At 32.7% G+C, this 52,644-nt stretch overlaps 4 protein-coding genes and 1 pseudogene across 6 annotated transcripts; all 5 read right to left on the bottom strand.

Annotated features, from left to right (window-relative positions):
* Positions 1–6,687: 6,687 nt before the first annotated feature.
* Positions 6,688–12,894, bottom strand: LOC136061004 (probable aldo-keto reductase 1). Of its 3 annotated transcripts, none has more exons than XM_024048353.2 (7): positions 12,487–12,879; positions 11,683–11,850; positions 11,278–11,481; positions 10,910–11,082; positions 10,542–10,638; positions 9,807–9,960; positions 6,688–7,040 (listed from the first exon to the last, which is right to left on the bottom strand). In XM_024048353.2, exons 1-7 carry the CDS (start codon positions 12,547–12,549, stop codon positions 6,862–6,864), a joined length of 1,038 nt encoding a protein of 345 aa, XP_023904121.1. In that variant the 5' UTR covers positions 12,550–12,879; the 3' UTR covers positions 6,688–6,861. The 3 variants fall into 3 exon arrangements, with proteins under 3 accessions (XP_023904121.1, XP_023904120.1, XP_023904118.1); XM_024048352.2 differs by lacking the exon at positions 9,807–9,960 and adding an exon at positions 7,787–7,934 and having other exon boundaries at positions 10,536–10,638; positions 12,487–12,872; XM_024048350.2 differs by lacking the exon at positions 6,688–7,040 and adding an exon at positions 8,652–9,067 and having other exon boundaries at positions 12,487–12,894.
* A 5,231-nt stretch (positions 12,895–18,125) lies between these two features.
* LOC112015895 (probable aldo-keto reductase 1) lies at positions 18,126–24,751 on the bottom strand. Its single transcript, XM_065770215.1, has 7 exons — positions 24,590–24,751; positions 22,590–22,757; positions 22,187–22,390; positions 21,887–22,059; positions 21,432–21,528; positions 19,588–19,741; positions 18,126–18,512 (listed from the first exon to the last, which is right to left on the bottom strand). The coding sequence occupies exons 1-7, from the start codon at positions 24,647–24,649 to the stop codon at positions 18,334–18,336; spliced, it is 1,035 nt and encodes a 344-aa protein (XP_065626287.1). The 5' UTR covers positions 24,650–24,751; the 3' UTR covers positions 18,126–18,333.
* Positions 24,752–29,120: 4,369 nt separating this feature from the next.
* On the bottom strand, positions 29,121–35,572 carry LOC112015897 (probable aldo-keto reductase 1; annotated as a pseudogene).
* Positions 35,573–40,213: 4,641 nt separating this feature from the next.
* LOC112015896 (probable aldo-keto reductase 1) lies at positions 40,214–44,467 on the bottom strand. Its single transcript, XM_024048354.2, has 6 exons — positions 44,299–44,467; positions 43,891–44,094; positions 43,567–43,739; positions 43,306–43,402; positions 41,706–41,859; positions 40,214–40,596 (listed from the first exon to the last, which is right to left on the bottom strand). The coding sequence occupies exons 1-6, from the start codon at positions 44,440–44,442 to the stop codon at positions 40,418–40,420; spliced, it is 951 nt and encodes a 316-aa protein (XP_023904122.2). The 5' UTR covers positions 44,443–44,467; the 3' UTR covers positions 40,214–40,417.
* Positions 44,468–47,773: 3,306 nt separating this feature from the next.
* On the bottom strand, positions 47,774–52,343 carry LOC112037860 (histone acetyltransferase of the MYST family 2). The gene is made up of 7 exons (XM_065770214.1): positions 52,222–52,343; positions 50,428–50,843; positions 50,133–50,221; positions 49,963–50,022; positions 49,057–49,266; positions 48,476–48,544; positions 47,774–47,995 (listed from the first exon to the last, which is right to left on the bottom strand). The coding sequence occupies exons 2-7, from the start codon at positions 50,702–50,704 to the stop codon at positions 47,789–47,791; spliced, it is 912 nt and encodes a 303-aa protein (XP_065626286.1). The 5' UTR covers positions 50,705–50,843; positions 52,222–52,343; the 3' UTR covers positions 47,774–47,788.
* Positions 52,344–52,644: the final 301 nt, after the last annotated feature.

Raw genomic sequence — 52,644 nt, 5'->3', positions numbered from 1 at the left:
TTCTATAGGTTTTACCAAAGTAAAAGTTCTACTTTGATGAGAGAGATTTTTTGTTTATGTTGTGGCAGAAACGAGCCATGAGCACACTCATGAAGAGGAATTTTTTCTATTGAGTGGTATACTGATATTAGAGATATTACAATTTTTTATTTGAGAGGAAGATATATTACAAATTTGATTACATAAAACTTATAAATTGATGTCTCACAAATCATAATAAAACAATTAAAATATGCATTTATTAGATTATTGAAGTTCACAAATCTCATTTATTGCCACATTAGTTTCTTTGCTTTTTGCAGTAAAATTTATAATAGTTTTAGCATTTTCTTTTTTACTTTTTCTGTTTTTTATTGGATAAAAAATTTAATTTTATCCATTGACTAGTACTTGAGGCTATATTGGTTAAGGTTTGGGGATCTTGTTGCACATAGGCCTTAGGTAATTACCTAGTTTGTCTAGTGGTCTGGTTCTGCCTTGTAATCCCACTTTGAAAGAAAGTGAAAAAAGTGTTATAATCCCTTTAGTATAGTTAGAGTCAAAGAAACCCAAAAAAAAAAAATTAATCATGTGAAAAAACAAGATCATTGAAGTTGGCATGAAATTAGGGTCGACACAAGAGTCAGGCAAGAATTGGGTTGATCGAGATGAGAGGTGAGTCTTTCTGTTGCTCTATGTCTGAAGTTTGCTCAATTGAGATACCATGTAAGTGAGGGGTGAACTTTTTGGACTAGAGATTTTGCATAATTCGCTTAAGCGAGTGTCATGCTCATGCAAAAATAGGGGGTGTTTACCCTTTAATGGCCAAACATTGTACCACTTGATATGATATTTAAACATTTGTGAGCATTGGAAAAATTTTGTATCTGTTTTCTAATAGTTATAACACATCGGAAAAAAATTATTATAATAACAAAGAAGAAGCCTTATGAGACAAGATTAATTAATAAATAAAAATTAAAGAACAAACTCCAAAAAAATTCTAATTACGAAAACTGATGAACAAACTGCCAAAGCACATTTCTATATGACATTTCTTTTCACATTTTGCCCCGACACATCTCAGTTTAAGAGTCTGGCCAAGCAAAACTTCACTATTTCAAGATTATGTTATATTCATCCCCCCAACTTCTGTTCCTAACTCCTTTAAAGGAGAAACATCTCTCATTGCCATTCATTCTACCATCAATTGTATACCTTCACCTTCAAGATTTCAGGTGTATGCTTCATTCTCTTTTAACCTCGCGGCACACTAATGACAAATGCACTCTCATTTGGCCCTTTTGTATACCTCTCCTCACTTTGCATTATCATTGTAGTCATTGCCTCTAAAGATTGACAATTTCTTCAGATGGACATGAAGAATGTCTTTCTCAACCAAAAATTAACTCAAAAAGGTTTAGATGATGCATCCTCTGGGCTTGCCTCATTCTTCTATAAAGTGTATACTTCATCGTATCTTGTAAAGATCGAACATGGTTTACAAAATTCAGCATCCTTATAAGACATCTTGGTTACTTTATCAATTAATATGACGCAATGTTATTTATTAGATGCATTGACCACAGTACCACGCAATGTTACTTTATGTTGATGATACGGAGATAAAGTTCTCAATCAACTTTTAATTCTGTACTATCACTAATGTATGTGACAACATTTGATAAGGATGCTATATGTGCGTGCGAGTGTGAGAGAGAGGACAAACTAGAATAAAATCTAAATAAAAAAGTCAAATTATATTTAAAACCCTATATTTAGAGTTGGTTTAATATTGTAATTTGAAATTTATGACTATTACAAATTAAACCTTATAGTTTCATTAATTTCAAATTGAACCTGAACTTTTAAAATCATATCATTACCGTATAGCTTCATTAGTTTCAAATATTTAACACTGCACTTTTAAAATCATATCAATTTAAACCCCTAATCAAACCTAAAATGTTCTATGTTTAAAAATGATGTGATTTTAAAAGTTCAGGGTTCAATTTGAAACTAGCAAAATTATAGTGTTTAATTTGTAACAATCTAAATAAAATAAAAAATAAAAAAATTGAAAGTCTTAAACTTCAAGATTTAATTTGTAACCGCTCCTAAAGAATATGGTCTAGCAAGTAATTTACCCTAAAACAAAGTGAAGAACAAATATATATCCAATAGAACATGACATAAAGCAACCACATTGGTTATCATTCTCAAAAAGTTTACAAAAAGTGTTACTAATTTTTTGGTGTGAATGACATAGCTAGTTTTTAACATAAATCTGGCCATACATTTCACAAAAACATAGCATTATTCAGGCAAAATGGACAATATCCATGAAAGTGTAAATAGAGAATTAGTTTTGTGGAGGAGTGTTAGCAAACTTCCATAGAAAATGATCCATGCTTTGATAGCTTCTACCACCAGCTACTTCTTCGATTGGTACAGCATCAGTTATCTCCTTCAGGTCATCTTCTGTAAGTTTCACGTTCAAAGAGCCAATATTGTCATCCAAGTTCTTGATCTTAGTTGTCCCTGTTAAAGTTCAAGGAAAAAAAAAAAAAAAAAAGATTTAACACATAATTTGATGAATTAATATTGACAAGAATTTATTTTATATGTAGAAAATCAAATATCATGATTCAGGCATAAAATTTAACCAAAAAATATTATGAAATTTTTTTTTTTAACAATAATTTTAATTTATCTAGGTAAGCCAATGCATAATGAAAAGAAAGCTAAAATCAAATTTTCTATTTTGATTATGTTGTTGAGAGGAGGAGGAAAAAAGGATTGTTTAGTATAGGATTGTTTGGTTTGTGGTCATATGAGAGATTAGATTATTAAAGTTGACAATCTATTGTACAAAAGAGTTACTTACAAATGTCCATCTATCCTGCCAAAAATTGTAAATGACCCTACTTAAGTATTTTTTTAAGAAATTTCATAAAGTTGATTATCATTTTTTTCTTGGATGGTTCATTCATTTTTCAAAATTCCAGAGCTCTACCATATGCAAGAATTTCATATTGAGTTTTATCACGCAACAAACATGAACCAATGTTGCCCTATTTATTAATATTTTTTTAAGAATAAGTCTTTATTTTTACGCCTAATTGATTTTGTATCTAGCCTTGGGGTTAAGAGCATGTGAGGTCTCGTATCCTAATAATTAGGCAATGAAACATTAACAAACCAATGAAATAGGTTTGGTGGTTCATTTTTACCATGTTTTTGCTTAGAGAAATGCTATGTCCACAACATTTTAAAAATAAATCACAGGTAGCAGGTTGTTAGCTGTTGTTATGGGTGAGCAAAAAAGTAATTTAAGTTGCAAATTCAAATTAAAGCCAATAACAACTTCCTACCTATGATTTGTATTGAAAATATTATGAAAATTGTGTAAATGTAGCACCTCCCTCTTACTTATCCTCTATAAGTATAACAATTCACAAAACATTCTATTATTAAATAAGTATGGTAAGGTGTGATGGGATCAATTACAAAGCAATATCACATGCTCCTATCATTTTGGTCTACTGTTGGGCTTACTATAGTATTGAAGAGTAGGATGCTCCAAGTCAAGTTGTGTGCATTTGATTGGACTCATGGAAGCTACCTGGCCCCCCTACAATATTTCCTAGGATCTTGGAGGATTTTTTGGTCATTTGCTGGAAGTTTGGGGTCATTTTGGTACTTTCCTGGGTAGCATTTTGGTACTTTGGGTGTTTTGAGGGTATTCAAGCCATGGTAAATGTAAGTTGTATGGGTTTATGTAATTGTCTATAGTTAGGGGGTGTTCGTGTAGTTGTAGGGATTTAGGGGTTGTCAGTGTAAATATGTAAAGTTGGGAGTTGGGCTTGGGTTTAGGTTATTGACTTAGTATAACTGAGTTGGGCTTAATAATTTTGACGGGCTTTTCTGTGTAGATGATTGGACTTAGATTTGAGTGAGGCTGGCCTTCGGCTTGTTAGAGAAATAAACTGGGCTAGGTGGTTTTAAATAAATTGGGCCGAGTTGAGGCCGGTTTAAAAAAGATGTGTTGGACCTATTTGGGTTAACCCGCCTTAACTAGATCTTATTGAAATCTTTTCCAACAGTGACATTTCAATTATTTCATGCAATGCCCATCTCATCTCTCTATCTCTTCTTGATGAACAGTAAATATTTAGGGGGGAAAAAAAATCTCATCTCTCTATCTCAAACTAGGATTTCTTTGGATCACTGATATGCTGTTTGTGGATTACTAAATAAATTGGATAAAAAAACACAATACAACTAAAAGAAAAGCTATATATAGGGTTAATCTACCAAATACAAGAAAATTATGATTGAATTTTTCAGTAAAATTACATACATTTTTATTATAATTTTATTTGTAGTAATTAGTTGTATTTTTTATTTATTTTTTTTTTTTTATGTCTCCTTTTACACGAAACATAATTTTTTGTTGATAAACATATAGCAACAAGCAAATTTAAAAGGTAAAATTTTATTTTAAGAAAATAAAAAGGAGTAGCTGTTTCCAAGTACTACTTCTATAGGTTTTACCAAAGTAAAAGTTCTACTTTGATGAGAGAGATTTTTTGTTTATGTTGTGGCAGAAACGAGCCATGAGCACACTCATGAAGAGGAATTTTTTCTATTGAGTGGTATACTGATATTAGAGATATTACAATTTTTTATTTGAGAGGAAGATATATTACAAATTTGATTACATAAAACTTATAAATTGATGTCTCACAAATCATAATAAAACAATTAAAATATGCATTTATTAGATTATTGAAGTTCACAAATCTCATTTATTGCCACATTAGTTTCTTTGCTTTTTGCAGTAAAATTTATAATAGTTTTAGCATTTTCTTTTTTACTTTTTCTGTTTTTTATTGGATAAAAAATTTAATTTTATCCATTGACTAGTACTTGAGGCTATATTGGTTAAGGTTTGGGGATCTTGTTGCACATAGGCCTTAGGTAATTACCTAGTTTGTCTAGTGGTCTGGTTCTGCCTTGTAATCCCACTTTGAAAGAAAGTGAAAAAAGTGTTATAATCCCTTTAGTATAGTTAGAGTCAAAGAAACCCAAAAAAAAAAAATTAATCATGTGAAAAAACAAGATCATTGAAGTTGGCATGAAATTAGGGTCGACACAAGAGTCAGGCAAGAATTGGGTTGATCGAGATGAGAGGTGAGTCTTTCTGTTGCTCTATGTCTGAAGTTTGCTCAATTGAGATACCATGTAAGTGAGGGGTGAACTTTTTGGACTAGAGATTTTGCATAATTCGCTTAAGCGAGTGTCATGCTCATGCAAAAATAGGGGGTGTTTACCCTTTAATGGCCAAACATTGTACCACTTGATATGATATTTAAACATTTGTGAGCATTGGAAAAATTTTGTATCTGTTTTCTAATAGTTATAACACATCGGAAAAAAATTATTATAATAACAAAGAAGAAGCCTTATGAGACAAGATTAATTAATAAATAAAAATTAAAGAACAAACTCCAAAAAAATTCTAATTACGAAAACTGATGAACAAACTGCCAAAGCACATTTCTATATGACATTTCTTTTCACATTTTGCCCCGACACATCTCAGTTTAAGAGTCTGGCCAAGCAAAACTTCACTATTTCAAGATTATGTTATATTCATCCCCCCAACTTCTGTTCCTAACTCCTTTAAAGGAGAAACATCTCTCATTGCCATTCATTCTACCATCAATTGTATACCTTCACCTTCAAGATTTCAGGTGTATGCTTCATTCTTTTAACCTCGTGAGCACACTAATGACAAATGCACTCTCATTTGGCCCTTTTGTATACGTCTCCTCACTTTGCATTATCATTGTAGTCATTGCCTCTGAAGATTGACAATTTCTTCAGATGGACAAGAAGAATGTCTTTCTCAACCAAAAATTAACTCAAAAAGGTTTAGATGATGCATCCTCTGGGCTTGCCTCATTCTTCTATAAAGTGTATACTTCATCGTATCTTGTAAAGATCGAACATGGTTTACAAAATTCAGCATCCTTATAAGACATCTTGGTTACTTTATCAATTAATATGACGCAATGTTATTTATTAGATGCATTGACCACAGTACCACGCAATGTTACTTTATGTTGATGATACGGAGATAAAGTTCTCAATCAACTTTTAATTCTGTACTATCACTAATGTATGTGACAACATTTGATAAGGATGCTATATGTGCGTGCGAGTGTGAGAGAGAGGACAAACTAGAATAAAATCTAAATAAAAAAGTCAAATTATATTTAAAACCCTATATTTAGAGTTGGTTTAATATTGTAATTTGAAATTTATGACTATTACAAATTAAACCTTATAGTTTCATTAATTTCAAATTGAACCTGAACTTTTAAAATCATATCATTACCGTATAGCTTCATTAGTTTCAAATATTTAACACTGCACTTTTAAAATCATATCAATTTAAACCCCTAATCAAACCTAAAATGTTCTATGTTTAAAAATGATGTGATTTTAAAAGTTCAGGGTTCAATTTGAAACTAGCAAAATTATAGTGTTTAATTTGTAACAATCTAAATAAAATAAAAAATAAAAAAATTGAAAGTCTTAAACTTCAAGATTTAATTTGTAACCGCTCCTAAAGAATATGGTCTAGCAAGTAATTTACCCTAAAACAAAGTGAAGAACAAATATATATCCAATAGAACATGACATAAAGCAACCACATTGGTTATCATTCTCAAAAAGTTTACAAAAAGTGTTACTAATTTTTTGGTGTGAATGACATAGCTAGTTTTTAACATAAATCTGGCCATACATTTCACAAAAACATAGCATTATTCAGGCAAAATGGACAATATCCATGAAAGTGTAAATAGAGAATTAGTTTTGTGGAGGAGTGTTAGCAAACTTCCATAGAAAATGATCCATGCTTTGATAGCTTCTACCACCAGCTACTTCTTCGATTGGTACAGCATCAGTTATCTCCTTCAGGTCATCTTCTGTAAGTTTCACGTTCAAAGAGCCAATATTGTCATCCAAGTTCTTGATCTTAGTTGTCCCTGTTAAAGTTCAAGGAAAATGAACATTGAGAAATAGCAGGTGAAAGTCTCAACTTGCCTCAACTTTTAAAATCTAGCAAACAGTTCCAAAGGGCTCTGATACAAAGGCAACTGTTTATACTAAATAAATATGATTGAAAATGAGAACATTAGTGAACTTTCCAGCTGAAAGAGAAAAGAAGATAGATACACACAATCATCCTTAAACTATGTATGGAACTAGCAGTCCTCTCTTCTTAATTATCAAATTTCAAGTTTCCTGCCTGTGGGAGGTACAAAAGGGTGCACTGGATGATGAAATTCCACTCTGCTTCATCATCTTCATTCATGTAACACTTCCAATGAAAGGTAAATAACTCAGCTAAACCTTGATTAATGTCGTTAGATTTTTTCTTAATACAGTTCCCTATATATTTAGCATACCTGCAAATATTTTTTTAGCAAAGTTAATATCAAAAGCACATAATTGACTCATGATTTTATTATTCCTCAAAGAGTCAAAATCAAACTACCACTCCTGCAAAAAGTCAGTAACTAGCCAGCCGTATGGCCAATGTCTTCAAGACATTGTGATCACAAACCGAAACCCATAATAAAATCTGATTTAGTTATGACCACAGCCTAATAATACATAACAAGAAATAGAATCTTCAGCCGCCTTTCTTTCTCTTTTTGAAAACTTAAATACATAGCACATTTTTGCAAGTAATTAATCAGGAAAAAACCAAAAAATGACAGCCAATTACCAGGTATGGGTGCAATGTCATCTCCTTGTTTGAAAACCCATGCAAGTGCTAGCTGAGCAGGAGTGCATTGGTGCTTTCTAGCAAGTCTTTCTATTCGACTATAAATGGTCTTGTTCTTGTCCAAATTTTCTCCATGGAACCGAGGGTGCATGGCCCATTAATCACTGCAAATATATTCATTTATTTATTGATATTTTTGAGTGTTCTATTACTGTTCGTTCTGTCATCTTAACGGCGGTGGGTGATATTAATGCCGCTGGGTTAGAGCTGTGTGGGTGATAGCTATGAGAGGAAGAGATGAGACAATACACAGATATTTTCGATCAGATGGGCCCATAATGTTCTATTACTATTCGTTCTGTCATCTTCTAATTTTCTCTCTCTCACTCTCTGTTTTTTCATTTTCTTTATGGGTAATAGAAAAATAAGTGGGCTGGGCCCCAAGAAAATCTGAGAAGATAGATTCCGAACACACCTGTCGGATTTTGGGTTTGTTTAGCTGTTCAGGCCTCGGCCCCGTACTTTTTCTTTTCTTTTCCTTTTTTTTTTTTTTTTTTTGAGACAAGCAAGTTTGTATATCTCTTCGAATATTTGACTTAGAGCAGTCCAATTGGTTGGATGACCCAACCAAATCGATCGGATCTGCCCGACCTAAAGCCCCATGGTCGGTTCCAAATACTTAAGTCAGTCGGATGCGAGTCTAATTACTACAAAACCTGAAGTTTTGATTCGAGTAACAGTTTAAAAGTTTGAAAACCGTAGCAACTGACCTGACCGAAAATTTTCCATCTGGGGGGTTTGTGAGCATTGAAAAAAAATTTCTATCTGTTTTCTAATAGTTATAACACATTGGAAAAAAATTATTATAATAACAAAGAAGAAGCCTTATGTGACAAGATTAATTAATAAATAAAAATTAAAGAACAAACTCCAAAAAAATTCTAATAACGAAAACTGACGAACAAACTGCCAAAGCACATTGGTGCCATTCTCAAAAAGGTTTACATTATTGATAATTTTGCAGTGTGAATGACATAGCTAGTTATTTAATATAAATCTGGCCATTCATTTCACCAAAACATAGCATTATTTAAGTAGAGAATTAATTTTTTGGAGGAGTGTTGGCAAACTTCCAGTGATAATGATCCATGTTTGGCAAGCTTATACTGCCAGCTACCTCTTCCATTGGTACAGCATCAGATATCTCTTTGAGCTCTTCTTCTGTAAGTTTCAACTTCAAAGAGCCAATATTATTCTCCAGGTTCTTGATCTTAGTAGTCCCTGCAAAAGTTCAAGGAAAATGAATGAACGATATACGAGATTTGGCACATTGGAAAATAAAATCTGGCAAAACAATTCCAAAGGGATCTTAAATCAAAAGAAAATTTTTATATTACATAGATACTTTGAGAGAACATGAGCATATTAGTGAACATTGATTTTCAAATTCCACGAAACCAAACTACCACTCTTTCAAAAATTATGCCACAAACATGAACCCAAACTAAGCTCTTACTTAGTTATGACTGTAACCTAACACTCTATTTATGAATATGTAACACTAACTAAATCTGAGTTTTTCTAAGGCTGTTATGACATTATAGGAGGCATTATCTATGTACTTTCCAGCCATGAAATGGGTTGTTTATTTATATGACAAACTTTGAAACTTGAGGCAGGAACTCCTTATGGAAATTGGATCCGTATACTTTTGACATTTTCCCTTGATGACTAATTTGATGTTTTGTCTCTATAAGATGCAGGTGTTCTTCATTCTACATGTTGCAGCTTAATAGGGAGAAGAGCATTACATAATTAAAATCAAATTAATTTTAATTTGTAGCACAAAAAAGAAAATAGTATTAATAACATTGAGTAGAACTTCAGCCACTTGTTTTGTCTCTTTTTTTGTGAGGAAAATTTCAATATTTTTGATGAGATGAGGAAAACTTAAATATGCGGCTCATTTACACCGATGAAATTAATCAGGGAAAAAGAAAAGATTAAGAGAGGCAATTACCAGGTATGGGTACAATGTCATCTCCTTGTTGGAGAACCCATGCAAGTGCAAGCTGAGCAGGAGTGCACTGGTACTTTCTTGCAAGTCCTTCTATTCGACTAAAAATGGCCTTGTTCTTGTCCAAATTTTCTCCCTGGAACCGAGGGAACAAGTCCTTAAACAAAAAGAGCCGGCTGTCAGTTTAGTTAAAGCATCTTTATTGTTATTATTACTATTGTTAATAATATTAAGGAGAAAGGCCAAAATTCTTGAAATCCTTGTGTAGATGGTTCTTAAAATATGACAACAAAAGGCTTAACCCCAAAACTTTGGGGTTGGCTATGGATCCTCAACAAACTAATTTGCGATTGGCCTTGTGTATTCTTCTTTGATATTCTGTCATATCCAAAATCATACTCTGTCACATTCTTAGTTGATGTCTGTTTTTAATAAAAAAAATTCAATAGTAGATGTTACACTGTAACTCTTTTAAAGCACAAACAGAATAAATATTGAATGGAATATAGTGTGACAAATTGAAAAGCTTGATAGCTAATTTTTCAAAATTTGACTTGGTTGCAATTTTTCAAATGTTATAGATGAAATTGGAACTTCTTGTAAACTGCGAGGACTAAAATAGGTACTGTTTTATTCAATGAACTTGATGAATCGTCGCTCAAAGAAAAATATCATTCTTTCCTGAAAAATCTTTGTATCTTACAAATGAATGACACAAAATACTGGTCAAATATGTACCAATACGGTATTTGCATGAAAATTTTCCACAACTCCTTTGCCAGCTAAAAAACCACGACCAAGAGGACTGTATGGAACTATTCCAATGCCAAGCTCCCTACATGTACAAAAACATCAAGATTAAAGAGAGCATTTTCATGCTTCTGGATAAGATAATTAAATTATATTGAAATCAAATCTACACAAAATGGATGATTTTTTTTTTTTGTTGCAGCAGTCATTCAAAAAGAACAGTGGTGTTGAAAACGCAAGAATGAAAAAAAAAAGAGGGGGGGGGGGGGGGGATAGGGGGGGGGGGATTTAGGATACATGGAGGCATTCAAGACACCAAAATTTATAGAAAAACATCATCTTTGAACTGAACAAACCTGCAAAGTGGAATTATCTCATCTTCAATCTCACGATTCCAGAGAGACCACTCTGTTTGTAAAGCTGTGATGGGATGCACAGCATGTGCCCTCCTTATTGTGTCTGGGCTGGCATCAGATAGACCAATGTACTTGACCTTTCCCTCTTCTACCAGTTTCTTAAGTTCACCAACCTACATTCCAATAAGATGTATCTAATCAAATTTGCCACCAAGATCTCACCATCACTACAATGAAATAATCTTTTCTGAAATTCTCTGCAAATTAAACTTGCAAAGAATTTGACAATTTCAAGTTAAAAACAATAAATAATTCAAAAAGGCCAACCATTGCTGTCATGTGGTTGAAAGGGCAAGAGAATCACTTACTGTTTCTTCTATGGGTACTTTTGTGTCTACCCGATGTTGATAATACAGATCAATGTATTGCACATCAAGACGCTTCAAGCTAGCCTCGCAGGATGAGCGAACATACTCAGGGCTACCGTTCACTTCCATCTGAGGATATTCAAATTTTTGGACACCAAATTTGGTGGCTATTTGAATTTTCTCTCTTGGCAACTGCTTCAAGGCCTGAAAGATATAAACTTCTCTCAGTTAATATTAAGTGTTTTTACATGGTCCAGATTGGTAATCAGTTCACTAACAACAGAACTTATAGAAAATAGTATCACAAAGACATTCCACATCAGTGACCATCTTTAGATTTACTACCAGATAGGAAAAAAACCATTTAACTTTGGAGCTAGTAAAATTAAAATTGGTGTCATTTACCTTTCCAAGAAGAATTTCATTAGTATGCGGTCCATAATAGTCTGATGTATCAAAGAAAGTGATTCCCTTACTGAAAGCATACTTTATTACTGCAATTCCATCCTCCTCTGGGAGTGGGGAATTGTACACTCCACTCAGGGTCAGACATCCAAACCCTAGCTTTGAGACCTGGGGAAAAAAAGAGTCAAAGATTACAGAGAAATGAACAAAAAATTATAGAGAAAACCATTTCTTAAAACCTATAGAACTTGTGCATCTTCAACAGTGAGAAAGATCAACTGCAAGATTTTAAATAAATATTTGAAGGGTTCATATTTTTAGTTAAATCTATTACTAAACTTTCATGGTTATAGGTTATTTATGAAGGTCCAACCTTATGTTGAGAGTCTTGAAGGAATAAAGAAACAGGACTATATAAGGTCTGAAGTGTCCAGCCTTTCTATCAATTTTAATTTCTCTGAAGCCTCCCACATGACAACATATGAAGCACACAAGATTTGAAGGACTTTACTACATACATCATTAATTTCAAAAAACAGAACAGATTAAGGAGCAGGGTTTTGTTGATAATGGATATGCATGATTTTCCTTCACAAAAAGATATGCATAATATTTTAGACTGAAACTAATAGTCAATGATACTGAGTTACAGTAGATGGATTCTTGTAACTTTAAAATCCCAAATAGATCAAATTATGCTTATGGGTTTTCAAAGAAATGTGAGCTGAACGTATATAAAATGGGGAAGTTTCTTGAAAAAGAAAAAATTGAAATGGGTGTTCAAGGAATGCCATTGGTATTTACCTCAAGGCCTTGATTGCCCAGTTTCACCAATGGAATTTGGAGTTCGTTCCGTACTACCATCATTCAAATTGTGTGTTTTTCTTTTCAAGATTCTCAATGTCTTAAATCTGTTTCTAGGATAATTTCCCTGGGCAATTATCATTAAATCTCAGATATATATAGTAGTACTAGTAGAGAGGTAAAGAGTAAAGACTACAGGATGTTTTGAAACAAAACTCAAAACGTAATCACTGATGGCAAGTTCAAAGAATTCTGACGACATCCATGGATATGTACCTAGAACTAGGAGTTCATTTTTACTTTTCCAGTGTCGGCGCCAGGCAAATAAAAGTATCTATGAGATGTTTTGAAACGAAACTCAAATCTTCATCACTGATGCCTAGGAGGAGTTCATTTTTATTTTTCCCTTAAGAAAAGTCGTAGGGGTTCAATTGGAAAATTTTAGCTATAGTTTCCTATCTGGGTGTTCTACATTAAATAGGAAGAGGTATGATTGAATTCAATTGTGTTATATTTTTCTTTGTTTGGGTGAAAAGGTCAGACACTTTAAGGTTTCATATAAAAATTTACCAACATAATATTAACTTTTTTTTTTCCACTCCCCTAGACTCTATGGCATCCGTTAGCATTTCCCTTCTTTTAATTACTCAGTTTTATATTTAAAATTTGAATATATATATATATATATGTGTGTGTGTGTCGCGCGCGCGCGCGCGCGCGAGACTAAATGGGTTCAAAATGGGTCATCCATCCGACATAAATAATAAACCAAATCATTTTGGGTTAATTGTGACTTATGCATGTCAATGCGAAGTTAAATCATTTATTAATTGTGCTTTGATACAAGCTTAAATCATTTTGGGTTAATTGTGACTTATGCTCTGTTAGAATCCCTAATGATTCCGCCACCTACTGCGCTCCCTGGATTGCTGCCTTTGTTTCATCACCGATTATGTCATGAATATGTTCATGTTCTCATTTTTCCCTGGTAGATTGAAAAGGGTTTTGGACATATATGGTTTCTAGTTGCCAGCCTCTCTTCGTCATTGATTTTGTCATGCCACTAATGGCACCATTCTGCCATTAGAGATTAGACCACTGGTGGCTGGTGCTGACTACAATTTGAATCTTATATGCTAATACAGCTCACCGTTGATATATATATGATACATTTTAGTACATGTTCTTGATCTACTTATTATGAAAAGATTCCCAGCACGATTAAGTGACTAATAATAAAACTCAAACCAATTGTTTTTTCACTCTCTATTTGTTTTGGCAATAATGTTTTTAAGAAAATTAGTCATTTTTTAAAAAGTATTTTCTATAAAACTATCTCATTTTTTTATGTTTAGTAAGAACTTTAAATGAGTTGAAAAATAATCTTCTAATTTCCCTTATTTAGTTTGTCGTGAGATAGAGTTATTTCTCAAAAAAATTTAGTAGAAAACAATCTTAAAAAATAAGTCATATTTTTTCTATTAACCAATTATAATTTTTCACTGACTCATTTTTTCTGATACTACCAATCACTGAAAAACATGTAAAACTATCTTTATACAAGTTTAATTTTTTGTGTAAATTCCAAATTTGTAGTGTGTTTCCAATTTAAGCCTCATAAAAAAGCCCAAAAATGAAACCTATTTGGAATTTTTCCTTTTTGTTCATAGAATTATTTGGAATGACAAGAAATATTAATGATTTATCTGCAAGCCAAACAACAACAAAAATGTTTTCTAACTTATTTTTAGAATCACAACTGAACACAGAAAAACAAGTCTGTTTTCCCCAATAAAAAAATGTTATTCATAATACAAACGAATCATAAAGTGAGTGTCTCTACTCATGGCCATCATGACTAATGCATATGCTTTTTTAGTAGCTTCAATGAATAAAAAAAAAATCTAGGCATCATACTACAAGTAGTGAGCATTTGCAGCTTTGTTATTTAAATGACTACTTTTATTAAATTTTCTTCATTATCATTTTATTGTGGAATTCTTCCTTTTTTGTGTTTAGATTCATAGCCAATTTCTTGGTTTTTAGGCATTATTTTGTAATCACAAACTTGTCAAATCATGGGATCTCAATCAAGTAGATTTTTTCTTTTTTTCTTTTTTTTTTTGGGTTGGGCTTGTATCCAATGCCCAATTCTACTAGACACGCTATCATACAAATACGTGTCTATATCCTAGTGTGTCTAGTAGAATTGGCCACTAGACACAAGCCTCATCCTTTCTTTTTTTCCTAGAAAGCTTGTTGTAAGATGCAAGCGGGTGTATAAGATCAAGATTTTCTCTGATGATTTTGTTAAGTGCTACTGGGCCCACCTTGTTGCTAAATAGTTCTCAAGAATATGACTTGACTTTGAGGAGACTTTTGCCCTACTTGCACACTTCTACTCTATTGCGCTTGTATCTCAATAATAATGTTTCCTTGTGTAGTATTTAGGGGTTGTTTAAATTGAGGTAGGAGGGAGGAGGAGTAAAGGAGAGTAGAACTGAGTTTGCTGAAAGTAGACTAATTTTGGGTCAATTCTACTCTACTATACTCTACTTCCACTCCCTCCCTCTCAATCCAAACTGACCATTAGTCTTTAGTAGTTAGGGTTTTGTTAGGTCGAATCAACTCTAAATCATTTGATTGTATTTTATGTAAACAACACCAAAAAAAAAAAAAAAAGCCTTACCATTTAATACAAGTGAGTCTTTTCTTTTGCTCTTTTTTACTTCATTCATTTTGATGTGTTGGGTCCATCACTTATTCCTACTATGGGGTAGAAAGGTCACATTACTATATGACATTTCTTTTCACATTTTGCCCCGACACATCTCAGTTTAAGAGTCTGGCCAAGCAAAACTTCACTATTTCAAGATTATGCTATATTCATCCTCCCAGCTTCTGTTCCTAACTCCTTTAAAGGAGAAACATCTCTCATTGCCATTCATTCTACCATCAATTGTATACCTTCACCTTCAAGATTTCAGGTGTATGCTTCATTCTTTTAACCTCGTGAGCACACTAATGACAAATGCACTCTCATTTGGCCCTTTTGTATACGTCTCCTCACTTTGCATTATCATTGTAGTCATTGCCTCTGAAGATTGACAATTTCTTCAGATGGACAAGAAGAATGTCTTTCTCAACCAAAAATTAACTCAAAAAGGTTTAGATGATGCATCCTCTGGGCTTGCCTCATTCTTCTATAAAGTGTATACTTCATCGTATCCTGTAAAGATCGAACATGGTTTACAAAATTCAGCATCCTTATAAAGACATCTTGGTTACTTTATCAATTAATATGACGCAATGTTATTTATTAGATGCATTGACCACAGTACCACGCAATGTTACTTACTTTATGTTGATGATACGGAGATAAAGTTCTCAATCAACTTTTAATTCTGTACTATCACTAATGTATGTGACAACATTTGACTAGGATGCTATATGTGCGTGCGAGTGTGAGAGAGAGGAACAAACTAGAATAAAATCTAAATAAAAAAAGTTAAATTATACTTAAAACCCTATATTTAGAGTTGGTTTAATATTGTAATTTGAAATTTATGACTATTACAAATTAAACCTTATAGTTTCATTAATTTCAAATTGAACCTAAACTTTTAAAATCATATCATTACCGTATAGTTTCATTAGTTTCAAATATTTAACACTGCACTTTTAAAATCATATCAATTTAAATCCCCTAATCAAACCTAAAAAGTTCAATGTTTAAAAATGATGTGATTTTAAAAGTTCAGGGTTCAATTTGAAACTAGCAAAATTATAATGTTTAATTTGTAACAATCTAAATAAAATAAAAAATAAAAAAATTGAAAGTCTTAAACTTCAAGATTTAATTTGTAACCGCTCCTAAAGAATATGGTCTAGCAAGTAATTTACCCTAAAACAAAGTGAGGAACAAATATATATCCAATAGAACATGACATAAAGCAACCACATTGGTTATCATTCTCAAAAAGTTTACAAAATAGTGTTACTAATTTTGTGGTGTGAATTTCTCCAAAAAAAAAAAAATTTGTGGTGTGAATGACATAGCTAGTTTTTAACATAAATCTGGCCATACATTTCACAAAAACATAGCATTATTCAGGCAAAATGGACAATATCCATGAAAGTGTAAATAGAGAATTAGTTTTGTGGAGGAGTGTTAGCAAACTTCCATAGAAAATGATCCATGCTTTGATAGCTTCTACCACCAGCTACTTCTTCGATTGGTACAGCATCAGTTATCTCCTTCAGGTCATCTTCTGTAAGTTTCACGTTCAAAGAGCCAATATTGTCATCCAAGTTCTTGATCTTAGTTGTCCCTGTTAAAGTTCATTTATGTAAACAACACCAAAAAAAAAAAAAAAAGCCTTACCATTTAATACAAGTGAGTCTTTTCTTTTGCTCTTTTTTACTTCATTCATTTTGATGTGTTGGGTCCATCACTTATTCCTACTATGGGGTAGAAAGGTCACATTACTATATGACATTTCTTTTCACATTTTGCCCCGACACATCTCAGTTTAAGAGTCTGGCCAAGCAAAACTTCACTATTTCAAGATTATGCTATATTCATCCTCCCAGCTTCTGTTCCTAACTCCTTTAAAGGAGAAACATCTCTCATTGCCATTCATTCTACCATCAATTGTATACCTTCACCTTCAAGATTTCAGGTGTATGCTTCATTCTTTTAACCTCGTGAGCACACTAATGACAAATGCACTCTCATTTGGCCCTTTTGTATACGTCTCCTCACTTTGCATTATCATTGTAGTCATTGCCTCTGAAGATTGACAATTTCTTCAGATGGACAAGAAGAATGTCTTTCTCAACCAAAAATTAACTCAAAAAGGTTTAGATGATGCATCCTCTGGGCTTGCCTCATTCTTCTATAAAGTGTATACTTCATCGTATCCTGTAAAGATCGAACATGGTTTACAAAATTCAGCATCCTTATAAAGACATCTTGGTTACTTTATCAATTAATATGACGCAATGTTATTTATTAGATGCATTGACCACAGTACCACGCAATGTTACTTACTTTATGTTGATGATACGGAGATAAAGTTCTCAATCAACTTTTAATTCTGTACTATCACTAATGTATGTGACAACATTTGACTAGGATGCTATATGTGCGTGCGAGTGTGAGAGAGAGGAACAAACTAGAATAAAATCTAAATAAAAAAAGTTAAATTATACTTAAAACCCTATATTTAGAGTTGGTTTAATATTGTAATTTGAAATTTATGACTATTACAAATTAAACCTTATAGTTTCATTAATTTCAAATTGAACCTAAACTTTTAAAATCATATCATTACCGTATAGTTTCATTAGTTTCAAATATTTAACACTGCACTTTTAAAATCATATCAATTTAAATCCCCTAATCAAACCTAAAAAGTTCAATGTTTAAAAATGATGTGATTTTAAAAGTTCAGGGTTCAATTTGAAACTAGCAAAATTATAATGTTTAATTTGTAACAATCTAAATAAAATAAAAAATAAAAAAATTGAAAGTCTTAAACTTCAAGATTTAATTTGTAACCGCTCCTAAAGAATATGGTCTAGCAAGTAATTTACCCTAAAACAAAGTGAGGAACAAATATATATCCAATAGAACATGACATAAAGCAACCACATTGGTTATCATTCTCAAAAAGTTTACAAAATAGTGTTACTAATTTTGTGGTGTGAATTTCTCCAAAAAAAAAAAAATTTGTGGTGTGAATGACATAGCTAGTTTTTAACATAAATCTGGCCATACATTTCACAAAAACATAGCATTATTCAGGCAAAATGGACAATATCCATGAAAGTGTAAATAGAGAATTAGTTTTGTGGAGGAGTGTTAGCAAACTTCCATAGAAAATGATCCATGCTTTGATAGCTTCTACCACCAGCTACTTCTTCGATTGGTACAGCATCAGTTATCTCCTTCAGGTCATCTTCTGTAAGTTTCACGTTCAAAGAGCCAATATTGTCATCCAAGTTCTTGATCTTAGTTGTCCCTGTTAAAGTTCAAGGCAAATGAACATTGAGAAATAGCAGGTGAAAGTCTCAACTTGCCTCAACTTTTAAAATCTAGCAAACAGTTCCAAAGGGCTCTGATACAAAAGCAACTGTTTATACTAAATAAATATGATTGAAATTGAGAACATTAGTGAACTTTCCAGCTGAAAGAGAAAAGAAGATAGATACACACAATCATCCTTAAACTATGCATGGAACTAGCAGTCCTCTCTTCTTAATTATCAAATTTCAAGTTTCCTGCCCATGGGAGGTACGTAAGGGTGCACTGGATAATAAAATTCCACTCTGCTTCAACATCTTCATTCATGTAACACTTCCAATGAAAAGTAAATACATAATTGACTCATGATTTTATTATTCCTCAAAATCAAACTACCACTCCTGCAAAAAGTCAGTAACTAACCAGCCATATGGCCGATGCCTTCAAGACATTGTGATCACAGACCGTAACCCATAATAAAATCTGATTTAGTTATGACCACAGCCTAGGACTATGTTTATGAATATGTTAACAGGAAATTAAAATCTGAGTTTTTCTAAGGTTGTTATGACATTATAGCAGGCAATATCTATGTAATTTCCAGCCATGAAGTGGGTTGTTATCCATTTATATGCTAAACTTTGAAACTTGAGGAAATTAAAATCTCTGAGTTTTTCTAAGGCTGTTTTGACATTATAGCAGGCAATATCTGTGTAATTTCCAGCCATGAAGTGGGTTGTTATCCATTTATATGCTAAACTTTGAAACTTGAGGCAGGAAATCCTTATGTAACTTAGATTGGGATAATTCTGATATATTTCCTTAACTACTATATCAATTTTGTACACTATAAGATGCAGGAAATATAAATTCTACTTGTTTCAGCTTAAGTGGGGAAAAGCGCACACTTGGAGTCAAGTTAATTTCAATTTGAAGCACACAAAAGATAATAATACATAACAAGAAATAGAATCCTCAACCTCATTTCTTTCTCGTTTTGAAAACTTAAATACATAGCACATTTTTGACAAGTAATTAATCAGGAAAAAAACCAAAAAATGAAAGCCAATTACCAGGTATGGGTGCAATGTCATCTCCTTGTTTGTAAACCCATGAAAGTGCTAGCTGAGCAGGAGTGCATTGGTGCTTTCTAGCAAGTCTTTCTATTCGACTATAAATGGTCTTGTTCTTGTCCAAATTTTCTCCATGGAACCGAGGGTGCAAGGCCTTATAGAAAATAAAAATAATAAAAATAAAGAAGCTGGTTGTCAGTTTCATTTGAAGAATTTTTATTGTTGTTATTACTATTTTATTAAGGAGAAAGCACAAATTCTTGAAATCCTTTCTATAAGATGGTTCTTATAGTACAACAACAAAGCCTTAATTCTGAAACTTTTGGGGTTGGCTAGATTTTGAACAAAGTAATAATGCAGAAAGTGCAAAGAATAGTTTATTTTAATGTAGTCTTATGAATTTTGAGTCAATTGTACTTTTATTGGACAATTGGATTTAGGTCTTATTAGTGAATTAGGTCATTAGTAGTTTATTTAAATTTTCTTAAGTCAAGAGTATTTTTGTTATTCAATACATGACTCTCCTAAGTTGTTGCTGCATCCATTTTGGTTTTGTCCTGCGTCAACTAATTGGAGTCAGCCATATGTATTCTTCTTCTCCGTTATTCTATCCAATATAAAAATCACATTTTGTCACCTCCTTAATCAATATATCTTTTCTTACTACTAGTAATGTTATTTTAAGTCTTCTGCTATTTTCTTTTGTGGATATATTTGAGATGATTTAGTTTACAAAAGAGATAGAGGGAACAAAAAGATGGATATATTGACAAAATACCCATTTGTTTCTTCCATACCTTTGCATAATTTCTCACCAATACAATTGATTTACTTATAGGAAAATGAAGGGAAAATAATTAATTTGGTTCCTGAAGCTTACAAGAAGTTCTATTTGCTCCCTAACGTTAGGGAGGTCAACAAGTTGAGTCAGTTTGGGTTTGGTATCAACCCGAACCTGCTACCTGACTAACTCCTTTTTGGGTTGGGAACATTCCTGCATGTTGTTTACTAGATTATTGGTTGAAGTGGATAACACCCCAGTTTTGGGTGAGCGGTTGGGGTTGTTTGGTGGGGAAGGAGACAAGCAGAAATGAGTGGAGAGGGTCAGTGATGAGCGGTAATGAGTAGATGACATGACACAACCAAGTAATAACTAATGCCAACAGATGATGTGGCACGACTTAGTGATGATTTGGAAATTGGAAACATATACAGACCATTTTGTTCTTTTCACTTTTCTGTGAATAGTTATTACTCTTCTACCTCATCTTCCTATCATTCTAGGTGAACTTCCGATTGGCAAATCATCATCTAAGTCATGTCAGGTCAGCTATTTAACATGACATGTCATCTATTGTATTTGTGAGGCAGATAGAAAAGCTTAATAGCATAATGTTAAAATGTCAGTAACTTGTTTGCAAATTTTTCAAATATACAGACCATTTTGTTCTTTTCACTTTTCTGTGAATAGTTATTACTCTTCTACCTCATCTTCCTATCATTCTAGGTGAACTTCCGATTGGCAAATCATCATCTAAGTCATGTCAGGTCAGCTATTTAACATGACATGTCATCTATTGTATTTGTGAGGCAGATAGAAAAGCTTAATAGCATAATGTTAAAATGTCAGTAACTTGTTTGCAAATTTTCAAATATTAGGGATGAAATTGGAACTTCTTGTAAACTGCAAGAACTAAAAATAGGTGTTTTCCCTTGTAGGAATTTTTACTCAATAAACTTGAAGTATGCATTGCTCAAAAAGAAAACTATTATTTCCTGAAGAATTGTGCAGAAAATTTAAGAGTCCACAAATAAATGATAAAAAATATCAGTGAAATATGTACCAGGCGGCTATTTGCATCCAAATTTTCCACAACTCCTTTGCCAGCGAAAAAACCACGGCCAAGAGGACTGTATGGAACTATACCAATGCCAAGCTCCCTACATGAACAAAGGCATCAAGGGAGCATACTCATGCTTTTGGATAAGATAATTACATATAATGAAATCAAAGCTACACAAAATGGATACAACCCAATTAAATTTTCCTTATAGTAACAGTCTTTCAAAGAAGATAATGGTCTTTGAAACCTAAGGGGAAAAAAGAAGAAGAAAAAGAGATACTTAGGACTCATTGAATATATCCCCTTAACTAAAATTTACAGACACAATGAGCAATGAACAAGCAGCTCTAAATTTAACTCCACATCTAGAACAGATGAACATGTGTAATCTTCTTATATGTGGAAGCACTCATGAGACCAAAATTATAAAAACATCATCTGCGAACTGAATAAACCTGCAAAGTGGAATTATCTCCTCCTCGATATCACGACTCCAGAGAGACCACTCCATTTGTACAGCTGTGATGGGATGCACAGCATGTGCCCTCCTTATCGTGTCTGGGCTGGCTTCAGATAGACCAATATATTTGACTTTTCCTTCATCTACCAGTTTCTTAAGTTCACCAACCTATTCCAATAAGATGTATTTAATCATATTTGCAGAGAATTTAACAATTTCAAATTACAAAAAACAAGCAAGAATTTTAAAATACCCATTGCAGGCATCTAGTTGAAAGAGCAAGAGAGTCACTTACAGTTTCTTCTATGGGTACTTTTGTGTCTACCCGATGCTGATAATACAGATCAATATATTGCACATCAAGACGCTGTAAGCTAGCCTCACAGCTTGAGCGAACATACTCTGGGCTACCATTCACTTGCATCTGAGGAAATCCTGATCTTTGGATGCCAAATTTGGTGGCTATTTGAATTTTCTCTCTCGGCAACTGTTTCAAGGCCTGAAAGATATAAACTTCATTCGGTTAAATAGAACAGAATTTTAATGTGGTCCTTGATTATTAATCAATTCACTAACAGATAATATAGAAAGTAGTAACAAAATTTTCACACCTGTGACCATCTTCAGATTTACTACCAGATAGGAACAAAAACATTTGACTTCTTGAGCTAGTAAAAGTAAATATTAGTGTCTTTTACCTTTCCAATAAGAATTTCATTAGAATGGGGTCCATAAGCATCAGATGTATCAAAGAAAGTGATTCCCTTACTGTAAGCATACTTTATTATTGAGATTCCATCCTCCTCGGAGAGAGGAGAATTGTAGGCTCCAGTCAGGGACATACATCCAAACCCCAACTTTGAGACCTGGGGCGAAAAAAGAAGAGTTTAGAATTACAAAGAAATGAGAAACAAAAAGTTAAGAATAAATGTAGTAGAATGATAATAGAGCGTGTTGTAATATTCATGAGTAAGTATTGTAGTTAGTTAAGTAGTGAGTTTCCACATTGGATAATAATGGCAAGAGTGAATGGTTCATATGACATAATTAGGCTCTAATTCATAGGCTTAAGTTTTTGGGTCAAATGTTGTCCCTATATGTTATATTAACTCCTCAACTAGAATCTCCCCAAGTTGTTATGTCCCCAACATAGCGCAACAAAATATTTTAGTACAAAAACTATTCCTTAAAAACTTAGAACCTTTACATCTTGAACATTGGGAAAGATTAACCAGAGGATTTCATTGTTATAGGTTATTTATGCAGGTTCAACCCTATGTTGGGACTCTTGACAGAAGAAAGAAATGGGACTACTAAGGTTTAAAGTCTCCATACTTTCTATCAACTTTAATTTCTCCAAAGCCTTCCACATGACAACATATGAAGCACAAGATTGAAGGACTTTAAAACATGCAATCTTTAAGTGCTGAAAATGGAAAAGATGAAGGAGCATAAGTTTGTTAATTCCAGAAACTCTCCATGACCATAGTCTCAATTATATAGTGTAAGATCATTACGCAACAAATACGTATTAAAATGACACTTAACTTCAGAATCTCCCCACCCAATCAAATTGGAGTATGTGTATCATATATATGTTCTTAGTATACTAGGCAAAAGAATAGTAACTACTCTTTAAGATATGGCATCTCTAGTGTTAACGCAAATCTCATGTCTTCACAAGAAAACAACAAATCCCTGTGGACTTTAAATTTATCTCAAAAGTTTAACAATCAGCTCAATCTGTTTAGTTCATCATGTTGACTTGGTTATGAGGTAATACAAATGGCTGCTTTAGTGTAGTGTCATAACAGAGTTCCAAGGGCATCATAACCTCAAAACACAATTGAATTATGAGAGTCTCAAGGGATCATAACCTCAAAACACAATTCAATCATAACTAGTATAATCAAATTGCTCTAAACTCTTGCTTTGTCATTCGTGTTCAAACTTGCAGCCACAATAGTTATTCATTATTCCAAACCTTAAAGATTATCTCCTATTAAAGTATAAAACTATGTGGTTAAATGATTAAATTTACCATATGCTAATAGCTTAAACTTTTGAGACTATCTATAATTTAGCATCGTATCAGAGCATGAGATCGATCTTTGTCTCCTCCAATCTATCTCCCATTTAAAATCCCAACTCACTAGTAAGGGGGAGTGTTAAAAGTACGTGGTTAAATGACTACAAAACCGAAGCCATTAACTGCTTATGACTTGAATATAGAATTGTGTTTCTAAGGGATGACTTTCAATTCCTTCTGTGGTAGTAAGTTCTCGTTGAAGGGCAACAAATGAATATAAAAAACATCATTTTTGCAGCAACATCTCAAGATAGGTACAGTTTAACACTTCTCTACAAATTTATTCTCAATTTATAGCATGTGTCTAAACTAAACAGCTTCATAGAAATCGTTTCAAATTTATGATGCACTGTTCCTTGTCTCTAACTAACACACTAGTTAACTTCGTGCCCACCATACTTTTAAGATACAGGGTACCATATGCAAGAGGATTATTTTCATAATGATTTTGAGACTCAAACTTAATAGTCAATCAGTATTGAGTTACTGCAGATGGGTTTTCAAAGAAATGTGATTTGCACATATACAAAATGGAAGTTTCTTAAAAAAAATAAAAAAATAAAAAAAAAAAACTGAAATGGGTATTCAAGGTTTGGCTTTGTGATTTACCTCAAGGCCTTGATTGCCCAGTTTCAGCCTTGGAATTTGGACTTCGTTCCCTTCCGCCATCTTCCAAATTTTGTGTTTTTCGTTTCAATGTCTGTATGTATATGTTGCTTATTCTTTTGATTTTCTCATTAAAATGTTAAATATAGTAAAACAGTAATGACAGTTACATACCGGTGTAAGGTACACATAATGCCGCCTCAACTAATATAGGATTTCAGATAAAATTTGTGTTAAATATATTTTCATAACAGCAAATATATATTTTTTTTTATCTAATAATAATAATTTGTCACATAAAACTTATAAAAATATTTTAAATTTAACATTTTTCACTAAACTTAAATTCACCATTTTACGATTATAATTAATATCGTGAAACGATTTTAAAAGAGTAAGCACAATTTAAAAGAAAAGTTTCAAAACTTTAGTCACTGATATCTACTTCAAAGAATTCTGAAGTTTCTAACCAAATGGATCATGTGGTTAAAAAGTTGAGTTTTTTACTTTTTATTTTAAAGAAAACCGTAGGGGTTGAATTGAGAATAAGAAAGGGGCAAATTTTTAGGTGCCCACAGTTAATCACTGCAGATATATTTATTTATTTATTGATAATTTTGAGTTTGCATTTATTAATTGATTATTTCAAAAAAGAAAATTATAACACTATTAAGAAAAATATAAAAAATTGTTAAAAAATTAATTATTTTTATCTTTCTCCGCAAAATACATTTAAAAATATTTTCTTAATCAATGTGGCCAAGACATTAGTTAACTTTTCTGTTTTAAATTAAGCATTAACATTAATTATCTGAGACTGCCCACACACACCTGACCTTGCCATTTGTCAAAAAAAGCTATCAAACTTTTTTAAGATAGTTATTCCAACTAGCATGTAACTCATACAGATGCATAGATACATTTAAACATAATTTTTATTATAAAAATATAAATAATTAGTCAAATTATTAAAAAAAATGGCATGTAAGTTGTAACACATGCATACATATAGATGCATTTAAAATTAAACACAATTTTTTTATAAATATATAAATAATTAGTCAAATTATTTATAATAAAAAAAAAGTAAACATAATTAGTCACATATTAAAATTCTTATCTAAATTTAATACTACTTATTATAACTTTTTTTTTGTAATTTTTAATAAGATAAAACGTGTGATGATCTTTATTGTGTGGTGATTTTTATTGAGTATATTTGATTTTTTTTTTTTTGAAATAGTTCATTAATATTATATTTTTAGTATTTTGCACTCATTAACTCACTTAGTATAAATTTAAAACATGACACAATTGAATTTAATTATTCTTAGAAAAGATATAGTCTTAAGGTTTTTTTTTTTTTTTTTTTTAAATTAATAGTTGGAGGAAGGGAATTTGAATTCGCCTTTATTGGGAACACTAGAAAATGTCAATTTAGTTATAAGACTATTGGCAAGTAATCATTTTAAAGACTTTGATAGTTGTTGCCAAGTGCCTTAAAAATCCTGTCACTGCACTAGTCGATGACAATTCGTATTAGCGGGTCATGTTTGAGTTGAGTTTGGTGTATTCAAGTACTTAAGTCAACACGACTCAAAAGTATTCGACCTTAAAACAACATGATTATTAATAATATGCTTATATCTAACACAATCCATTTCAACTCATTTAATAAATAGGTTAGGTTGACATAAATATAACTCATTTCAACACATTTAATATAGAATGACGTACCATGAGTTTTAGTTAGCACAACAGGTAAAGTCTCTTGTTATTTTATAAATTTTTTTTAAAAAAAAAGACCAAATAATTAACAAGATTACCATATTTTTATATTTTTGTAAGCATACTAAATTATAATAGTATTAAACAAATAAATTTCATACAAATTGAAATTATGCTTCATAATAACATCTATTTAAATGCTAATAGCACACAACCTAAAAGTTTTTATTTCAATTCAATGAAATTCCGTACAACTTTAGAAATATACAAGTTAAGAAAATAAAATGAAATGCAAGGTTAGACACTTTAAGTTTTCATATAAAAATTTGCCAATATAAGATTAACTTTCTTTTAATTACTCAATTATATATATATATATATGTATGTATATATCAACTAAATGGGTTCAAAATGGGTCATCCATCCTAGCATAAATAATCAACTAAATCATTTTGGGTTGATTGTGACTTATGTAGGTCAACACGAGGTAGAACCATTTATTAATTGTGCTTTGATACAAATTCAATTACACTAAATATTAACTTCAAAAAAAAATTCTTAAATAAAATAAAATAAAACTTCAAAAAAATAAATAATGTTGTATTTGTGAGTTATGTCAAAATATTGGCACCCTCTAAACATTAAAAATCAGACCACTAATCATGCATTTAAGACAAAGTTATTGCTGCCTTTGTTTCATCATCGATTATTAATGATTTACGTGCAAGCCAAACAACAAAAAATGTTTTCTAACTAATTTTCAAGATCACAACTAAACATAAGAAAATAAGTTTATTTTCTCGAAACTATTTTCCAAAAAATGTTTTTCATAATACAAACAAATCATAAAGTGAGTGTCGACACGGCCATCATGACTAATGCATATGTTTTTTTAGCAGCTTTGTTGAATAAAAAAAATCTAGGCATCATACTATAGGTAGCGAGCATTTGCAGCTTTGTTATTTAAAGGATTACCTTTATAAAATTTTCTTCATCATCATTTTAATGTGGAAGTTGTCCTTTTTTGAGCTTAGATTCATAGCACATTTCTTGGTTTTGAGGCATTATTTTATAATCACAAACTTGTCAAATTATGGGATCTCAATCTAGTATATTTTTTCTTTACGTTTTTTTCTCCCATAAAAAGCCTGTTGTACAATGCAATTGGGTGTACAAGATCAAGATTCTCCTTGATGATCCTGTTAAGTGTTACAAGACCCACCTTGTTGCTAAACTGTTCTCAAGAATATGACTTGACTTAGAGGAGACTTTTGCCCTTGTTGCACACCTCTACTCTATGGCACTCTCATCTCAATCATGCTTCCTTGTCTAGTGTTTAGTCTTTAGTGGCTAGGGTTTAAGTCAAGTCAATTCTAAATCATTTGATTGTATATTAGGTATACAAGACAAAAAACATGCATTACCATTTAAGAGTCTAGCCAAGCAAAAACTTCATTATATTCAGCTTCTGTTCCTAAGTCCTATAAGGGAGAAGCATCTCCCACTGCCACTCATTCTACCATCAATTGGATACCTTCACCTTCACGTTTTCAGGTGTGTGCTTTATTCTTTTCTAACCTAGTGATCGCGCTCGCACTAAACGACAAATGCTCTCTCAACTGTGTTACTTCCTGGGGTATGATCTTAAACAAAAGGGTTTTTGTTATCGACACTACAATCCTACCACTAAGTCAGAGTCTCCCATCATGTTGTCTTTGGGAAACACAAGATGTTCCATTCCATGTTCATGTTCCACACACATTCAACATTTGATGGTTCTATTGACCACTATCAGGCCAATGTTGTAGCTAACAGGTTCACACAAGAGCACACTATTGACTACCTAGGAGACATTTGGCCCTTTTGCATACCTCTCCTCACTTTGCATTATCATTGTAGTCATTGCCTCTAAAGATTGACAATTTCTTCAGACGGAAATGAAGAATGTCTTTCTCAACAAAAAATTAACTCAAAAAAAAAGGTTTAGATGATGCATCCTCTAGGCTTGCCTCATTCTTCTATGAAGTGTCTACTTCATCGTATCCTTAAAGATCGGACATGGTTTACAAAATTCAGCATCCTCATAAGACATCTTGGTTACTTAATCAATTAATATGACGCAATGTTATTTATTAGACGCATTGACCACGGTACCACGCAACATTACTTTATGTTGATGATACAATCATTACTAGAGATTACTTGCAAAGTTCTCAATCAACTTTTAATTCTGTAGTTTGTGATGAGGTAACAAAAGCAGCAGATGGCTACTATCACTAATGTATGTGACAACATTTGACAGGGATGCTACATGTGTGTGCGTGTGTGAGAGAGAAAGGAACAAACTAAAATACAATCTAAATAAGAAAAGTCAAAATATATTTTAAACCCTATATTTAGAGGTGGTTTAATATTATAACTTGAAATTTATGACTGTTACAAATTAAACCTTAAGTTTCATTAATTTCAAGTTGAACCTGAACTTTTAAAATCATATCATTACCATATAGTTTCATTAGTTTCAAATATTTACCCTGCACTTTTTAAATCATATCAATTTAAACCCCCTAATCATACCTAAAAATTCAATGTTTAAAATGATACGATTTTAAAAGTTCAGGGTTCAGTTTGAAACTAGCAAGATTATAATGTTTAATTTGTAAAAATCTTTAAAATAAGTAAATAAATAAATAAATTTTAAGTCGTCTTAAACTTCAAGATTTCATTTGTAACCGCTCCTAAAGAATATGGTCGAGCAAGTAATTTACCCTAAAACAAAGTGAGGAACAAAATATCCAATAGAACATGACATAAAGCAACCACATTGGTTAGCATTCTCAAAATGTTTACAAAATGGTGTTGCTAATTTTGTGGTGTGAATGACATGGCTAGTTTTTAACATAAATCTGGCCATTCATTTCACAAAAACATAGCATTATTCAAGCGAAATGGACAATATCCAATTATCCATGAAAGTGTAAAATAGGGAATTAGTTTTGTGGAGGAGTGTTAGCAAACTTCCATAGAAAATGATCCATGCTTTGATGGCTTCTACCACCAGCTACTTCTTCGATTGGTACAGCATCAGTTATCTCCTTCAGGTCATCTTCTGTAAGTTTCACATTCAAAGAGCCAATATTGTCATCCAAGTTCTTGATCTTAGTTGTCCCTGTTAAAGTTCAAGGCAAATTAACATTGAGAAATAGCAGGTGAAAGCCTCAACTTGCCTCAACTTTTAAAATCTACAATTCCAAAGGGCTCTGATACAAAAGCAACTGTTTATACTAAATAAATATGATTGAAAATGAGAACATTAGTGAACTTTCCTGCCGAAAGAGAAAAGAAGATATATACACTCAATCCTTAAACTATGTATGGAACTAGCAGTCCTCTCTTCCTAATTATCAAATTTCAAGTTTCCTGCCTGTGGGAGGTACAAAAGGGTGCACTGGACACAATAAAATTCCACTCTGCTTCATCATCATCATTCATGTAACACTTCCAATGAAAAGTAAATAACTGAGCTAAACCTTGATCAATGTCGTTAGATTTTTTCTTAATATAGTTCCCTATATATTTAGCATACCAGCATATATTTTTTAGCAATTTTAATACCCAAAACACATAATTGACTCATGATTTTATTATTCCTCAAAATCAAACTAACACTCCTGCAAAAGGTCAGTAACTAGCCAGCCATATGGCCAATAATGCTTTCAAGACATTGTGATCACAAACTGTAACTCATAATAAAATCTGATTTAGTTATGACCACAGCCTAGGACTACGCTTATGAATATGTTGACAGGAAATTAAAATCTGAGTTTTTCTAAGGCTGTTATGACATCAGAGCGGGCAATATCTATGCAATTTCCAGCCACGAAGTGGGTTGATATCCATTTATATGCTAAACTTTGAAACTTGAGGCAGGAAATCCTTACGTAGCTTGGATTGGGATAATTCTGATATATTTCCTTAACTTCAATATCAACTTTGTCCACTATAAGACGCAGGAAATCTAAATTTTACTTGTTTCAGCTTAAGTGGGGAAAGAGCACACTTGGAGTCAAGTTAATTTCAATTTGAAGCACACAAAAGATAACAGTATTCATAACAAGAAATAGATCTTCAGCGCTTTTCTTTCTCTTTTTGAAAACTTAAATACATAGCACATTTTTGGCAAGTAATTAATCAGGGCAAAAAACAAAGAATGAAAGCAAATTACCAGGAATGGGTGCAACATCGTCCCCTTTTTGAAAACCCATGCAAGTGCTAGCTGAGCAGGAGTGCATTGGTGCTTTCTAGCAATTCTTTCTATTCGAGTATAAATGGTCTTGTTCTTCTCCATATTTTCTCCATGGAACCGAGGGTGCATGACCTTATAGAAAATAAAAATTAAAAAAATAAAGAAGCTTGTTGTCAGTTTCATTTGAAGAATTTTTATTGCTGTTATTACTATTTTATTATGGGGAAAGCACAAATTCTTGAAATCCTTTCTATAAGATGGTTCTTATAGTACAACAACAAAGCCTTAATCCCAAGCTTTAGGGGTTGGCTAGATTTTGAACAAAGTAATATCGCAGAAAGTGCGAAGAAAAGTTTGTTTTGATTTAGTCTTATGAATTTTGAGTCAATTTTACTTTCATTGGACAGTTGGATTTTATTTTAGGTCTTATGAGTGAATAAGGTTATTAGTAGTTTATTTAAATTTCCTTTAGTCAAAAGTATTTTTGTTATTCAATACATGACTCTCCTAAGTTGTTGCTGCATCCATTTTGGTTTTGTCCTGTGTCAGTCAGCCATACGTATTCTTCTTCACTGCTATTCTATACGATCAAAAATCATACTTTGTTACCTCCTTAATCAACATATCTTTTTTTAATACTACTAATGTTATTTTAAGTCTTCCGCTATTTTCTTTTGTGGATATATTTGAGATGATTTAGTTTATAAAAGAGATCGAAGGAACATAAAGATATCAGATCTAGGGAATAAAATGATGAATATATTGACAAAATACCCATTTGTTTCTTCAATACTTTTGTATAATTTCTCATCCATAAAATTAATTTACTTATAGAAAAATGAAGGGAAAATAACTAGGTTCCTGAAGCTTACAAGAAGTTATATTTTCTCCCTAACATTAGGGAGGTCAACGAGTTGAGTCAGTTTGGGTTTGGTATCAACCTGCTATCTGACTAACTCCTTTTTGGGTTGGGAACTTTCCTGCATGTTGTTCACTAGATTATGGGTTGAAGTGGATAACACCCCAGTTTTGGGTGAGCGGTTGGGGTTGTTTGGTGGGGAAGGAGACAAGCAGAAATGAGTGGAGAAAAACGTAAAAATGTCATCTAGTGTATTTGTGAGGCAGATAGAAAAGCTTAATTGAAAAACGTTAAAAATGTCAGCAACTTGTTTCAAATTTTCTAATATTAGAGACGAAATTGGAACTTCTTGTAAACTGGAAGAACTAAAACAGGTGTTTTCCCTCGTAGGAATCTTTCACTCGATAAACTTGAAGTATGCATTGCTCAAAAAGAAACCAATTATTGCCTGAAGAATTGTGCAGAAAATTTGAAAGTCCACAAATAAATGAGAAACATTATTGGTGAAATATGTACCAGGCTGCTATTTGCATCCAAATTTTCCACAACTCCTTTGCCAGCGAAAAAACCACGGCCAAGAGGGCTGTATGGAACTATACCAATGCCAAGCTCCCTACATGAACAAAGGCATCAAGAGAGCATTCTCATGCTTTTGGATAAGATAATTACATATAATGAAATCAAATCTGCCTACACAAAATGGATACAAAACCCAATTAAATTTTCCTTATAGTGGCAGCCTTTCAAAGAGGATAATGGTCTTTGAAACCTAAGGGAAGACACAATGACCAATGAACAAGCAGCTCTAAATTTAACTCCACATCTAGAACAGATGAACATGTGTAATCCTCGTATATGTGGAAGCACTCATGAGGCCAAAATTAGAAAAAACATCATCTGTGAACAAAATAAACCTGCAAAGTGGAATTACCTCCTCCTCGATATCACGAGTCCAGAGAGACCACTCCATTTGTATAGCTGAGATGGGATGCACAGCATGTGCCCTCCTTATTGTGTCTGGGCTGGCTTCAGATAGACCAATATATTTGACTTTTCCCTCGTCTACCAGTTTCTTAAGTTCACCAACCTACATTCCAATAAGATGTATTTAATCATATCTGCTGCTTAGATCCCACCATCTACATTGAAATAATGAATTTGCAGAGAATTTAACAATTTCAAATTACAAAAAAGCAAGCGAGAATTTTTAAAATCACCCATTGCAGGCATCTAGTTGAAAGAGCAAGAGAATCACTTACAGTTTCTTCTATGGGTACTTTTGTGTCTACCCGATGCTGATAATACAGATCAATATATTGCACATCAAGACGCTGCAAGCTAGCCTCACAGCTTGAGCGAACATACTCAGGGCTACCATTCACCTGCATCTGAAGAAATCCTGATCTTTGGATGCCAAATTTGGTGGCTATTTGAATTTTCTCTCTTGGCAACTGTTTCAAGGCCTGAAAGATATAAACTTCTTTCAGTTAAATAGCACAGAATTTTAACGTGGTCCTCAATCAATTAACTAACAGATAATATAGAAAATAGTAACAAAATTTTCACATCTGTGACCATCTTCAGATTTACTACCAGATAGGAATAAAAACATTTGACTTCTTGAACTAGTAAAAGTAAATATTAGTGTCTTTTACCTTTCCAATCAAAATTTCATTAGAATGGGGTCCATAAACATCAGATGTATCAAAGAAAGTGATTCCCTTATCGAATGCATACTTTACTATTGAGATTCCATCCTCCTCAGAGAGAGGAGAATTGTAGGCTCCAGTCAGGGACATACATCCAAACCCCAACTTTGAGACCTGGGGGGAAAAGAAGAGTTTAGAATTAAAAAGAAATGAGAAACAAAAAGTTAAGAATAAATGTGTAGAATTATAATAGAGCGTGTTGGAATATTCATGCATGAGTATTGTAGTTAGTTAAGTAGTGAGTTTCCACATTGGGTAATAATGGCAAGAGTGAATGGTTCATATGACATAATTAGGCTCTAATTCATAGGCTTAAGCTTTTGGGTCAAATGTTGTCCCTATATGTTATATTAACTCAACTAGAATCTCCCCAAGTTGTTATGTTCCCAACAGAGTGCAACAAAATATTTTAGAACAAAAACTATTCCTTAAAACCTTAGAACCTATGCATCTTGAACATTGGGAAAGATTAACCAGAGGATTTCATGGTTATAGATTATTTATGCAGGTTCAACTTTATGTCGGGACTCTTGATGGAGGAAAGAAATGGGACTACTAAGGTTTAAAGTCTCCATACTTTGTATCAATTTTAATTTCTCCAAAGCCTCCCACATGACAACTTATGAAGCACAAGATTGAAGGACTCTAAAACATACAAATCTTAAGTGCTGAAAATGGAAAAGATGAAGGAGCATGAGTTTGTTAATTCCAGAAACTCCATGACCGTAGTCTCATCAATTATATAGTGTAGATCATTACCCAACAAATACATATTAAAATGACACTTAACTTCGGAATCTCCCCACCAAATCAAATTGGTGTATGCGTATCATATGTATGTTCTCAGAATACAAAGCAAAATAATAGATGGCATCTGTAGTGTCGACACAAATCTCATGTCTTCACAAGCAAACAACAAATCCCTGTGGACTTAAAATTTATCTTAAAAGTTTAACAATCAGCTCAATCTGTTTAGTTCATCATGTTGACTTGGTTATGAGGTAATACAAATGGCTGCTTTAGTGTAGTGTCATAACAGAGTTCCAAGGGCATCATAACCTCAAAACACAATTGAATTATGAGAGCCTTAAGGGATCATAACCTCAAAACACAATTCAATCATAACTAGTATAATCAAATTGCTCAAAACTCTTGCTTTGTCATTTGTGTTTAAACTTGTAGCCACAATAGTTATTATTTATTCCAAACCTTATAGATTATCTCCTATTAAATCATAAAACTATGTGGTTAAATGATTAAACTTACTATATCCTAATAGTTTAAGCTTTTGAGACTATCGGTAATTTAGCATGGTATCGAAGCATGAGATCCTGAGTTCGATCTTTGTCCCCTCCACTTTACCTCCCATTTAAAATCCCAACTCACTAGTAAGGGGAAATGTTAAAAGTATGTGGTCAAATGACTACAAAACCGAAGTCATTAACTGCTTATGACTTGAATATAGAATTGTGTTTCTTAGGGATGACTTTCAATTCCTTCTGTGGTAGTAAGTTCTCGTTGAAGTGCGACAAAGGAACATAGAAAACATCATTTTTGCAGCAACATCTCAAGATAGTTACAGTTTAACACTTCTCTACAAACTTATTCTCAATTTATAGCATGTGACTAAACTAAACAGCTTCATGGAAATCATTTCAAATTTATGATGCACTCTTCCTTGTGTAACTAACACACTAGTTAACTTTGTCCCCACCATACTGTTAACATACAGGGTACTATATTGAAGAGGATTATTTTCATAATGATAACACTTCACAGCTTACGATCACAAAAACGTAACTTGGCAACACCCATCATCGGTTTTCAACTATTCATGATTTGAGTTTGAGGGATTTTTTTAAAAAATTACCAAATCCGTCAAACTATTTTATTAGTAAGGCAAGGTTTGAAACTATTTTCGTTTCTAACAATTCGAGTCCAGAGAACTCGATTTTGCCATTTGAAAATGCACTTGGAAATCGAGTGTTTAGTTTGACTTGAAAATCGAGTGTGAAGGTTTCCAATTGCATTTTCAAAGGGCAAAATCAAGTCTTCTGGACTCGAATTGTTAGAAATCAAATATGTTTGAAACGTTCCTTAACTAATAATATAGTTTGGGTTTTATAGTTATTTTTTTTTAAAATCCAAGTTTGAGACTCAAACTTAATAGTCAATCAGTATTGAGTTACTGTGGATGGTTTTTCAAAGAAATGTGACTTGAACATAAACAAATTGGTAGTTTCTTGATAATAAAAAATAAATAAATAAATAAACAAACAAAAAAAACAAAACAAAACTGAAATGGGTATTCAAGGTTTGGCCTTGAGATTTACCTCAAGGCCTTGATTGCCCAGTTTCAGCCTTGGAATTTGGACTTTTTTCCCTTCCGCCATCATCCAAATTTTGTGTTTTTCTTTTCAATGATGTCTGTATGTATAAGTTGCTGAGATGATTTAAAGTGTTAGATATGGTAAAACACTAATTTTGAACCAAAAAAAAAAAAAAACCAAAGAAAGTAAAACACTAATGATAGTTACATACCGGTGTAAGGTACACATAATGCCACCTCAACTAATATAGGATTTCAGATAAAATCTGTGTTTAAAATATTTTCATAACCAATTTTAGGCAGTAGACTGTTGATTTAATCCGGGTTGACCACAAATATATATATTTTTTTAATCTAATAATAACAATTTATTACATAAAACTTGTAAAAATATAAATTTAATATTTTTCACTAAACATAATTTTACTATTTTACAATTATAATTAAAATCATAACACAATTTTAAGAGTAAGCACAATTTCAAAAAAAAAAAAAAGTTTCAAAATGTAGTCACTTATAGCTACTTCAAAGAATTCTAAAGTTTCTAACCAAATGGATCGGATGTGCCCAAAGAGTTGAGTTTTGTACCTTTTATTTTAAAGAAAACCGTGGGGTTCAATTGAGAATAAGAAAGGGGCAAAATTTTAGGTACATTAATGGCCCGTTAATGGTTGTGGATTTATTTATTTATTGATAATTTTGAATGTGCATTTATTAATTAATTATTTTGAAGAAACATTATAACATTATCATGAAAAATATAAAGAATGGTTAAAAAATCAATTTTTTTTTTTATCCTTTTCTGTAAAATACATTTAAAAATATTTTCTAAATCATTGTGATCAAGACATTAGTTAACTTTTCTATTTAAAATTAAGCATTAATTATCTGACACTGTCCCCACACACACTTTTTTTTTTTTTTTTGGAGAAAGTTTGAACTTATAGCATCCGCTCCTGATAATAGCTCTTTATCATCAGACCAAGACACATGATAACTCTTTATCATCAGACCAAGACACTAATCAGTTTTTGGTGTAGGCGGGGAGTTCGCCTTCTTCGTCGACTACTGAAATGACAAGCGAGAATCTTAGGCCTAGCATTAATGCAGATCATTCAATTCACTATAGGTCAACTGCAAGTAATTTCATGATTGAATCAGACCCGTTACAACCTAATAATGGCAAGGAGGATTTTTTGGAGAGTCATGAAAATTACAAGGAAAAACTATTTTAGTATCTCTAAATGTCCTGGTCGAACTAGCGTTTAATAACCCAAACTGGAACCCACGTCCCCACACACACTTATGAGCCTTGCCATATGTCAAAAAAAGCTGTCAAATTTTGTTTGGTCAGCTATTCCAACTAGCATGTAACTCATGTATGGATACATTTAAAATGAAACACAATTTTTATTATAAAAATATAAATAGTTAGTCAAATTATTTTAAAATTTGGCATTTAACACATGCATATATATGGATACATTTAAAATTAAACACAATTTTTATCATAAAAATATAAATAATTAGTCAAATTATTTATTAAAAAAAGAGTAAATGTAACTAGTCACATATTTATATATATATATATATATATATATATATATAAAGAGTAAATGTAACTAGTCACATATTTATATATATATATATATATATATATATATATTTTCCATCCAACCATTCTCCCTATTATCCATGAAATATTTATCCATGTAACCAAACAAACATTGGTTTCAGCTTCTAGCTTCCTTCTCCCTCTGCCCCAACTATTGGCTAGCTAGAGTAGAGACTACTGACTAGAGGTCCAATTGGAATTGAAGTGGGTTCTATGGCTGTAGAATCCATCATGGAAGTGTTTTCATTAGATTAATGGTGTGGGTTTATTTGGTTTTGGAAAGAACATTTATAGCTTATTTGGATGGAGGGAGAGTAGAGGAGAGTAGAGTAGAGGAAGGGAGAGTAAGTTAAATTACCTTATTTTGATGTTTTATAAGGGAGGAGGGGGAAGGATTTGGAGGGATTTGGAGGGGTTTTAACTACTTCTAACCCCTCATTTTTAATTCCCCTAAACTTGAGAGATTTGGAGGGAGAGTAGAGCATAAAAATGTTTAACCAAATGAATTACCAAATTTATCCTTACCATATTAATAAAATTACAAACTATGAAAAGACTAATTATTCCTCTCCCCTTTACTTAATTTTAAAAACATTCAAACAAGGTAGAAGTTAACCATTTCTCTCTACTTTCCTCCCCACTACTCTCCTCTCCCTCCAAACTTCCAAACATAGCATTAGCCATTTAGGTTTCATGTTGTATGGTTTATGACAAAGAGTTTATTAATGAGTATGGTGCTTGGATTTTCAAAGTGATTTTAGATGTCCAAATATCCTTAGGATAACAAAATCCTGGATGTTGATGTACACAAAATCTCTTTGGAAGGTATGGATATCGAATATCCAAACCATCTTATGATACGCAAATTGAGTAAACCCTATGAAAATCGTGTACGTAGTAGATATTCGATAAATTCAGATAGTCATTAAAGGTTTTGGATGTCAGATATTTAAACATTTTAAAGATTGTGTATCACTCAACCAAATCATGGATGTTGATGTACATAGTTTTGGACATTTTTTTGGAAGATTTGGATTTTAGATGTCCAAACCACCTTATGATACTCAAGTTATGTGTGACCTATATAAATCGTGGGTGTTGATATTCACAAATGTAGATGTTTGATGGAAGTTCTGGATGTCAAATGTCCAAATGTTCTTAGGATTGTGTATCACCTAACCAAATGATGGATGTTAATGTACATACAATTTTGGACATTCTCTAGAAGATCTGGATGTCAAATGTCCAAACCACCTTAAGTTACTCAAGTTGTGTATAACCTATGGAAAATTGTGGACGCTAATATTCACAAATGTGGATATTCTTAGGAAGGTTTGGATATCAAATGTCCAAGCCTCCTCAAGATTGTGTATCACCTAACCAAATGGTGGATATTGATGTACACAATTTTTGGACATTTTCTAGAAGGTTTGGATGTCAAATGTCCAATCGCCTTATGATACTTAAGTTGTGTATATATTATGGAAATCATGGACATTGAATTTCACAAATATGGATATTCTTTAGAAGGTTTGGATGTCAAGTGTCCAAATTTCCTTTAGATTTTGTATCACCTAACAAAATAGTGGATGTTGATGGACACAATTCTAGATATTCTCATGAAGGTTTGGATTCAAATGTCAAAACCACATCATGATACTCAAGTTGTGTATATCCTACGGAAATAGTGGAAATTGATATCCACGGTTTCGGTCCACTTAAGTCTATTTTGTCCATTTCAGTCAATTTCGACCTAGTTCTGTCTATTTGGTCAATTTCAATTCATTCAGTCCAATTCAATGATGCTTTGGGAAGAGAGGTTTGTGTAGAAAGAGAAGTTACTTCAGTGACAATTATGTCATATTCTTAGCATAATGTAGGGAAGTTCTGGATAAAATTACATTTTTCTTATATTTTAGTCTTGTATTTTTTTTTTTTATATAAGTAATAAATTTACTTATATTTGCATCATTTTTAGGTCATTCAAGACATACAGAGGATAAACCGTTTGTAAGAACTACTAGAAACAAACTCTAACCACACATTATATTATTTACAAAATATTTTGGCTTATATAATAATTGAATGTAAAATGCATTATGCCTCCTTGAAAAAAAATTTAAAAACACTTTCAAATAACAAATATTGATAGTTTAATTTAGAAAATCTTACATATTTTATCAAGTATCAACTATAGTTTATTAGAAAATAATCACATCATTAAAAAGGATTTAAGACAAATGCTTATACGTTTTATATACTATTTTCATTTTTCATTTAACATAAAAAAAAAAATTAAAAAAAATAAAAAAAAAATTGTCAAAATTTTCTACATATTGCGCAAGTGCTGACTAGTAAATATATAAAAGGAGAGGAACAAACTCCCAAAATATCAATATAAGAAAAGAAAAAAAAAGAAGCAAATTAAGAGTATATTTGGCAAAAATTAAAAAACCAGTTTATTTTACTATTCACTTACTTTTGCTACTATTTATGAGCCCCACTACACTTTTTGGTACTATTCATAGGTCCCACTATACTATTTCAACTAACTTTTACATTTATCTACTATACTTTGTGTGTGTTTGGCTACCAATTAAAAAGCTAGTTTATTTTATTATTCAACTTATTTTTGCTACTATTCATGGGCTCCACTGTATTTTTTGGTACTATTCATAGGTCTTATTATACTATTTTAACTAATTTTTACCTTTATTTACAGTATTTTCAATAAAAAATTTTCAATTTCAGAAAATAAACGGATCTTAAACAGACCTCAACAAAAAGTTTTCAGTTTCAGCAAAATAAGCGGATCCCAAACAGGCCATAAATTTTAAAACCTATACTTTAAGGGAAGTTTCAAATTTAATCCTAAAATTTAAGACTGTTACAATTTAAACCTTTTTAGTTTCATTAGTTTCAAATTTAACCCTCCACTTTTAATACTGTATTAATTTAAACCCCCTACTCAAACCTAAGGAGTTCAAGGTTTAAATTGATATAATTTTAAAACTTTAGGACTCAATTTGAAACTAGTAAAATTAGAATGTTTAATTTGTAAGTCTTAAACTTCAAAATTGATTTGTAACCAATCCTAAAGAATATGGTCTAACATGTAATTTACCCTAAAACAAAGTGAGGAACAAACTATCAAAACATCCAATAGAGCGTCACATAAAGCAACCACGTTGGTACCATTCTTAAAAAGTTTACATAATAGTGTTCCTAATCTGCTGAGTGAATGACATAGGTAGTTATTAACATAAATCTAGCCATTCACTTCACATAAACATAGCATTATCCAAGTGAAAAGGACAATATCAATAAAAGGGTAAGTGGAGAAAATTAATTTTTAGGAGGAGTGTTAGCGAACTTCCATTGAAAATGATCCATGTTTTGATAGCTTCTTCCACCTGCCACGTCTTCGATTGGTACAGCATCTGATATCTCCTTCAGGTCTTCTTCTGTAAGTTTCACGTTCAAAGAGCCGATATTGTTTTCCAGGTTCTTGATCTTACTTGTCCCTGTAAAAGTTCAAGCCAAATGAACATGAGAAATAGCAGGTGAAACTTGAAAGTCTCAACTTGCCTCCTTTTTAAAATGGAGGAGGCATAAGAGATTTGGCAAATTGGATTATAAAATTTCACAAACAATTCAAAAGGGATCTGAGTCAAAAAGCAACTGTTAGTGTTTATTCTAAATAAATATAATTGAAAATGAGCATATTAGTGAACTTTCTTGTTGAATGAGAAAAGAAGATATATACACTTAAAATTATATACATTTACATTTACAATCATCCTTAAAATATCCATGGAACTATCAATCCTCTCTTCTTGATTATCAATTTTTGCTGCAAAAAAAATAAAATAAAATAAAACTCCAAATTTTCTGCCTGTGGGAGGTACCAAAGGGTTTACTGAACATAAAATTCCAACCTTGATCAATGCTATCAGATTTTTCTAAACACAGCTCCCAATATATTTAGCAGATCTGCTAATATATTTTAGAAATTACACATGGTTGACTCATGATATTAATTTTTATTCCTCAAAACCATACTACCACTCATTCAAAAAGTTAAAAACTAGCCTGTATGGCCAATGATGCCTTCAAGACATTGTGATCATAAACATGAACCCATAATAAAATCTTTTTTTAGTTATGACCACAACCTAACACTATGTTTATAAATATTTTAACTGTAAATTATAATCTCTGATTTTTTTTTCTGAGGCTGTTATGGCGCTATAGCAGGCAATATTTACGTAATCTCCAGCCATGAAATGGGTTGTTATCCATTTATATAGTTTAAAATTTGAGGCAGCAAAACCTTATGGAACTCAATAGGGATACTTGTGATATTTTTCCTTGACTTGTATGTCAACTTTGTCTTCTATAAGAAGCAGGTGATCTTGATTCTACTTTTTGCAGCTTAAAAGGGGAAGTGCATTACAGACTTGGAGTCAAGCTAACTCAATTTGAAGCACACAAAAGATAATGGTATAAATAACAATGAATAAAATCTTCAGCCACTTTTCCTTGTCCACTTTTGAAAACTTAAATACAGAGCACATTTTTTCACTAATGTAATTAATCATGACAAAAAAAAAAAAAAATGAAAGCCAATTACCAGGTATGGGTACAACGTCTTGTCCCTGTTTGAAAACCCATGCAAGAGCTAGCTGAGCAGGAGAACATTGGTGCTTTCTAGCAAGGTTTTCTATGCGACTATAAATGGTCTTGTTCTTGTCCAAATTTTCTCCTTGGAAACGAGGGTGCAACACCTAATAAGAAAAAAGAAGAAGAGCTGGATGTCAGTTTCATTTAAAACATTTTTTTTTATTGTTACTATTTCTACCGTTAAGGGGAAATGCCAAATTCTTGAAATCCTTTATATAAGATGGTTCTAAAGTTTAACAACAAAGTCTCAATCCCAAAACTTTGGAGTCGGCTATAAATTCTCAACCAAAAAATAATGCGGGAAGTGTGAAGAAATTTTTATTTTCTTATTTAATTTATTGGTCAATTGGATTTTATTTTAAGTCTTATTAGTAAGTTAAGTTATTAGTACTTTACTCCTAGGATATCTATCTTTTTATTTTTTTGGTTCTTCAATTGTTTTGCTGCATCCATTCTGCATTCGTCCTATGTTAAAGAACTTGGTCAACCATGTGTATTCTTAGCCATATATATTCTTCTATGCCATTCTATCCTTACAAAATCATACTCTATCACCTCCATAGTTAATATATCTTTTCTTACTACTTTTGTTTATGTTTTTTAAGGTCTTCTTCTATTTCGTTTTGTTCTCTTGGCTTGAACTAAATCATTCATTCTCATTGGTGTATTAATAACTTTCTTTTGTAAATGGCCAAACTATCTTAAGCAACTCTTTCTTATCTTTGCATCAATAGGAGCCACCAATCTTTAAAGGAATACCTTCATTTTGTAAACTTTCTTCTTTTCTTTTTTTTTCCCCAACTTATCTATAACATTCTTATTTTAGTTAAGCTTATTTTATTATCATGTTGATTCTTAATAGCTCAAAACTCAATACGATAGATCATAGCTAGTCTTAAGCTAAAAAACATAATATTGCCAAAAAAATAGCAATTGTGATAACTTCAAAATAAAATAAATGCTGCATTTACGTGAAAATTCTTCAGTGGAGATTGCTTTAAGAAAAAATATACATATTAGATGTTACAATGTATAATTCTTTTAAAACCAACTGAATAAACAGTGGCTAAGGTCCAACTCTTTAAGAAATATAGCGTAGAATATAGTTCCATAATGTGTAATGTGGCAAGTATGGAAGGAGAGGAAAAGGAGGACCTTTGAGGCATAGGAGTTATCTACAGACATGATAAAGTTAAAGTCTTGATAAATTCTACTCTATATGATTTCATAGATTCATTGTAATTTTGACTTTTCAAGGGGAATTGTTAGATGTATTGGCAAAATACCCCAGGTTTCTTCTGTACTTGTATAGCTTTTCATCAATAAAATTGATTTACTTATATAAAAAATGAAGGGAATATAACTATTTTGGTTCTTGAAGTTTGCTAGAAGTTTTAATTTGCTCCCTAACATTAGGGGTGTCTTTAAGTTACCCACCACCCAACTGCCTCCTTTTTTATTCAATAAACTTGAAGTATGCATTGATCAAAGAATGCAGGCAATTTGACAGTCAATGCATAAATGAGAAAAAACATTGGTGAAATATGTACCAAGGAGCTATTTGCATCCAAATTTTCCACAACTCCTTTGCCAGCAAAAAACCCACGGCCAAGAGGACTGTATGGAACTATTCCAATGCCAAGCTCCCTACATGAACAAAAGCATTTGTACAGCTGGGCAATGAACAAGAAGCTCTAAATTTTAAATTTTCAAATCAAGAAAGGAAGAACATGTCAATGGTGTAAACATGGAAGCACTCATGAGACCAAAATTAATAAAAATATCATTTGTGAAGTGTGAACTGAATAAACCTGCATAGTGGAATTATGTCGTCCTCAATATCACGAGTCCAGATAGACCACTCCATTTGTACAGCGGTGATGGGATGCACAGCATGTGCCCTCCTTATTGTATCAGGGCTGGCTTCAGATAGACCAATATACTTGACTTTTCCCTCATTTACCAGTTTCTTAAGTTCACCAACCTACATTCCAAAAATATGTATCAAATCAAATTAACCACCTGGATATCACCATCTACAATGAAATAATGAAGGCAGAGAATTTGATAATTTCAAATTATGAACAAGCAAGAATTTCGTAGGCATCTAGTGAAAGAGTAAGAGAATCACTTACAGTGTCTTCTATGGGTACTTTTGTGTCTACCCGATGCTGATAATACAGATCAATGTATTGCACATCAAGACGCTTCAAGCTAGCCTCACAGCATGAGCGAACATACTCAGGGCTACCATTCACTTGCATGTGAGGAAATCCTAATTTTTCAATGCCAAATTTGGTGGCTATCTGAATTTTCTCTCTTGGCAACTGCTTCAAGGCCTGAAAGATATAAACTTCTTTCAGGTAATAGCACAGAGTTTTAACATGGTCCTCATTATAATCAATTCACTAACAACAAAACATATAGAAGATAGTATCACAAAGAAATTTCCACATCTTCAACCATCTTAAGATTTATTACCAGATAGGAACAAAAACATTTAACTTCTTGAGCTAGTAAAAGTAAAAATTAGTGCCATTTACCTTTCCAAGCAAAATTTCATTAGAATGGGGTCCATAAGCGTCAGATGTATCAAAGAAAGTGATACCATTACTGAAAGCATACTTTATTATTGAGATCCCATCCTCCTCAGGGATAGGAGAATTGTAGGCTCCAGTCAGGGACATACATCCAAACCCCAACTTTGAGACCTGAAAGAAAAAGGTGAGAGAGAGTTTAGAATTACAAAGAAATGAGAAACAAAAAGTTGACAAAACATGCAATAGGAAGAAAATAGAGCGCAGCAAACTATTTTAGTAGAAAAAAATTTCCTTGAAGCCTTAGAACCTATGCATCTTGAGCATTGGGAAAGATTAATTGCAAGATTTCGAGGTTATAGATTATTTATGCAGGTCCAGCCTTATGTTGAGACTCTTGATGTAAGAAAGAAACAGAACTATTAAGGTCTAAAGTTTCTATCCTTTCTATCAATTTTAATCTCTGAAGCCTCCCACATGACAACATATGAAGCACACAAGATTGATGGACTTAAATACATACAAATATTTCGTGCTGAAAATCAAAAAGATGAAAGACCAGGAGTTTGTTGATTCCAGCATCTCACCTCAACAGTAGTCGATTATATAGCATAGACGATTACCAAAAATAGGTTCTTAGTATACTAGGCAAGAGAATAGTAACTATTTAAGAGATGGCATTTGTCACAAATCTCGTCTTCACAAGAAAAAAAACAAATCTTTTTGGAGTCAGACTTTATAGTAAAAGTTTCCTGATCACCTCAATCTGTTAAGTTTATCATGTTGACTTGGTTATGAGGCATATAGATGGCTGCTTTGGTGCCATGACAGAGTTTCAAGGGCATCATAATCTCAAAAAACAATTCAATTATAAGTATAATCAAATTGCTCTAAACTCTTGTTTTGTCATTCCCACTTAAACTTTCTGGCACGAGAAGTTTCTCACTAGGCCAAAGCTTAAAGATTACCTCTTATTAAATCATTCCTCTTCTCTTAGGTTGATCCAAGCTCATGCTTTGAATATAGAATTGTGCTTCTTAGGGATGACGCAATTCTTGCTGCTGTAGGAAGTTCTTATTGAACAGTAATACTATTGACACAACTTTTATTTTCCACAACAAATTTTACAATTGCTGAGTTGGTCAGCTGTAAGTGGTGGACACAACTATCATTCATAGACCCAAAAAATTTTCTCCATCAATTAGAGTCGACCAACTCAACAATTGTAAAATTTGTTGTGAATAAAAGTGTCTTATCATTTTCACTTATTGAAGGGTGCCAAATGTCTTTAGAAGACATCATTATTGCAGCAAGACTACAATGGAACACTTCTCTACAAACCTCTCAAAAAAAAAAAAAAAAAGTTTGGGGGAGGTGGGGGGTGGGAGGGTAAGACTGTGTACCAATCACCTCTCTTAGACTTTGAAGAAGTGGGAACTTTATACATTGGCCATGACCTTTTGGTCTGTGTCTCTAACTAGTATTCAGTTAACTAGGTCCCCAGGACCCCATCATATATTTACAAAAATAAACTGTACATATACCGTACAATCTGCAAGAGTGTTATTTTCATAATAATACTCCTAACACCTAGAAGCTTCTGATCACATAAAGGTAACTTGGAAACTCCCAAAATCAGTTTTAATTTTCTTCTAATCTTTCCTTCCTTCATGTCTCCTCAAAAGATTACGGCTTAAGATCTAAAACTATCACCAGGACTTATAGCCATGAAAATTCGTGCATTTCATGGAAATTAAACGAGCTATCTTGTAATTTTACATTACATATTAGCTTCATCATTCAAGAGCATTTCTGTTAAAAATAAAAGTAAAAGAGCTATCATTGATGGTACTGGATAAGCTTCTGAAAGGGGAAAAATCTCTTAAGCCCAAGTAGACGGATCCATCGTTTGCACGGCCCTATATGGACGGACCTATTGTGAACGGGCCGGACACAGACGGGCTGAATTATGCTGGGCTAGATTATCCATGGGCCTGTTGAGCCCCTAAGGAGGGATATTTTGGCCCATTCTCGTAAGAGCCCAAATAGAGTCCTTGCGCTAGTAGGACTTCGGAGATCTGGTATACTTGATAAAAATCTTCCGCGTAAGGAGGAGACTTGTTCATCACGTTTTGGACTCCATAGGAAGAGTCCTATAAGGAAAAGACTTCCGCATCAAGGAAGGGATGTCAATCTCAAGCCACTATAAAAGCCCCAATACCCTCATAAGCCAAGGTACGCATAATTAACCCTCTCTAGCACTCTAGAGTTGTGAGCACTCTTTCTGACTTGACCTTCGGAGGGTATTTGGCCGGCACCACACCGGTGCTCTCTATTAGGTCCTCTTTTTTTCTGTGCAGGTGTCGTCTCGAGGGTGCGAGCATTGTGCAACCCACTGTTGATATTTTCGGCATCATCAGTTGGCGCCGTCTGTGGGAAAACGCCTCTAAGTGATTAAGCCACATTATCGTTTCCCGGACCAAAAGGTTGCATGGTACTCACTCGCTCAATGGCAACTACTAATGACGTACAAGGAGAGGAACCACCCACGACTGCCCTCGAGAGACAAGTTCAAACTCTCGGTGCCGCCGTGGAGCGTCTCACCAAACGGAACCTCGACTTGGAAGAACAGCTGCGCCAGAAGAATGCAGCACTAAATGGCCGACCGGAAGATCAGGAAGGGACTAGTGCTCCAAACAGGAATCAGGAGAGACCTGAGGGCAGCCACGCCCCAAGCAGGCCGGAAGGGCAGCATGTGAGCATGCCATCCCTCACGGATGCGACTCCACCACATATAGCTGCAGAGATGCAGGCCATGAGGGAACAAATGGAGGTCATGATGAACGCCCTCAAGGGGCGAGTATCCAGTGACCTTGACGATCTGGTCAATCGTACCGATTCACCCTTCACTGCGGCCGTGAACTCTTTCCCCCTGCCCCACAAGTTTCGCATGCCGAATATAGATAGCTATGACGGGATGAAGGATCCTCTTGATCACCTGGAAACTTTCAAAACCTTGATGCATCTACAGGGGGTACCGGACGAAATCATGTGCAGGGCCTTNAAAAAAAAAAAAAAAAAAAAATCACTACAAAACCACTAAATACATTTGTAGCAAAGAAGCAATACAAGATATAGTACCATAGTTCATAAAAGCAATTAAATAAACTTACAACTTACAAGCATGCATTCCATTCATGCCAATTAAGAATCTTAATCAAAATCCTACAATTTTTTTTTTTTTTTGGGATAAATCACAATCCTACAACATATATTTTTTTTTTGACAAATCACAATGCCACAACATTGTAGGCCAAAAGAATCATAACTTGTAGGATTGTGATTAGCCACTATTTGAGTAAATTCCAAATGAAGGCGGGATTCACCTAAATGCATGACCAATTAATTCCATGCTTCGTATGCCAGTATTCCTGCCTTCAGATTTTGACTGATAAAAATGTCATGATACTTAAGAAAATGGTATGAGACAACATTTTCACTCAGACAGCACATAAAATAAAATGATGCATAAATAATTTACCTTAGAAAAATAACCAACCATGTGGCATCCTCGATCATCGCATTCACACAATACATAGAACAGAAAGAGGTCAACGTCATAATAGAGGGTCTTGTGATCAAGAAACAATTTTGCCAAATAACAAAGATTCTGCCCATAAACCTTGTTCTTTTTGCCATCAACCTGTTTTGAAACATTTAATTAAATAAAAACTTAAATCAATTAAAAAATTTAAATACGCTCATATACAACAGGGTATCCTATAAAACAAATAATACAAAACAGAGTATGAGAAACAAGAAGAAAGGAAACCATATATTCCAATATTGAAGAAACCATATAACAAGATATTCTAAAAGTAAACCAAACTCATAGTTCTTTTGATAAAGTTATACATGAAGTCTGTTTACTGAAGTTATAGAAATTGATATTTACATTTAACTCCATATATCTTTTTATAAACAGATATATAATCTCCTATAGAAAAAAACACGTTTCAATTTTAAATGCCAAAAAATCATTGGGGAAAAGGAAATCTCAGATGAAGGAGAACTACAAACTATACTTAATAGTCACATGCAAAAAACTTATGTACAAACTGTACTTAGATGTTTAAAACTTATTAACCCAAATAAAACCAGCACTAATAACCAAACAACATACCTCAAACATTGACAATGTACCACATCGGTATATCTCATCTCCAGGGGGATGCTTGAGATCACACTTCCTCTACACATGCAGAATAAGAATTAAATAGACCAAATACATCCAAAATTGCAAAAATTAAAGGAAGAAAGGGAAATCACTAACAGAAAAGATAGCCAAGAAAATGAAATCTAACCACTCAATAACACAAATTTCTATCTCCTATCTCTTCTTAAAATAATATAGTAATTAGTTATAGTAAAATTTAAATCTATTAAAGACATCAAAAGGAAGAGATCTAAATGCCCTGTAGACCAGGTTCAAACCATGTGGTTTCTATCCATCAAGGCTTCTGACAAACTATGTCCAGCACAAATTTCACTTAAGCAATCAAAGAGCATATGAGAAAACCCAATCATATGAACTCATTACAGTAGACTACAAATTGATAAACAAAATTCAGAACGTTAACGTTTTTAACCGATGAACTGAATACAGCTCAATGCTGCCAATACTATTCCTCCTTAAAGGCCAACCATACCACAAACTGAAAGTATATAGTGAGTCAAGACAGTGGAATATGAAGCACTGCTCACCATATGCCTCTGAAGTTGTTCTTTACGCTTCATGAAATTGAGGCAAAACTCACAGAAGTACAACTTCACACAATCATTGTATTCCGGTGGAAAGGGGGAAAAGTACCATGTCTCGATCTCATATCTTCCAAGCTCTATAGTTGCTATATTTTTCACTTTTGTGAACTCTTCGTGTTCTCGCAAACTGGCAGCATCAAGCTCTTCATGACCCTAAAAATTGTGAAGAATGAATTAAGATTATATAAGTACAAATTACAACTTATGATGGAGGCAGGAAACTCGAATGACAGCCAGAGATTCAGCTCATAAAATTCTAAATGTAAGCAGCTCATGTCATTTGGTATTTCATTAAATTAATCATTTACTTCTCACAAGAAATTAAAAAGATGTTACATTATTTCCACTCTTATGAATTCATGTGTGTATGCATGTGTTGTGTGTGTGTGTGAGAGAGAGAGAGAGAGAGAACAAGTGCAATCATGTGCCACATGACAGACCATGACATATTGATTACGGCTCAAAGTCAAAACTGATATAGAAGTAACTGCTAAATCTTCTCAAAGCTTCATCAATGCAAAATTTAACTCTATTATTTTCCTCTTCTAATACATTTAACATTCAGGAAAAATAGGCTCTAGCTTAGATAACACTAGAGTGAAGGCTGAGATAATGGAATTAAGACCCTCTAGCAAGAGAATAAAATTAAAGAGAATGAGACGAAAAGTATGTAACTTTCAGATTCCACTTTCATTATAATCCTAGCTGATCAGATAACCCATCCAGTACATGTACCTTTTGGTTCCCTTTATCTCTATGGTTTCTTTAAAGCTTTCAATTTAGACAGGGTTTCAGTACAAATAAGATGGAGCAAAAAAAAATTGGAAAATATTTTTTACTTGTATTTACCTCTACATGTGTCTCGTCAATCTTTCGCTTCTGGTGGCGTGTCATTTTCAAGCTTGTAACCTGGAAAAACTCATGCACAATTCTTGTGATTAGTATTAAAAATAAGAAAGTAAATTCTGTGGGAGAAGCAAATAATAAAGGTATTAGAAAAAGTATCACATACTCATTACCTTGTCCTCCACCTTCTCATCAACAACAGTCTCTACAGAATCGAGATCAAGTTGTTCAAGCTTCACCCATTCGTCAAGCCTCCTATTGACTGTCAAAATGCACAAAGTAATAAATAGCGAAGAACACACACACACACACAAAACCCTAAACCCCCAATAATAAAATCATAAAGCAGCAGAGCAGAGCACAACGATTTCCAGTAACTTGAAAACCCTAACCCTAACCCTAACCCTAACCCTAACACCAGCAATGGAAAGTGAAAGCAGAAATTAGGAAAAGAGTGAGAAATCATACACTCGGTGTAGTGGACATAGTACTCGTAATCGTTGGGGCCAGCGGAGGGCATTTTGCGGCGTTCGATGACTTTGACAGGGTGGTATTTGGAGTCCCTCCAACGGCACATGACACGAGTACCAACCTCCAGTGGAAGCATACTCGCTCTCCTCTTCTTCATCACCTCTGATTCTACTACTATCATTACTCCATCGCCAAGTTTTGGATCTCCGGGACTCCTACACCCACCATTCCCGTTCCCGTTCTCTCTCTCTCTCGGTGAATCTAACGATCCCATTTCTTCCTTCTTTCTCTTTCTTCTTTTTTTTTTTTTTTCTCTCTTCTTTCCAAATGCCCCACCTCCTCAATGTGGAATCGTGGTTACTTACAAGTTACCAAACATATTTTTTATTCCCTTCTTCTTCTTCTTTTTTTCCCTAAACAAAATAAAAGAAGAGAAAATTTAGAAGGATAAAATGCTGCTAGTTTTTTATTTAAAAAACTAGTTGCTAACCCATGCAATGCATAGGAAAGATATTGAAAAATAGATTTTATCTTTCTTTTATTCTATTATATGTCATTTATATATAAGTGTGTTTAGATCTATTGATAAAGAGCAATCATTGTGTAGCATTCTCCATAAATTAACATTATACTGAAATTAAAAAATTAAAAAAATAGAAAGAAGAAAAGAGATATAACATCATTTTCAGTTGTAAATCTATAGTTTTATAATATTTTAAACTTTTTTTAATGATATAATGTGTTTGGGACCAAGTGTGTGTGTAAAACATCATATACCTATAATCATAAAAGCAAGCATTTCTCATAGAAAAATGTGAAAAATAACCAAAATTTTTTTTACATATATGGGTTAGATTTAAAACAGACTACATATATTCCAAGTCTGATAAGCCAACTCAATGGTAGAAAAATGTTCTTTATAAAATTAGATAGTAACATATTTTACAAAAGTAGGCAATTCTTTGCAACTCTATCTTGTGGTTCATATTCTGCAGTATACAACAAAGTGATTTATCTATCTAGGTACAATGGGCAATAGTATTGGCTGTTCTTAAGCACAATTCAATACAGACAAATGAGATAGAAAAGAAAAAAAAAATAACATAACAAATACAAAAAGTACCACTGTTCCAGCCCTCCAAATCTCCATAAACAAAACCCTTTCCTAGCCCAAAAATACAAAAAGTTCTAGCAGTCTCAATTTTCAAAAGAGAAACGAATACTTATCCCAATGAAGAAAAAAATTGGAAACAACTGGAGCTACAGTTTCATAGGAGTATGTTGTTCTCAACAAAAAAATATTTTGCCAAAAAAAAAAAAAAAAAAATGGAATCCAAAATATTTTGGGGTTTATGTGATTTGTGACTGCTTGAAACCAAAACAATATGAGCCACACTATAGTATTTCCAACTACCATAGTGACTAGTTGTTTTGTGGAAGGTACTTATTATTGCACCAAGCCCGACCTCTAAATCCTACCCTTATGTTCAATTATAAACTACATCTAATCCTAATTGGCTATTATGTTTAGAATTATATGCAAAACTAAATCAATTAGGCTCTAGAAATAAATATATAAATTCTAATATAAAGTTAAAATTTTATAAAACAAACATAAATTCTAATATCAAACTCCAAATAAATTATATAACATGCAACAAAGAAACCCAAAATGGAAAAAAAAAAAAAAAAGAAACAAAAAAGAAACTATAGTAGCTAAATATACAAATAAAATAGTAATTAAAAGACACTGAGACGCTGAAATTAATATCTAAAACTAAAGAAGCATACCTTGCTCAAAAACTTTTTTATTTCGATAAGATCAAACCTGGCTCAGAAAAGCTTAAATTAAAAGAACACAATTTAAATAGATTAGTAAACCCAGTGGCCAAATAAAGAAAACAGGTAAGCGGGAAAATCCTAAAATTATATTTAAAAAAAATAAAAATCACATAATGATTCATAGATATAAAACCCAAATTGCCCAGATTAAAATCAAAAGCACATTAAATTATCAAGTAGAATATAAAGTTAGCCTAAAAAAACCCACAAAACCCCTTAGTAACAATCGGAAATTAAGCGAAAATTGAAATTAGTAAATATATCTTCGACTAAAAAAAATAAAAACAGGAATGAGGAAAACAAAAATCAGATAATAAGTCATAGATTAAAACCCAAATCGCCCAACAAAAACAACGAAATTTCCCATTTTTT

This window comes from Quercus suber, unplaced genomic scaffold, assembly GCF_002906115.3.
Source record: "Quercus suber isolate HL8 unplaced genomic scaffold, Cork oak 2.0 scaffold_123A, whole genome shotgun sequence".
Lineage (NCBI taxonomy): Eukaryota > Viridiplantae > Streptophyta > Magnoliopsida > Fagales > Fagaceae > Quercus > Quercus suber.
This window is presented reverse-complemented; position numbering and strand designations above follow the sequence as displayed.

What these genes read in the sequence shown, in the direction of transcription:
- LOC136061004 (XM_024048350.2), bottom strand. Translation starts at nt 12,549, where the DNA reads ATGATGGTAGTACGGAACGAACTCCAAATTCCATTGGTGAAACTGGGC. An exon ending in AAGTACCCATAGAAGAAACA is followed by an intron (nt 11,083 to 11,277) that starts GTAAGTGATTCT and finishes ATTGGAATGTAG; the next exon opens with GTTGGTGAACTTAAGAAACT. An exon ending in TGACATTGTACCCATACCTG is followed by an intron (nt 9,068 to 9,806) that starts GTAATTGCCTCT and finishes GAACTTTTGCAG; the next exon opens with GGACTACTAAGATCAAGAAC.
- LOC112015895 (XM_065770215.1), bottom strand. Translation starts at nt 24,649, where the DNA reads ATGGCGGAAGGGAACGAAGTCCAAATTCCAAGGCTGAAACTGGGCAAT. An exon ending in AAGTACCCATAGAAGAAACT is followed by an intron (nt 22,060 to 22,186) that starts GTAAGTGACTCT and finishes TTATTGGAATAG; the next exon opens with GTTGGTGAACTTAAGAAACT. An exon ending in TGGATGCAAATAGCCGCCTG is followed by an intron (nt 19,742 to 21,431) that starts GTACATATTTCA and finishes ATTTTCTATAAG; the next exon opens with GCCTTGCACCCTCGGTTCCA.
- LOC112015896 (XM_024048354.2), bottom strand. Translation starts at nt 44,442, where the DNA reads ATGTCCCTGACTGGAGCCTACAATTCTCCTATCCCTGAGGAGGATGGG. An exon ending in GACATAATTCCACTATGCAG is followed by an intron (nt 43,403 to 43,566) that starts GTTTATTCAGTT and finishes TTGTTCATGTAG; the next exon opens with GGAGCTTGGCATTGGAATAG. An exon ending in AGACGTTGTACCCATACCTG is followed by an intron (nt 40,597 to 41,705) that starts GTAATTGGCTTT and finishes GAACTTTTACAG; the next exon opens with GGACAAGTAAGATCAAGAAC.
- LOC112037860 (XM_065770214.1), bottom strand. Translation starts at nt 50,704, where the DNA reads ATGGGATCGTTAGATTCACCGAGAGAGAGAGAGAACGGGAACGGGAAT. An exon ending in CTATGTCCACTACACCGAGT is followed by an intron (nt 50,222 to 50,427) that starts GTATGATTTCTC and finishes GCATTTTGACAG; the next exon opens with TCAATAGGAGGCTTGACGAA. An exon ending in ATGAGAAGGTGGAGGACAAG is followed by an intron (nt 50,023 to 50,132) that starts GTAATGAGTATG and finishes GAGTTTTTCCAG; the next exon opens with GTTACAAGCTTGAAAATGAC.